This window comes from Euprymna scolopes, chromosome 2 (assembly GCF_053919585.1).
Source record: "Euprymna scolopes isolate OS-2025 chromosome 2, ASM5391958v1, whole genome shotgun sequence".
Taxonomy (NCBI): domain Eukaryota; kingdom Metazoa; phylum Mollusca; class Cephalopoda; order Sepiida; family Sepiolidae; genus Euprymna; species Euprymna scolopes.
Genome location: NC_136483.1, coordinates 158,854,299 through 158,926,387, shown reverse-complemented (window position 1 = coordinate 158,926,387; position 72,089 = coordinate 158,854,299).

Here is a 72,089-nt window from a genome sequence, read left to right as displayed (position 1 = left end):
TATTTCATGCTTTAATCACAGAAAATCAGCCAAAAATACCTGAGATTAACATTAAAACCCTTGTATTCATGAGGAATCATTGAAAATAACAGAAACCAAAATTAAGCTAAAACCCGCAAACTCTTACACGTCCGCGTACATGAAAAAATTCAAATTTTTACATGTCTGAATTTTGTCTCTATTTCATGCTTAAATCACAGAAATCAGCCAAAAATACCTGAGATTAACATTAAAACCCTTGTATTCATGAGGAATCATTGAACATTACAGAAACCAAAATTAAGCTAAAACCCGCAAACTCTTACACGTCCGCGTACATGAAAAAATTCAAATTTTTACATGTCTGAATTTTGTCTCTATTTCATGCTTTAATCACAGAAAATCAGTCAAAAATACCTGAGATTAACATTAAAACCCTTGTATTCATGAGGAATCATTGAAAATAACAGAAACCAAAATTAAGCTAAAACCCGCAAACTCTTACACGTCCGCGTACATGAAAAAATTCAAATTTTTACATGTCTGAATTTTGTCTCTATTTCATGCTTAAATCACAGAAAATCAGCAGAAAATACCTGAGATTAACATTAAAACCCTTGTATTCATGAGGAATCATTGAAAATAACAGAAACCAAAATTAAGCTAAAACCCGCAAACTCTTACACGTCCGCGTACATGAAAAACTTCAAATTTTTACATGTCTGAATTTTGTCTCTATTTCATGCTTAAATCACAGAAAATCAGCCAAAAATACCTGAGATTAACATTAAACCCCTTGTATTCATGAGGAATCATTGAAAATAACAGAAACCAAAATTAAGCTAAAACCCGCAAACTCTTACACGTCCGCGTACATGAAAAAATTCAAATTTTTACATGTCTGAATTTTGTCTCTATTTCATGCTTAAATCACAGAAAATCAGCAGAAAATACCTGAGATTAACATTAAAACCCTTGTATTCATGAGGAATCATTGAAAATAACAGAAACCAAAATTAAGCTAAAACCCGCAAACTCTTACACGTCCGCGTACATGAAAAAATTCAAATTTTTACACGTCTGAATTTTGTCTCTATTTCATGCTTAAATCACAGAAAATCAGCCAAAAATACCTGAGATTAACATTAAAACCCTTGTATTCATGAGGAATCATTGAAAATAACAGAAACCAAAATTAAGCTAAAACCCGCAAACTCTTACACGTCCGCGTACATGAAAAAATTCAAATTTTTACATGTCTGAATTTTGTCTCTATTTCATGCTTAAATCACAGAAAATCAGCCAAAAATACCTGAGATTAACATAAAAACCCTTGTATTCATGAGGAATCATTGAGAATAACAGAAACCAAAATTAAGCTAAAACCCGCAAACTCTTACACGTCCGCGTACATGAAAAAATTCAAATTTTTACATGTCTGAATTTTGTCTCTATTTCATGCTTAAATCACAGAAAATCAGCCAAAAATACCTGAGATTAACATTAAAACCCTTGTATTCATGAGGAATCATTGAAAATAACAGAAACCAAAATTAAGCTAAAACACGCAAACTCTTACACGTCCGCGTACATGAAAAAATTCAAATTTTTACATGTCTGAATTTTGTCTCTATTTCATGCTTAAATCACAGAAAATCAGCCAAAAATACCTGAGATTAACATTAAAACCCTTGTATTCATGAGGAATCATTGAGAATAACAGAAACCAAAATTAAGCTAAAACCCGCAAACTCTTACACGTCCGCGTACATGAAAAAATTCAAATTTTTACATGTCTGAATTTTGTCTCTATTTCATGCTTAAATCACAGAAGTCAGCCAAAAATACCTGAGATTAACATTAAAACCCTTGTATTCATGAGGAATCATTGAACATTACAGAAACCAAAATTAAGCTAAAACCCGCAAACTCTTACACGTCCGCGTACATGAAAAAATTCAAATTTTTACATGTCTGAATTTTGTCTCTATTTCATGCTTAAATCACAGAAAATCAGCCAAAAATACCTGAGATTAACATAAAAACCCTTGTATTCATGAGGAATCATTGAGAATAACAGAAACCAAAATTAAGCTAAAACCCGCAAACTCTTACACGTCCGCGTACATGAAAAAATTCAAATTTTTACATGTCTGAATTTTGTCTCTATTTCATGCTTAAATCACAGAAAATCAGCCAAAAATACCTGAGATTAACATAAAAACCCTTGTATTCATGAGGAATCATTGAAAATAACAGAAACCAAAATTAAGCTAAAACCCGCAAACTCTTACACGTCCGCGTACATGAAAAAATTCAAATTTTTACATGTCCTTATTTTGTCTCTATTTCATGCTTAAATCACAGAAAATCAGCCAAAAATACCTGAAATTAACATTAAAACCCATGTATTCATGAGGAATCATTGAAAATAAGAGAAACCAAAATTAAGCTAAAACCCGCAAACTCTTACACGTCCGCGTACATGAAAAAATTCAAATTTTTACATGTCTGAATTTTGTCTCTATTTCATGCTTAAATCACAGAAATCAGCCAAAAATACCTGAGATTAACATTAAAACCCTTGTATTCATGAGGAATCATTGAAAATTACAGAAACCAAAATTAAGCTAAAACCCGCAAACTCTTACACGTCCGCGTACATGAAAAAATTCAAATTTTTACATGTCTGAATTTTGTCTCTATTTCATGCTTTAATCACAGAAAATCAGCCAAAAATACCTGAGATTAACATTAAAACCCTTGTATTCATGAGGAATCATTGAAAAAAACAAAAACCAAAATTAAGCTAAAACCCGCAAACTCTTACACGTCCGCGTACATGAAAAAATTCAAATTTTTACATGTCTGAATTTTGTCTCTATTTCATGCTTAAATCACAGAAATCAGCCAAAAATACCTGAGATTAACATTAAAACCCTTGTATTCATGAGGAATCATTGAACATTACAGAAACCAAAATTAAGCTAAAACCCGCAAACTCTTACACGTCCGCGTACATGAAAAAATTCAAATTTTTACATGTCTGAATTTTGTCTCTATTTCATGCTTAAATCACAGAAAATCAGCAGAAAATACCTGAGATTAACATTAAAACCCTTGTATTCATGAGGAATCATTGAAAATAACAGAAACCAAAATTAAGCTAAAACCCGCAAACTCTTACACGTCCGCGTACATGAAAAACTTCAAATTTTTACATGTCTGAATTTTGTCTCTATTTCATGCTTAAATCACAGAAAATCAGCCAAAAATACCTGAGATTAACATTAAACCCCTTGTATTCATGAGGAATCATTGAAAATAACAGAAACCAAAATTAAGCTAAAACCCGCAAACTCTTACACGTCCGCGTACATGAAAAAATTCAAATTTTTACATGTCTGAATTTTGTCTCTATTTCATGCTTAAATCACAGAAAATCAGCAGAAAATACCTGAGATTAACATTAAAACCCTTGTATTCATGAGGAATCATTGAAAATAACAGAAACCAAAATTAAGCTAAAACCCGCAAACTCTTACACGTCCGCGTACATGAAAAACTTCAAATTTTTACACGTCTGAATTTTGTCTCTATTTCATGCTTAAATCACAGAAAATCAGCCAAAAATACCTGAGATTAACATTAAAACCCTTGTATTCATGAGGAATCATTGAAAATAACAGAAACCAAAATTAAGCTAAAACCCGCAAACTCTTACACGTCCGCGTACATGAAAAAATTCAAATTTTTACATGTCTGAATTTTGTCTCTATTTCATGCTTAAATCACAGAAAATCAGCCAACAATACCTGAGATTAACATAAAAACCCTTGTATTCATGAGGAATCATTGAGAATAACAGAAACCAAAATTAAGCTAAAACCCGCAAACTCTTACACGTCCGCGTACATGAAAAAATTCAAATTTTTACATGTCTGAATTTTGTCTCTATTTCATGCTTAAATCACAGAAAATCAGCCAAAAATACCTGAGATTAACATTAAAACCCTTGTATTCATGAGGAATCATTGAAAATAACAGAAACCAAAATTAAGCTAAAACACGCAAACTCTTACACGTCCGCGTACATGAAAAAATTCAAATTTTTACATGTCTGAATTTTGTCTCTATTTCATGCTTAAATCACAGAAAATCAGCCAAAAATACCTGAGATTAACATTAAAACCCTTGTATTCATGAGGAATCATTGAGAATAACAGAAACCAAAATTAAGCTAAAACCCGCAAACTCTTACACGTCCGCGTACATGAAAAAATTCAAATTTTTACATGTCTGAATTTTGTCTCTATTTCATGCTTAAATCACAGAAGTCAGCCAAAAATACCTGAGATTAACATTAAAACCCTTGTATTCATGAGGAATCATTGAACATTACAGAAACCAAAATTAAGCTAAAACCCGCAAACTCTTACACGTCCGCGTACATGAAAAACTTCAAATTTTTACATGTCTGAATTTTGTCTCTATTTCATGCTTAAATCACAGAAAATCAGCCAAAAATACCTGAGATTAACATTAAAACCCTTGTATTCATGAGGAATCATTGAAAATAACAGAAACCAAAATTAAGCTAAAACCCGCAAACTCTTACACGTCCGCGTACATGAAAAAATTCAAATTTTTACATGTCTGAATTTTGTCTCTATTTCATGCTTAAATCACAGAAAATCAGCCAAAAATACCTGAGATTAACATAAAAACCCTTGTATTCATGAGGAATCATTGAGAATAACAGAAACCAAAATTAAGCTAAAACCCGCAAACTCTTACACGTCCGCGTACATGAAAAAATTCAAATTTTTACATGTCTGAATTTTGTCTCTATTTCATGCTTAAATCACAGAAAATCAGCCAAAAATACCTGAGATTAACATAAAAACCCTTGTATTCATGAGGAATCATTGAAAATAACAGAAACCAAAATTAAGCTAAAACCCGCAAACTCTTACACGTCCGCGTACATGAAAAAATTCAAATTTTTACATGTCTTAATTTTGTCTCTATTTCATGCTTAAATTACAGAAAATCAGCCAAAAATACCTGAAATTAACATTAAAACCCATGTATTCATGAGGAATCATTGAAAATAAGAGAAACCAAAATTAAGCTAAAACCCGCAAACTCTTACACGTCCGCGTACATGAAAAAATTCAAATTTTTACATGTCTGAATTTTGTCTCTATTTCATGCTTAAATCACAGAAATCAGCCAAAAATACCTGAGATTAACATTAAAACCCTTGTATTCATGAGGAATCATTGAAAATTACAGAAACCAAAATTAAGCTAAAACCCGCAAACTCTTACACGTCCGCGTACATGAAAAAATTCAAATTTTTACATGTCTGAATTTTGTCTCTATTTCATGCTTTAATCACAGAAAATCAGCCAAAAATACCTGAGATTAACATTAAAACCCTTGTATTCATGAGGAATCATTGAAAATAACAGAAACCAAAATTAAGCTAAAACCCGCAAACTCTTACACGTCCGCGTACATGAAAAAATTCAAATTTTTACATGTCTGAATTTTGTCTCTATTTCATGCTTAAATCACAGAAATCAGCCAAAAATACCTGAGATTAACATTAAAACCCTTGTATTCATGAGGAATCATTGAACATTACAGAAACCAAAATTAAGCTAAAACCCGCAAACTCTTACACGTCCGCGTACATGAAAAAATTCAAATTTTTACATGTCTGAATTTTGTCTCTATTTCATGCTTTAATCACAGAAAATCAGTCAAAAATACCTGAGATTAACATTAAAACCCTTGTATTCATGAGGAATCATTGAAAATAACAGAAACCAAAATTAAGCTAAAACCCGCAAACTCTTACACGTCCGCGTACATGAAAAAATTCAAATTTTTACATGTCTGAATTTTGTCTCTATTTCATGCTTAAATCACAGAAAATCAGCAGAAAATACCTGAGATTAACATTAAAACCCTTGTATTCATGAGGAATCATTGAAAATAACAGAAACCAAAATTAAGCTAAAACCCGCAAACTCTTACACGTCCGCGTACATGAAAAACTTCAAATTTTTACATGTCTGAATTTTGTCTCTATTTCATGCTTAAATCACAGAAAATCAGCCAAAAATACCTGAGATTAACATTAAACCCCTTGTATTCATGAGGAATCATTGAAAATAACAGAAACCAAAATTAAGCTAAAACCCGCAAACTCTTACACGTCCGCGTACATGAAAAAATTCAAATTTTTACATGTCTGAATTTTGTCTCTATTTCATGCTTAAATCACAGAAAATCAGCAGAAAATACCTGAGATTAACATTAAAACCCTTGTATTCATGAGGAATCATTGAAAATAACAGAAACCAAAATTAAGCTAAAACCCGCAAACTCTTACACGTCCGCGTACATGAAAAACTTCAAATTTTTACACGTCTGAATTTTGTCTCTATTTCATGCTTAAATCACAGAAAATCAGCCAAAAATACCTGAGATTAACATTAAAACCCTTGTATTCATGAGGAATCATTGAAAATAACAGAAACCAAAATTAAGCTAAAACCCGCAAACTCTTACGCGTCCGCGTACATGAAAAAATTCAAATTTTTACATGTCTGAATTTTGTCTCTATTTCATGCTTAAATCACAGAAAATCAGCCAAAAATACCTGAGATTAACATAAAAACCCTTGTATTCATGAGGAATCATTGAGAATAACAGAAACCAAAATTAAGCTAAAACCCGCAAACTCTTACACGTCCGCGTACATGAAAAAATTCAAATTTTTACATGTCTGAATTTTGTCTCTATTTCATGCTTAAATCACAGAAAATCAGCCAAAAATACCTGAGATTAACATTAAAACCCTTGTATTCATGAGGAATCATTGAAAATAACAGAAACCAAAATTAAGCTAAAACACGCAAACTCTTACACGTCCGCGTACATGAAAAAATTCAAATTTTTACATGTCTGAATTTTGTCTCTATTTCATGCTTTAATCACAGAAAATCAGCCAAAAATACCTGAGATTAACATTAAAACCCTTGTATTCATGAGGAATCATTGAAAATAACAGAAACCAAAATTAAGCTAAAACCCGCAAACTCTTACACGTCCGCGTACATGAAAAAATTCAAATTTTTACATGTCTGAATTTTGTCTCTATTTCATGCTTAAATCACAGAAATCAGCCAAAAATACCTGAGATTAACATTAAAACCCTTGTATTCATGAGGAATCATTGAACATTACAGAAACCAAAATTAAGCTAAAACCCGCAAACTCTTACACGTCCGCGTACATGAAAAAATTCAAATTTTTACATGTCTGAATTTTGTCTCTATTTCATGCTTTAATCACAGAAAATCAGTCAAAAATACCTGAGATTAACATTAAAACCCTTGTATTCATGAGGAATCATTGAAAATAACAGAAACCAAAATTAAGCTAAAACCCGCAAACTCTTACACGTCCGCGTACATGAAAAAATTCAAATTTTTACATGTCTGAATTTTGTCTCTATTTCATGCTTAAATCACAGAAAATCAGCAGAAAATACCTGAGATTAACATTAAAAACCCTTGTATTCATGAGGAATCATTGAAAATAACAGAAACCAAAATTAAGCTAAAACCCGCAAACTCTTACACGTCCGCGTACATGAAAAACTTCAAATTTTTACATGTCTGAATTTTGTCTCTATTTCATGCTTAAATCACAGAAAATCAGCCAAAAATACCTGAGATTAACATTAAACCCCTTGTATTCATGAGGAATCATTGAAAATAACAGAAACCAAAATTAAGCTAAAACCCGCAAACTCTTACACGTCCGCGTACATGAAAAAATTCAAATTTTTACATGTCTGAATTTTGTCTCTATTTCATGCTTAAATCACAGAAAATCAGCAGAAAATACCTGAGATTAACATTAAAACCCTTGTATTCATGAGGAATCATTGAAAATAACAGAAACCAAAATTAAGCTAAAACCCGCAAACTCTTACACGTCCGCGTACATGAAAAACTTCAAATTTTTACACGTCTGAATTTTGTCTCTATTTCATGCTTAAATCACAGAAAATCAGCCAAAAATACCTGAGATTAACATTAAAACCCTTGTATTCATGAGGAATCATTGAAAATAACAGAAACCAAAATTAAGCTAAAACCCGCAAACTCTTACGCGTCCGCGTACATGAAAAAATTCAAATTTTTACATGTCTGAATTTTGTCTCTATTTCATGCTTAAATCACAGAAAATCAGCCAAAAATACCTGAGATTAACATAAAAACCCTTGTATTCATGAGGAATCATTGAGAATAACAGAAACCAAAATTAAGCTAAAACCCGCAAACTCTTACACGTCCGCGTACATGAAAAAATTCAAATTTTTACATGTCTGAATTTTGTCTCTATTTCATGCTTAAATCACAGAAAATCAGCCAAAAATACCTGAGATTAACATTAAAACCCTTGTATTCATGAGGAATCATTGAAAATAACAGAAACCAAAATTAAGCTAAAACACGCAAACTCTTACACGTCCGCGTACATGAAAAAATTCAAATTTTTACATGTCTGAATTTTGTCTCTATTTCATGCTTAAATCACAGAAAATCAGCCAAAAATACCTGAGATTAACATTAAAACCCTTGTATTCATGAGGAATCATTGAGAATAACAGAAACCAAAATTAAGCTAAAACCCGCAAACTCTTACACGTCCGCGTACATGAAAAAATTCAAATTTTTACATGTCTGAATTTTGTCTCTATTTCATGCTTAAATCACAGAAGTCAGCCAAAAATACCTGAGATTAACATTAAAACCCTTGTATTCATGAGGAATCATTGAACATTACAGAAACCAAAATTAAGCTAAAACCCGCAAACTCTTACACGTCCGCGTACATGAAAAAATTCAAATTTTTACATGTCTGAATTTTGTCTCTATTTCATGCTTAAATCACAGAAAATCAGCCAAAAATACCTGAGATTAACATAAAAACCCTTGTATTCATGAGGAATCATTGAGAATAACAGAAACCAAAATTAAGCTAAAACCCGCAAACTCTTACACGTCCGCGTACATGAAAAAATTCAAATTTTTACATGTCTGAATTTTGTCTCTATTTCATGCTTAAATCACAGAAAATCAGCCAAAAATACCTGAGATTAACATAAAAACCCTTGTATTCATGAGGAATCATTGAAAATAACAGAAACCAAAATTAAGCTAAAACCCGCAAACTCTTACACGTCCGCGTACATGAAAAAATTCAAATTTTTACATGTCTTAATTTTGTCTCTATTTCATGCTTAAATCACAGAAAATCAGCCAAAAATACCTGAAATTAACATTAAAACCCATGTATTCATGAGGAATCATTGAAAATAAGAGAAACCAAAATTAAGCTAAAACCCGCAAACTCTTACACGTCCGCGTACATGAAAAAATTCAAATTTTTACATGTCTGAATTTTGTCTCTATTTCATGCTTAAATCACAGAAATCAGCCAAAAATGCCTGAGATTAACATTAAAACCCTTGTATTCATGAGGAATCATTGAAAATTACAGAAACCAAAATTAAGCTAAAACCCGCAAACTCTTACACGTCCGCGTACATGAAAAAATTCAAATTTTTACATGTCTGAATTTTGTCTCTATTTCATGCTTTAATCACAGAAAATCAGCCAAAAATACCTGAGATTAACATTAAAACCCTTGTATTCATGAGGAATCATTGAAAAAAACAAAAACCAAAATTAAGCTAAAACCCGCAAACTCTTACACGTCCGCGTACATGAAAAAATTCAAATTTTTACATGTCTGAATTTTGTCTCTATTTCATGCTTAAATCACAGAAATCAGCCAAAAATACCTGAGATTAACATTAAAACCCTTGTATTCATGAGGAATCATTGAACATTACAGAAACCAAAATTAAGCTAAAACCCGCAAACTCTTACACGTCCGCGTACATGAAAAAATTCAAATTTTTACATGTCTGAATTTTGTCTCTATTTCATGCTTTAATCACAGAAAATCAGTCAAAAATACCTGAGATTAACATTAAAACCCTTGTATTCATGAGGAATCATTGAAAATAACAGAAACCAAAATTAAGCTAAAACCCGCAAACTCTTACACGTCCGCGTACATGAAAAAATTCAAATTTTTACATGTCTGAATTTTGTCTCTATTTCATGCTTAAATCACAGAAAATCAGCAGAAAATACCTGAGATTAACATTAAAACCCTTGTATTCATGAGGAATCATTGAAAATAACAGAAACCAAAATTAAGCTTAAACCCGCAAACTCTTACACGTCCGCGTACATGAAAAACTTCAAATTTTTACATGTCTGAATTTTGTCTCTATTTCATGCTTAAATCACAGAAAATCAGCCAAAAATACCTGAGATTAACATTAAACCCCTTGTATTCATGAGGAATCATTGAAAATAACAGAAACCAAAATTAAGCTAAAACCCGCAAACTCTTACACGTCCGCGTACATGAAAAAATTCAAATTTTTACATGTCTGAATTTTGTCTCTATTTCATGCTTAAATCACAGAAAATCAGCAGAAAATACCTGAGATTAACATTAAAACCCTTGTATTCATGAGGAATCATTGAAAATAACAGAAACCAAAATTAAGCTAAAACCCGCAAACTCTTACACGTCCGCGTACATGAAAAACTTCAAATTTTTACACGTCTGAATTTTGTCTCTATTTCATGCTTAAATCACAGAAAATCAGCCAAAAATACCTGAGATTAACATTAAAACCCTTGTATTCATGAGGAATCATTGAAAATAACAGAAACCAAAATTAAGCTAAAACCCGCAAACTCTTACACGTCCGCGTACATGAAAAAATTCAAATTTTTACATGTCTGAATTTTGTCTCTATTTCATGCTTAAATCACAGAAAATCAGCCAACAATACCTGAGATTAACATAAAAACCCTTGTATTCATGAGGAATCATTGAGAATAACAGAAACCAAAATTAAGCTAAAACCCGCAAACTCTTACACGTCCGCGTACATGAAAAAATTCAAATTTTTACATGTCTGAATTTTGTCTCTATTTCATGCTTAAATCACAGAAAATCAGCCAAAAATACCTGAGATTAACATTAAAACCCTTGTATTCATGAGGAATCATTGAAAATAACAGAAACCAAAATTAAGCTAAAACACGCAAACTCTTACACGTCCGCGTACATGAAAAAATTCAAATTTTTACATGTCTGAATTTTGTCTCTATTTCATGCTTAAATCACAGAAAATCAGCCAAAAATACCTGAGATTAACATTAAAACCCTTGTATTCATGAGGAATCATTGAGAATAACAGAAACCAAAATTAAGCTAAAACCCGCAAACTCTTACACGTCCGCGTACATGAAAAAATTCAAATTTTTACATGTCTGAATTTTGTCTCTATTTCATGCTTAAATCACAGAAGTCAGCCAAAAATACCTGAGATTAACATTAAAACCCTTGTATTCATGAGGAATCATTGAACATTACAGAAACCAAAATTAAGCTAAAACCCGCAAACTCTTACACGTCCGCGTACATGAAAAAATTCAAATTTTTACATGTCTGAATTTTGTCTCTATTTCATGCTTTAATCACAGAAAATCAGTCAAAAATACCTGAGATTAACATTAAAACCCTTGTATTCATGAGGAATCATTGAAAATAACAGAAACCAAAATTAAGCTAAAACCCGCAAACTCTTACACGTCCGCGTACATGAAAAAATTCAAATTTTTACATGTCTGAATTTTGTCTCTATTTCATGCTTAAATCACAGAAAATCAGCAGAAAATACCTGAGATTAACATTAAAACCCTTGTATTCATGAGGAATCATTGAAAATAACAGAAACCAAAATTAAGCTAAAACCCGCAAACTCTTACACGTCCGCGTACATGAAAAACTTCAAATTTTTACATGTCTGAATTTTGTCTCTATTTCATGCTTAAATCACAGAAAATCAGCCAAAAATACCTGAGATTAACATTAAAACCCTTGTATTCATGAGGAATCATTGAAAATAACAGAAACCAAAATTAAGCTAAAACCCGCAAACTCTTACACGTCCGCGTACATGAAAAAATTCAAATTTTTACATGTCTGAATTTTGTCTCTATTTCATGCTTAAATCACAGAAAATCAGCCAAAAATACCTGAGATTAACATAAAAACCCTTGTATTCATGAGGAATCATTGAGAATAACAGAAACCAAAATTAAGCTAAAACCCGCAAACTCTTACACGTCCGCGTACATGAAAAAATTCAAATTTTTACATGTCTGAATTTTGTCTCTATTTCATGCTTAAATCACAGAAAATCAGCCAAAAATACCTGAGATTAACATTAAAACCCTTGTATTCATGAGGAATCATTGAAAATAACAGAAACCAAAATTAAGCTAAAACCCGCAAACTCTTACACGTCCGCGTACATGAAAAACTTCAAATTTTTACATGTCTTAATTTTGTCTCTATTTCATGCTTAAATCACAGAAAATCAGCCAAAAATACCTGAAATTAACATTAAAACCCATGTATTCATGAGGAATCATTGAAAATAAGAGAAACCAAAATTAAGCTAAAACCCGCAAACTCTTACACGTCCGCGTACATGAAAAAATTCAAATTTTTACATGTCTGAATTTTGTCTCTATTTCATGCTTAAATCACAGAAATCAGCCAAAAATACCTGAGATTAACATTAAAACCCTTGTATTCATGAGGAATCATTGAAAATTACAGAAACCAAAATTAAGCTAAAACCCGCAAACTCTTACACGTCCGCGTACATGAAAAAATTCAAATTTTTACATGTCTGAATTTTGTCTCTATTTCATGCTTTAATCACAGAAAATCAGCCAAAAATACCTGAGATTAACATTAAAACCCTTGTATTCATGAGGAATCATTGAAAATAACAGAAACCAAAATTAAGCTAAAACCCGCAAACTCTTACACGTCCGCGTACATGAAAAAATTCAAATTTTTACATGTCTGAATTTTGTCTCTATTTCATGCTTAAATCACAGAAATCAGCCAAAAATACCTGAGATTAACATTAAAACCCTTGTATTCATGAGGAATCATTGAACATTACAGAAACCAAAATTAAGCTAAAACCCGCAAACTCTTACACGTCCGCGTACATGAAAAAATTCAAATTTTTACATGTCTGAATTTTGTCTCTATTTCATGCTTTAATCACAGAAAATCAGTCAAAAATACCTGAGATTAACATTAAAACCCTTGTATTCATGAGGAATCATTGAAAATAACAGAAACCAAAATTAAGCTAAAACCCGCAAACTCTTACACGTCCGCGTACATGAAAAAATTCAAATTTTTACATGTCTGAATTTTGTCTCTATTTCATGCTTAAATCACAGAAAATCAGCAGAAAATACCTGAGATTAACATTAAAACCCTTGTATTCATGAGGAATCATTGAAAATAACAGAAACCAAAATTAAGCTAAAACCCGCAAACTCTTACACGTCCGCGTACATGAAAAACTTCAAATTTTTACATGTCTGAATTTTGTCTCTATTTCATGCTTAAATCACAGAAAATCAGCCAAAAATACCTGAGATTAACATTAAACCCCTTGTATTCATGAGGAATCATTGAAAATAACAGAAACCAAAATTAAGCTAAAACCCGCAAACTCTTACACGTCCGCGTACATGAAAAAATTCAAATTTTTACATGTCTGAATTTTGTCTCTATTTCATGCTTAAATCACAGAAAATCAGCAGAAAATACCTGAGATTAACATTAAAACCCTTGTATTCATGAGGAATCATTGAAAATAACAGAAACCAAAATTAAGCTAAAACCCGCAAACTCTTACACGTCCGCGTACATGAAAAACTTCAAATTTTTACACGTCTGAATTTTGTCTCTATTTCATGCTTAAATCACAGAAAATCAGCCAAAAATACCTGAGATTAACATTAAAACCCTTGTATTCATGAGGAATCATTGAAAATAACAGAAACCAAAATTAAGCTAAAACCCGCAAACTCTTACACGTCCGCGTACATGAAAAAATTCAAATTTTTACATGTCTTAATTTTGTCTCTATTTCATGCTTAAATCACAGAAAATCAACCAAAAATACCTGAAATTAACATTAAAACCCATGTATTCATGAGGAATCATTGAAAATAACAGAAACCAAAATTAAGCTAAAACCCGCAAACTCTTACACGTCCGCGTACATGAAAAAATTCAAATTTTTACATGTCTGAATTTTGTCTCTATTTCATGCTTAAATCACAGAAAATCAGCCAAAAATACCTGAGATTAACATTAAAACCCTTGTATTCATGAGGAATCATTGAAAATAACAGAAACCAAAATTAAGCTAAAACCCGCAAACTCTTACACGTCCGCGTACATGAAAAAATTCAAATTTTTACATGTCTGAATTTTGTCTCTATTTCATGCTTAAATCACAGAAAATCAGCCAAAAATACCTGAGATTAACATAAAAACCCTTGTATTCATGAGGAATCATTGAGAATAACAGAAACCAAAATTAAGCTAAAACCCGCAAACTCTTACACGTCCGCGTACATGAAAAAATTCAAATTTTTACATGTCTGAATTTTGTCTCTATTTCATGCTTAAATCACAGAAAATCAGCCAAAAATACCTGAGATTAACATTAAAACCCTTGTATTCATGAGGAATCATTGAAAATAACAGAAACCAAAATTAAGCTAAAACCCGCAAACTCTTACACGTCCGCGTACATGAAAAAATTCAAATTTTTACATGTCTGAATTTTGTCTCTATTTCATGCTTAAATCACAGAAAATCAGCCAAAAATACCTGAAATTAACATTAAAACCCATGTATTCATGAGGAATCATTGAAAATAACAGAAACCAAAATTAAGCTAAAACCCGCAAACTCTTACACGTCCGCGTACATGAAAAAATTCAAATTTTTACATGTCTGAATTTTGTCTCTATTTCATGCTTAAATCACAGAAATCAGCCAAAAATACCTGAGATTAACATTAAAACCATTGTATTCATGAGGAATCATTGAAAATTACAGAAACCAAAATTAAGCTAAAACCCGCAAACTCTTACACGTCCGCGTACATGAAAAAATTCAAATTTTTACATGTCTGAATTTTGTCTCTATTTCATGCTTTAATCACAGAAAATCAGCCAAAAATACCTGAGATTAACATTAAAACCCTTGTATTCATGAGGAATCATTGAAAATAACAGAAACCAAAATTAAGCTAAAACCCGCAAACTCTTACACGTCCGCGTACATGAAAAAATTCAAATTTTTACATGTCTGAATTTTGTCTCTATTTCATGCTTAAATCACAGAAAATCAGCCAAAAATACCTGAGATTAACATTAAAACCCTTGTATTCATGAGGAATCATTGAGAATAACAGAAACCAAAATTAAGCTAAAACCCGCAAACTCTTACACGTCCGCGTACATGAAAAAATTCAAATTTTTACATGTCTGAATTTTGTCTCTATTTCATGCTTAAATCACAGAAAATCAGCCAAAAATACCTTAGATTAACATTAAAACCCTTGTATTCATGAGGAATCATTGAAAATAACAGAAACCAAAATTAAGCTAAAACCCGCAAACTCTTACACGTCCGCGTACATGAAAAAATTCAAATTTTTACATGTCTGAATTTTGTCTCTATTTCATGCTTAAATCACAGAAAATCAGCCAAAAATACCTGAGATTAACATTAAAACCCTTGTATTCATGAGGAATCATTGAAAATAACAGAAACCAAAATTAAGCTAAAACACGCAAACTCTTACACGTCCGCGTACATGAAAAAATTCAAATTTTTACATGTCTGAATTTTGTCTCTATTTCATGCTTAAATCACAGAAAATCAGCCAAAAATACCTGAGATTAACATTAAAACCCTTGTATTCATGAGGAATCATTGAGAATAACAGAAACCAAAATTAAGCTAAAACCCGCAAACTCTTACACGTCCGCGTACATGAAAAAATTCAAATTTTTACATGTCTGAATTTTGTCTCTATTTCATGCTTAAATCACAGAAAATCAACCAAAAATACCTGAGATTAACATTAAAACCCTTGTATTCATGAGGAATCATTGAAAATAACAGAAACCAAAATTAAGCTAAAACCCGCAAACTCTTACACGTCCGCGTACATGAAAAACTTCAAATTTTTACATGTCTGAATTTTGTCTCTATTTCATGCTTAAATCACAGAAAATCAGCCAAAAATACCTGAGATTAACATTAAAACCCTTGTATTCATGAGGAATCATTGAAAATAACAGAAACCAAAATTAAGCTAAAACACGCAAACTCTTACACGTCCGCGTACATGAAAAAATTCAAATTTTTACATGTCTGAATTTTGTCTCTATTTCATGCTTAAATCACAGAAAATCAGCCAAAAATACCTGAGATTAACATTAAAACCCTTGTATTCATGAGGAATCATTGAGAATAACAGAAACCAAAATTAAGCTAAAACCCGCAAACTCTTACACGTCCGCGTACATGAAAAAATTCAAATTTTTACATGTCTGAATTTTGTCTCTATTTCATGCTTAAATCACAGAAAATCAGCCAAAAATACCTGAAATTAACATTAAAACCCATGTATTCATGAGGAATCATTGAAAATAACAGAAACCAAAATTAAGCAAAAACCCGCAAACTCTTACACGTCCGCGTACATGAAAAAATTCAAATTTTTACATGTCTGAATTTTGTCTCTATTTCATGCTTAAATCACAGAAATCAGCCAAAAATACCTGAGATTAACATTAAAACCCTTGTATTCATGAGGAATCATTGAAAATTACAGAAACCAAAATTAAGCTAAAACCCGCAAACTCTTACACGTCCGCGTACATGAAAAAATTCAAATTTTTACATGTCTGAATTTTGTCTCTATTTCATACTTAAATCACAGAAAATCAGCCAAAAATACCTGAGATTAACATAAAAACCCTTGTATTCATGAGGAATCATTGAGAATAACAGAAACCAAAATTAAGCTAAAACCCGCAAACTCTTACACGTCCGCGTACATGAAAAAATTCAAATTTTTACATGTCTGAATTTTGTCTCTATTTCATGCTTAAATCACAGAAAATCAGCCAAAAATACCTGAGATTAACATTAAAACCCTTGTATTCATGAGGAATCATTGAAAATAACAGAAACCAAAATTAAGCTAAAACCCGCAAACTCTTACACGTCCGCGTACATGAAAAAATTCAAATTTTTACATGTCTGAATTTTGTCTCTATTTCATGCTTAAATCACAGAAAATCAGCCAAAAATACCTGAGATTAACATTAAAACCCTTGTATTCATGAGGAATCATTGAAAATAACAGAAACCAAAATTAAGCTAAAACCCGCAAACTCTTACACGTCCGCGTACATGAAAAAATTCAAATTTTTACATGTCTGAATTTTGTCTCTATTTCATGCTTAAATCACAGAAAATCAGCCAAAAATACCTGAGATTAACATTAAAACCCTTGTATTCATGAGGAATCATTGAAAATAACAGAAACCAAAATTAAGCTAAAACCCGCAAACTCTTACACGTCCGCGTACATGAAAAAATTCAAATTTTTACATGTCTGAATTTTGTCTCTATTTCATGGTTAAATCACAGAAAATCAGCCAAAAATACCTGAGATTAACATTAAAACCCTTGTATTCATGAGGAATCATTGAGAATAACAGAAACCAAAATTAAGCTAAAACCCGCAAACTCTTACACGTCCGCGTACATGAAAAAATTCAAATTTTTACATGTCTGAATTTTGTCTCTATTTCATGCTTAAATCACAGAAAATCAGCAGAAAATACCTGAGATTAACATTAAAACCCTTGTATTCATGAGGAATCATTGAAAATAACAGAAACCAAAATTAAGCTAAAACCCGCAAACTCTTACACGTCCGCGTACATGAAAAACTTCAAATTTTTACACGTCTGAATTTTGTCTCTATTTCATGCTTAAATCACAGAAAATCAGCCAAAAATACCTGAGATTAACATTAAAACCCTTGTATTCATGAGGAATCATTGAAAATAACAGAAACCAAAATTAAGCTAAAACCCGCAAACTCTTACACGTCCGCGTACATGAAAAAATTCAAATTTTTACATGTCTTAATTTTGTCTCTATTTCATGCTTAAATCACAGAAAATCAACCAAAAATACCTGAAATTAACATTAAAACCCATGTATTCATGAGGAATCATTGAAAATAACAGAAACCAAAATTAAGCTAAAACCCGCAAACTCTTACACGTCCGCGTACATGAAAAAATTCAAATTTTTACATGTCTGAATTTTGTCTCTATTTCATGCTTAAATCACAGAAAATCAGCCAAAAATACCTGAGATTAACATTAAAACCCTTGTATTCATGAGGAATCATTGAAAATAACAGAAACCAAAATTAAGCTAAAGCCCGCAAACTCTTACACGTCCGCGTACATGAAAAAATTCAAATTTTTACATGTCTGAATTTTGTCTCTATTTCATGCTTAAATCACAGAAAATCAGCCAAAAATACCTGAGATTAACATAAAAACCCTTGTATTCATGAGGAATCATTGAGAATAACAGAAACCAAAATTAAGCTAAAACCCGCAAACTCTTACACGTCCGCGTACATGAAAAAATTCAAATTTTTACATGTCTGAATTTTGTCTCTATTTCATGCTTAAATCACAGAAAATCAGCCAAAAATACCTGAGATTAACATTAAAACCCTTGTATTCATGAGGAATCATTGAAAATAACAGAAACCAAAATTAAGCTAAAACCCGCAAACTCTTACACGTCCGCGTACATGAAAAAATTCAAATTTTTACATGTCTGAATTTTGTCTCTATTTCATGCTTAAATCACAGAAAATCAGCCAAAAATACCTGAAATTAACATTAAAACCCATGTATTCATGAGGAATCATTGAAAATAACAGAAACCAAAATTAAGCTAAAACCCGCAAACTCTTACACGTCCGCGTACATGAAAAAATTCAAATTTTTACATGTCTGAATTTTGTCTCTATTTCATGCTTAAATCACAGAAATCAGCCAAAAATACCTGAGATTAACATTAGAACCCTTGTATTCATGAGGAATCATTGAAAATTACAGAAACCAAAATTAAGCTAAAACCCGCAAACTCTTACACGTCCGCGTACATGAAAAAATTCAAATTTTTACATGTCTGAATTTTGTCTCTATTTCATGCTTTAATCACAGAAAATCAGCCAAAAATACCTGAGATTAACATTAAAACCCTTGTATTCATGAGGAATCATTGAAAATAACAGAAACCAAAATTAAGCTAAAACCCGCAAACTCTTACACGTCCGCGTACATGAAAAAATTCAAATTTTTACATGTCTGAATTTTGTCTCTATTTCATGCTTAAATCACAGAAAATTAGCCAAAAATACCTGAGATTAACATTAAAACCCTTGTATTCATGAGGAATCATTGAGAATAACAGAAACCAAAATTAAGCTAAAACCCGCAAACTCTTACACGTCCGCGTACATGAAAAAATTCAAATTTTTACATGTCTGAATTTTGTCTCTATTTCATGCTTAAATCACAGAAAATCAGCCAAAAATACCTTAGATTAACATTAAAACCCTTGTATTCATGAGGAATCATTGAAAATAACAGAAACCAAAATTAAGCTAAAACCCGCAAACTCTTACACGTCCGCGTACATGAAAAAATTCAAATTTTTACATGTCTGAATTTTGTCTCTATTTCATGCTTAAATCACAGAAAATCAGCCAAAAATACCTGAGATTAACATTAAAACCCTTGTATTCATGAGGAATCATTGAAAATAACAGAAACCAAAATTAAGCTAAAACACGCAAACTCTTACACGTCCGCGTACATGAAAAAATTCAAATTTTTACATGTCTGAATTTTGTCTCTATTTCATGCTTAAATCACAGAAAATCAGCCAAAAATACCTGAGATTAACATTAAAACCCTTGTATTCATGAGGAATCATTGAGAATAACAGAAACCAAAATTAAGCTAAAACCCGCAAACTCTTACACGTCCGCGTACATGAAAAAATTCAAATTTTTACATGTCTGAATTTTGTCTCTATTTCATGCTTAAATCACAGAAAATCAACCAAAAATACCTGAGATTAACATTAAAACCCTTGTATTCATGAGGAATCATTGAAAATAACAGAAACCAAAATTAAGCTAAAACCCGCAAACTCTTACACGTCCGCGTACATGAAAAACTTCAAATTTTTACATGTCTGAATTTTGTCTCTATTTCATGCTTAAATCACAGAAAATCAGCCAAAAATACCTGAGATTAACATTAAAACCCTTGTATTCATGAGGAATCATTGAAAATAACAGAAACCAAAATTAAGCTAAAACACGCAAACTCTTACACGTCCGCGTACATGAAAAAATTCAAATTTTTACATGTCTGAATTTTGTCTCTATTTCATGCTTAAATCACAGAAAATCAGCCAAAAATACCTGAGATTAACATTAAAACCCTTGTATTCATGAGGAATCATTGAGAATAACAGAAACCAAAATTAAGCTAAAACCCGCAAACTCTTACACGTCCGCGTACATGAAAAAATTCAAATTTTTACATGTCTGAATTTTGTCTCTATTTCATGCTTTAATCACAGAAAATCAGCCAAAAATACCTGAAATTAACATTAAAACCCATGTATTCATGAGGAATCATTGAAAATAACAGAAACCAAAATTAAGCAAAAACCCGCAAACTCTTACACGTCCGCGTACATGAAAAAATTCAAATTTTTACATGTCTGAATTTTGTCTCTATTTCATGCTTAAATCACAGAAATCAGCCAAAAATACCTGAGATTAACATTAAAACCCTTGTATTCATGAGGAATCATTGAAAATTACAGAAACCAAAATTAAGCTAAAACCCGCAAACTCTTACACGTCCGCGTACATGAAAAAATTCAAATTTTTACATGTCTGAATTTTGTCTCTATTTCATGCTTTAATCACAGAAAATCAGCCAAAAATACCTGAGATTGACATTAAAACCCTTGTATTCATGAGGAATCATTGAAAATAACAGAAACCAAAATTAAGCTAAAACCCGCAAACTCTTACACGTCCGCGTACATGAAAAAATTCAAATTTTTACATGTCTGAATTTTGTCTCTATTTCATACTTAAATCACAGAAAATCAGCCAAAAATACCTGAGATTAACATTAAAACCCTTGTATTCATGAGGAATCATTGAGAATAACAGAAACCAAAATTAAGCTAAAACCCGCAAACTCTTACACGTCCGCGTACATGAAAAAATTCAAATTTTTACATGTCTGAATTTTGTCTCTATTTCATGCTTAAATCACAGAAAATCAGCCAAAAATACCTGAGATTAACATTAAAACCCTTGTATTCATGAGGAATCATTGAAAATAACAGAAACCAAAATTAAGCTAAAACCCGCAAACTCTTACACGTCCGCGTACATGAAAAAATTCAAATTTTTACATGTCTGAATTTTGTCTCTATTTCATGCTTAAATCACAGAAAATCAGCCAAAAATACCTGAGATTAACATTAAAACCCTTGTATTCATGAGGAATCATTGAAAATAACAGAAACCAAAATTAAGCTAAAACCCGCAAACTCTTACACGTCCGCGTACATGAAAAAATTCAAATTTTTACATGTCTGAATTTTGTCTCTATTTCATGCTTAAATCACAGAAAATCAGCCAAAAATACCTGAGATTAACATTAAAACCCTTGTATTCATGAGGAATCATTGAAAATAACAGAAACCAAAATTAAGCTAAAACCCGCAAACTCTTACACGTCCGCGTACATGAAAAAATTCAAATTTTTACATGTCTGAATTTTGTCTCTATTTCATGGTTAAATCACAGAAAATCAGCCAAAAATACCTGAGATTAACATTAAAACCCTTGTATTCATGAGGAATCATTGAGAATAACAGAAACCAAAATTAAGCTAAAACCCGCAAACTCTTACACGTCCGCGTACATGAAAAAATTCAAATTTTTACATGTCTGAATTTTGTCTCTATTTCATGCTTAAATCACAGAAAATCAGCCAAAAATACCTGAAATTAACATTAAAACCCATGTATTCATGAGGAATCATTGAAAATAACAGAAACCAAAATTAAGCTAAAACCCGCAAACTCTTACACGTCCGCGTACATGAAAAAATTCAAATTTTTACATGTCTGAATTTTGTCTCTATTTCATGCTTAAATCACAGAAATCAGCCAAAAATACCTGAGATTAACATTAAAACCCTTGTATTCATGAGGAATCATTGAAAATTACAGAAACCAAAATTAAGCTAAAACCCGCAAACTCTTACACGTCCGCGTACATGAAAAAATTCAAATTTTTACATGTCTGAATTTTGTCTCTATTTCATACTTTAATCACAGAAAATCAGCCAAAAATACCTGAGATTAACATTAAAACCCTTGTATTCATGAGGAATCATTGAAAATAACAGAAACCAAAATTAAGCTAAAACCCGCAAACTCTTACACGTCCGCGTACATGAAAAAATTCAAATTTTTACATGTCTGAATTTTGTCTCTATTTCATACTTAAATCACAGAAAATCAGCCAAAAATACCTGAGATTAACATTAAAACCCTTGTATTCATGAGGAATCATTGAGAATAACAGAAACCAAAATTAAGCTAAAACCCGCAAACTCTTACACGTCCGCGTACATGAAAAAATTCAAATTTTTACATGTCTGAATTTTGTCTCTATTTCATGCTTAAATCACAGAAAATCAGCCAAAAATACCTGAGATTAACATTAAAACCCTTGTATTCATGAGGAATCATTGAAAATAACAGAAACCAAAATTAAGCTAAAACCCGCAAACTCTTACACGTCCGCGTACATGAAAAAATTCAAATTTTTACATGTCTGAATTTTGTCTCTATTTCATGCTTAAATCACAGAAAATCAGCCAAAAATACCTGAGATTAACATTAAAACCCTTGTATTCATGAGGAATCATTGAAAATAACAGAAACCAAAATTAAGCTAAAACCCGCAAACTCTTACACGTCCGCGTACATGAAAAACTTCAAATTTTTACACGTCTGAATTTTGTCTCTATTTCATGCTTAAATCACAGTAAATCAGCCAAAAATACCTGAGATTAACATTAAAACCCTTGTATTCATGAGGAATCATTGAAAATAACAGAAACCAAAATTAAGCTAAAACCCGCAAACTCTTACACGTCCGCGTACATGAAAAAATTCAAATTTTTACATGTCTGAATTTTGTCTCTATTTCATGCTTAAATCACAGAAAATCAGCCAAAAATACCTGAGATTAACATTAAAACCCTTGTATTCATGAGGAATCATTGAAAATAACAGAAACCAAAATTAAGCTAAAACACGCAAACTCTTACACGTCCGCGTACATGAAAAAATTCAAATTTTTACATGTCTGAATTTTGTGTCTATTTCATGCTTAAATCACAGAAAATCAGCCAAAAATACCTGAGATTAACATTAAAACCCTTGTATTCATGAGGAATCATTGAAAATAACAGAAACCAAAATTAAGCTAAAACCCGCAAACTCTGACACGTCCGCGTACATGAAAAAATTCAAATTTTTACATGTCTTAATTTTGTATCTATTTCCTGCTTAAATCACAGAAAATCAGCCAAAAATACCTGAGATTAACATAAAAACCCTTGTATTCATGAGGAATTATTGAGAATAACAGAAACCAAAATTAAGCTAAAACCCGCAAACTCTTACACGTCCGCGTACATGAAAAAATTCAAATTTTTACACGTCTGAATTTTGTCTCTATTTCATGCTTAAATCACAGAAAATCAGCCAAAAATACCTGAGATTAACATTAAAACCCTTGTATTCATGAGGAATCATTGAAAATAACAGAAACCAAAATTAAGCTAAAACCCGCAAACTCTTACACGTCCGCGTACATGAAAAAATTCAAATTTTTACATGTCTGAATTTTGTCTCTATTTCATGCTTAAATCACACAAAATCAGCCAAAAATACCTGAAATTAACATTAAAACCCATGTATTCATGAGGAATCATTGAAAATTACAGAAACCAAAATTAAGCTAAAACCCGCAAACTCTTACACGTCCGCGTACATGAAAAAATTCAAATTTTTACATGTCTGAATTTTGTCTCTATTTCATGCTTTAATCACAGAAAATCAGCCAAAAATACCTGAGATTAACATTAAAACCCTTGTATTCATGAGGAATCATTGAAAATGACAGAAACCAAAATTAAGCTAAAACCCGCAAACTCTTACACGTCCGCGTACATGAAAAAATTCAAATTTTTACATGTCTTAATTTTGTCTCTATTTCATGCTTAAATCACAGAAAATCAGCCAAAAATACCTGAGATTAACATTAAAACCCTTGTATTCATGAGGAATCATTGAAAATAACAGAAACCAAAATTAAGCTAAAACCCGAAAGCTCTTACACGTCCGCGTACATGAAAAAATTCAAATTTTTACATGTCTGAATTTTGTCTCTATTTCATGCTTAAATCACAGAAAATCAGCCAAAAATACCTGAGATTAACATTAAAACCCTTGTATTCATGAGGAATCATTGAAAATAACAGAAACCAAAATTAAGCTAAAACACGCAAACTCTTACACGTCCGCGTACATGAAAAAATTCAAATTTTTACATGTCTGAATTTTGTCTCTATTTCATGCTTAAATCACAGAAAATCAGCCAAAAATACCTGAGATTAACATTAAAACCCTTGTATTCATGAGGAATCATTGAGAATAACAGAAACCAAAATTAAGCTAAAACCCGCAAACTCTTACACGTCCGCGTACATGAAAAAATTCAAATTTTTACATGTCTGAATTTTGTCTCTATTTCATGCTTAAATCACAGAAAATCAGCCAAAAATACCTGAAATTAACATTAAAACCCATGTATTCATGAGGAATCATTGAAAATAACAGAAACCAAAATTAAGCTAAAACCCGCAAACTCTTACACGTCCGCGTACATGAAAAAATTCAAATTTTTACATGTCTGAATTTTGTCTCTATTTCATGCTTAAATCACAGAAATCAGCCAAAAATAGCTGAGATTAACATTAAAACCCTTGTATTCATGAGGAATCATTGAAAATAACAGAAACCAAAATTAAGCTAAAACCCGCTTACTCTTACACGTCCGCGTACATGAAAAAATTCAAATTTTTACATGTCTGAATTTTGTCTCTATTTCATGCTTAAATCACAGAAAATCAGCCAAAAATACCTGAAATTAACATTAAAACCCATGTATTCATGAGGAATCATTGAAAATAACAGAAACCAAAATTAAGCTAAAACCCGCAAACTCTTACACGTCCGCGTACATGAAAAACTTCAAATTTTTACATGTCTGAATTTTGTCTCTATTTCATGCTTAAATCACAGAAATCAGCCAAAAATACCTGAGATTAACATTAAAACCCTTGTATTCATGAGGAATCATTGAAAATTACAGAAACCAAAATTAAGCTAAAACCCGCAAACTCTTACACGTCCGCGTACATGAAAAAATTCAAATTTTTACATGTCTGAATTTTGTCTCTATTTCATGCTTAAATCACAGAAATCAGCCAAAAATACCTGAGATTAACATTAAAACCCTTGTATTCATGAGGAATCATTGAAAATTACAGAAACCAAAATTAAGCTAAAACCCGCAAACTCTTACACGTCCGCGTACATGAAAAAATTCAAATTTTTACATGTCTGAATTTTGTCTCTATTTCATGCTTTAATCACAGACAATCAGCCAAAAATACCTGAGATTAACATTAAAACCCTTGTATTCATGAGGAATCATTGAAAATAACAGAAACCAAAATTAAGCTAAAACCCGCAAACTCTTACACGTCCGCGTACATGAAAAAATTCAAATTTTTACATGTCTGAATTTTGTCTCTATTTCATGCTTAAATCACAGAAAATCAGCCAAAAATACCTGAGATTAACATTAAAACCCTTGTATTCATGAGGAATCATTGAGAATAACAGAAACCAAAATTAAGCTAAAACCCGCAAACTCTTACACGTCCGCGTACATGAAAAAATTCAAATTTTTACATGTCTTAATTTTGTCTCTATTTCATGCTTAAATCACAGAAAATCAGCCAAAAATACCTGAGATTAACATTAAAACCCTTGTATTCATGAGGAATCATTGAAAATAACAGAAACCAAAATTAAGCTAAAACCCGCAAACTCTTACACGTCCGCGTACATGAAAAAATTCAAATTTTTACATGTCTGAATTTTGTCTCTATTTCATGCTTAAATCACAGAAAATCAGCCAAAAATACCTGAGATTAACATTAAAACCCTTGTATTCATGAGGAATCATTGAAAATAACAGAAACCAAAATTAAGCTAAAACACGCAAACTCTTACACGTCCGCGTACATGAAAAAATTCAAATTTTTACATGTCTGAATTTTGTCTCTATTTCATGCTTAAATCACAGAAAATCAGCCAAAAATACCTGAGATTAACATTAAAACCCTTGTATTCATGAGGAATCATTGAGAATAACAGAAACCAAAATTAAGCTAAAACCCGCAAACTCTTACACGTCCGCGTACATGAAAAAATTCAAATTTTTACATGTCTGAATTTTGTCTCTATTTCATGCTTAAATCACAGAAATCAGCCAAAAATACCTGAGATTAACATTAAAACCCTTGTATTCATGAGGAATCATTGAACATTACAGAAACCAAAATTAAGCTAAAACCCGCAAACTCTTACACGTCCGCGTACATGAAAAAATTCAAATTTTTACATGTCTGAATTTTGTCTCTATTTCATGCTTTAATCACAGAAAATCAGTCAAAAATACCTGAGATTAACATTAAAACCCTTGTATTCATGAGGAATCATTGAAAATAACAGAAACCAAAATTAAGCTAAAACCCGCAAACTCATACACGTCCGCGTACATGAAAAAATTCAAATTTTTACATGTCTGAATTTTGTCTCTATTTCATGCTTAAATCACAGAAAATCAGCAGAAAATACCTGAGATTAACATTAAAACCCTTGTATTCATGAGGAATCATTGAAAATAACAGAAACCAAAATTAAGCTAAAACCCGCAAACTCTTACACGTCCGCGTACATGAAAAAATTCAAATTTTTACATGTCTGAATTTTGTCTCTATTTCATGCTTAAATCACAGAAAATCAGCCAAAAATACCTGAGATTAACATTAAAACCCTTGTATTCATGAGGAATCATTGAAAATAACAGAAACCAAAATTAAGCTAAAACCCGCAAACTCTTACACGTCCGCGTACATGAAAAAATTCAAATTTTTACATGTCTGAATTTTGTCTCTATTTCATGCTTAAATCACAGAAAATCAGCAGAAAATACCTGAGATTAACATTAAAACCCTTGTATTCATGAGGAATCATTGAAAATAACAGAAACCAAAATTAAGCTAAAACCCGCAAACTCTTACACGTCCGCGTACATGAAAAACTTCAAATTTTTACACGTCTGAATTTTGTCTCTATTTCATGCTTAAATCACAGAAAATCAGCCAAAAATACCTGAGATTAACATTAAAACCCTTGTATTCATGAGGAATCATTGAAAATAACAGAAACCAAAATTAAGCTAAAACCCGCAAACTCTTACACGTCCGTGTACATGAAAAAATTCAAATTTTTACATGTCTTAATTTTGTCTCTATTTCATGCTTAAATCACAGAAAATCAACCAAAAATACCTGAAATTAACATTAAAACCCATGTATTCATGAGGAATCATTGAAAATAACAGAAACCAAAATTAAGCTGAAACCCGCAAACTCTTACACGTCCGCGTACATAAAAAAATTCAAATTTTTACATGTCTGAATTTTGTCTCTATTTCATGCTTAAATCACAGAAAATCAGCCAAAAATACCTGAGATTAACATTAAAACCCTTGTATTCATGAGGAATCATTGAAAATTACAGAAACCAAAATTAAGCTAAAACCCGCAAACTCTTACACGTCCGCGTACATGAAAAACTTCAAATTTTTACATGTCTTAATTTTGTCTCTATTTCATGCTTAAATCACAGAAAATCAGCCAAAAATACCTGAGATTAACATTAAAACCCTTGTATTCATGAGGAATCATTGAAAATAACAGAAACCAAAATTAAGCTAAAACCCGCAAACTCTTACACGTCCGCGTACATGAAAAAATTCAAATTTTTACATGTCTGAATTTTGTCTCTATTTCATGCTTAAATCACAGAAAATCAGCCAAAAATACCTGAGATTAACATTAAAACCCTTGTATTCATGAGGAATCATTGAAAATAACAGAAACCAAAATTAAGCTAAAACCCGCAAACTCTTACACGTCCGCGTACATGAAAAAATTCAAATTTTTACATGTCTGAATTTTGTCTCTATTTCATGCTTAAATCACAGAAAATCAGCAAAAAATACCTGAGATTAACATTAAAACCCTTGTATTCATGAGGAATCATTGAAAATAACAGAAACCAAAATTAAGCTAAAACCCGCAAACTCTTACACGTCCGCGTACATGAAAAAATTCAAATTTTTACATGTCTGAATTTTGTCTCTATTTAATGCTTAAATCACAGAAAATCAGCCAAAAATACCTGAGATTAACATTAAAACCCTTGTATTCATGAGGAATCATTGAAAATAACAGAAACCAAAATTAAGCTAAAACCCGCAAACTCTTACACGTCCGCGTACATGAAAAAATTCAAATTTTTACATGTCTGAATTTTGTCTCTATTTCATGCTTAAATCACAGAAAATCAGCCAAAAATACCTGAGATTAACATTAAAACCCTTGTATTCATGAGGAATCATTGAAAATAACAGAAACCAAAATTAAGCTAAAACCCGCAAACTCTTACACGTCCGCGTCCATGAAAAACTTCAAATTTTTACACGTCTGAATTTTGTCTCTATTTCATGCTTAAATCACAGAAAATCAGCCAAAAATACCTGAGATTAACATTAAAACCCTTGTATTCATGAGGAATCATTGAGAATAACAGAAACCAAAATTAAGCTAAAACCCGCAAACTCTTACACGTCCGCGTACATGAAAAAATTCAAATTTTTACATGTCTGAATTTTGTCTCTATTTCATACTTAAATCACAGAAAATCAGCCAAAAATACCTGAGATTAACATTAAAACCCTTGTATTCATGAGGAATCATTGAAAATAACAGAAACCAAAATTAAGCTAAAACCCGCAAACTCTTACACGTCCGCGTACATGAAAAAATTCAAATTTTTACATGTCTGAATTTTGTCTCTATTTCATGCTTAAATCACAGAAAATCAGCCAAAAATACCTGAAATTAACATTAAAACCCATGTATTCATGAGGAATCATTGAAAATAACAGAAACCAAAATTAAGCTAAAACCCGCAAACTCTTACACGTCCGCGTACATGAAAAAATTCAAATTTTTACATGTCTGAATTTTGTCTCTATTTCATGCTTAAATCACAGAAATCAGCCAAAAATACCTGAGATTAACATTAAAACCCTTGTATTCATGAGGAATCATTGAAAATAACAGAAACCAAAATTAAGCTAAAACCCGCAAACTCTTACACGTCCGCGTACATGAAAAAATTCAAATTTTTACATGTCTGAATTTTGTCTCTATTTCATGCTTTAATCACAGAAAATCAGCCAAAAATACCTGAGATTAACATTAAAACCCTTGTATTCATGAGGAATCATTGAAAATAACAGAAACCAAAATTAAGCTAAAACCCGCAAACTCTTACACGTCCGCGTACATGAAAAAATTCAAATTTTTACATGTCTGAATTTTGTCTCTATTTCATGCTTAAATCACAGAAAATCAGCCAAAAATACCTGAGATTAACATAAAAACCCTTGTATTCATGAGGAATCATTGAGAATAACAGAAACCAAAATTAAGCTAAAACCCGCAAACTCTTACACGTCCGCGTACATGAAAAAATTCAAATTTTTACATGTCTGAATTTTGTCTCTATTTCATGCTTAAATCACAGAAAATCAGCCAAAAATACCTGAGATTAACATTAAAACCCTTGTATTCATGAGGAATCATTGAAAATAACAGAAACCAAAATTAAGCTAAAACCCGCAAACTCTTACACGTCCGCGTACATGAAAAAATTCAAATTTTTACATGTCTGAATTTTGTCTCTATTTCATGCTTAAATCACAGAAAATCAGCCAAAAATACCTGAAATTAACATTAAAACCCATGTATTCATGAGGAATCATTGAAAATAACAGAAACCAAAATTAAGCTAAAACCCGCAAACTCTTACACGTCCGCGTACATGAAAAAATTCAAATTTTTACATGTCTGAATTTTGTCTCTATTTCATGCTTAAATCACAGAAATCAGCCAAAAATACCTGAGATTAACATTAAAACCCTTGTATTCATGAGGAATCATTGAAAATTACAGAAACCAAAATTAAGCTAAAACCCGCAAACTCTTACACGTCCGTGTACATGAAAAAATTCAAATTTTTACACGTCTGAATTTTGTCTCTATTTCATGCTTTAATCACAGAAAATCAGCCAAAAATACCTGAGATTAACATTAAAACCCTTGTATTCATGAGGAATCATTGAAAATAACAGAAACCAAAATTAAGCTAAAACCCGCAAACTCTTACACGTCCGCGTACATGAAAAAATTCAAATTTTTACATGTCTGAATTTTGTCTCTATTTCATGCTTAAATCACAGAAAATCAGCCAAAAATACCTGAGATTAACATTAAAACCCTTGTATTCATGAGGAATCATTGAAAATAACAGAAACCAAAATTAAGCTAAAACCCGCAAACTCTTACACGTCCGCGTACATGAAAAACTTCAAATTTTTACATGTCTGAATTTTATCTCTATTTAATGCTTAAATCACAGAAAATCAGCCAAAAATACCTGAGATTAACATTAAAACCCTTGTATTCATGAGGAATCATTGAAAATAACAGAAACCAAAATTAAGCTAAAACCCGCAAACTCTTACACGTCCGCGTACATGAAAAACTTCAAATTTTTACACGTCTGAATTTTGTCTCTATTTCATGCTTAAATCACAGAAAATCAGCCAAAAATACCTGAGATTAACATTAAAACCCTTGTATTCATGAGGAATCATTGAAAATAACAGAAACGAAAATTAAGCTAAAACCCGCACACTCTTACACGTCCGCGTACATGAAAAACTTCAAATTTTTACATGTCTGAATTTTGTCTCTATTTCATGCTTAAATCACAGAAAATCAGCCAAAAATACCTGAGATTAACATTAAAACCCTTGTATTCATGAGGAATCATTGAAAATAACAGAAACCAAAATTAAGCTAAAACCCGCAAACTCTTACACGTCCGTGTACATGAAAAAATTCAAATTTTTACATGTCTGAATTTTGTCTCTATTTCATGCTTAAATCACAGAAAATCAGCCAAAAATACCTGAGATTAACATTAAAACCCTTGTATTCATGAGGAATCATTGAAAATAACAGAAACCAAAATTAAGCTAAAACCCGCAAACTCTTACACGTCCGCGTACATGAAAAAATTCAAATTTTTACATGTCTGAATTTTGTCTCTATTTCATGCTTAAATCACAGAAAATCAGCCAAAAATACCTGAGATTAACATAAAAACCCTTGTATTCATGAGGAATCATTGAGAATAACAGAAACCAAAATTAAGCTAAAACCCGCAAACTCTTACACGTCCGCGTACATGAAAAAATTCAAATTTTTACATGTCTGAATTTTGTCTCTATTTCATGCTTAAATCACAGAAAATCAGCCAAAAATACCTGAGATTAACATTAAAACCCTTGTATTCATGAGGAATCATTGAAAATAACAGAAACCAAAATTAAGCTAAAACCCGCAAACTCTTACACGTCCGCGTACATGAAAAAATTCAAATTTTTACATGTCTGAATTTTGTCTCTATTTCATGCTTAAATCACAGAAAATCAGCAAAAAATACCTGAAATTAACATTAAAACCCATGTATTCATGAGGAATCATTGAAAATAACAGAAACCAAAATTAAGCTAAAACCCGCAAACTCTTACACGTCCGCGTACATGAAAAAATTCAAATTTTTACATGTCTGAATTTTGTCTCTATTTCATGCTTAAATCACAGAAATCAGCCAAAAATACCTGAGATTAACATTAAAACCCTTGTATTCATGAGGAATCATTGAAAATTACAGAAACCAAAATTAAGCTAAAACCCGCAAACTCTTACACGTCCGTGTACATGAAAAAATTCAAATTTTTACACGTCTGAATTTTGTCTCTATTTCATGCTTTAATCACAGAAAATCAGCCAAAAATACCTGAGATTAACATTAAAACCCTTGTATTCATGAGGAATCATTGAAAATAACAGAAACCAAAATTAAGCTAAAACCCGCAAACTCTTACACGTCCGCGTACATGAAAAAATTCAAATTTTTACATGTCTGAATTTTGTCTCTATTTCATGCTTAAATCACAGAAAATCAGCCAAAAATACCTGAGATTAACATTAAAACCCTTGTATTCATGAGGAATCATTGAAAATAACAGAAACCAAAATTAAGCTAAAACCCGCAAACTCTTACACGTCCGCGTACATGAAAAACTTCAAATTTTTACATGTCTGAATTTTATCTCTATTTAATGCTTAAATCACAGAAAATCAGCCAAAAATACCTGAGATTAACATTAAAACCCTTGTATTCATGAGGAATCATTGAAAATAACAGAAACCAAAATTAAGCTAAAACCCGCAAACTCTTACACGTCCGCGTACATGAAAAACTTCAAATTTTTACACGTCTGAATTTTGTCTCTATTTCATGCTTAAATCACAGAAAATCAGCCAAAAATACCTGAGATTAACATTAAAACCCTTGTATTCATGAGGAATCATTGAAAATAACAGAAACGAAAATTAAGCTAAAACCCGCACACTCTTACACGTCCGCGTACATGAAAAACTTCAAATTTTTACATATCTGAATTTTGTCTCTATTTCATGCTTAAATCACAGAAAATCAGCCAAAAATACCTGAGATTAACATTAAAACCCTTGTATTCATGAGGAATCATTGAAAATAACAGAAACCAAAATTAAGCTAAAACCCGCAAACTCTTACACGTCCGTGTACATGAAAAAATTCAAATTTTTACATGTCTGAATTTTGTCTCTATTTCATGCTTAAATCACAGAAAATCAGCCAAAAATACCTGAAATTAACATTAAAACCCATGTATTCATGAGGAATCATTGAAAATAACAGAAACCAAAATTAAGCTAAAACCCGCAAACTCTTACACGTCCGCGTACATGAAAAAATTCAAATTTTTACATGTCTGAATTTTGTCTCTATTTCATGCTTTAATCACAGAAAATCAGCCAAAAATACCTGAGATTAACATTAAAACCCTTGTATTCATGAGGAATCATTGAAAATAACAGAAACCAAAATTAAGCTAAAACCCGCAAACTCTTACACGTCCGCGTACATGAAAAAATTCAAATTTTTACATGTCTGAATTTTGTCTCTATTTCATGCTTAAATCACAGAAAATCAGCCAAAAATACCTGAGATTAACATAAAAACCCTTGTATTCATGAGGAATCATTGAGAATAACAGAAACCAAAATTAAGCTAAAACCCGCAAACTCTTACACGTCCGCGTACATGAAAAAATTCAAATTTTTACATGTCTGAATTTTGTCTCTATTTCATGCTTAAATCACAGAAAATCAGCCAAAAATACCTGAGATTAACATTAAAACCCTTGTATTCATGAGGAATCATTGAAAATAACAGAAACCAAAATTAAGCTAAAACCCGCAAACTCTTACACGTCCGCGTACATGAAAAAATTCAAATTTTTACATGTCTGAATTTTGTCTCTATTTCATGCTTAAATCACAGAAAATCAGCCAAAAATACCTGAGATTAACATTAAAACCCTTGTATTCATGAGGAATCATTGAAAATAACAGAAACCAAAATTAAGCTAAAACCCGCAAACTCTTACACGTCCGCGTACATGAAAAAATTCAAATTTTTACATGTCTGAATTTTGTCTCTATTTCATGCTTTAATCACAGAAAATCAGCCAAAAATACCTGAGATTAACATTAAAACCCTTGTATTCATGAGGAATCATTGAAAATAACAGAAACCAAAATTAAGCTAAAACCCGCAAACTCTTACACGTCCGCGTACATGAAAAAATTCAAATTTTTACATGTCTGAATTTTGTCTCTATTTCATGCTTAAATCACAGAAAATCAGCCAAAAATACCTGAGATTAACATAAAAACCCTTGTATTCATGAGGAATCATTGAGAATAACAGAAACCAAAATTAAGCTAAAACCCGCAAACTCTTACACGTCCGCGTACATGAAAAAATTCAAATTTTTACATGTCTGAATTTTGTCTCTATTTCATGCTTAAATCACAGAAAATCAGCCAAAAATACCTGAGATTAACATTAAAACCCTTGTATTCATGAGGAATCATTGAAAATAACAGAAACCAAAATTAAGCTAAAACCCGCAAACTCTTACACGTCCGCGTACATGAAAAAATTCAAATTTTTACATGTCTGAATTTTGTCTCTATTTCATGCTTAAATCACAGAAATCAGCCAAAAATACCTGAGATTAACATTAAAACCCTTGTATTCATGAGGAATCATTGAAAATTACAGAAACCAAAATTAAGCTAAAACCCGCAAACTCTTACACGTCCGTGTACATGAAAAAATTCAAATTTTTACATGTCTGAATTTTGTCTCTATTTCATGCTTTAATCACAGAAAATCAGCCAAAAATACCTGAGATTAACATTAAAACCCTTGTATTCATGAGGAATCATTGAAAATAACAGAAACCAAAATTAAGCTAAAACCCGCAAACTCTTACACGTCCGCGTACATGAAAAAATTCAAATTTTTACATGTCTGAATTTTGTCTCTATTTCATGCTTAAATCACAGAAAATCAGCCAAAAATACCTGAGATTAACATTAAAACCCTTGTATTCATGAGGAATCATTGAAAATAACAGAAACCAAAATTAAGCTAAAACCCGCAAACTCTTACACGTCCGCGTACATGAAAAACTTCAAATTTTTACATGTCTGAATTTTATCTCTATTTAATGCTTAAATCACAGAAAATCAGCCAAAAATACCTGAGATTAACATTAAAACCCTTGTATTCATGAGGAATCATTGAAAATAACAGAAACCAAAATTAAGCTAAAACCCGCAAACTCTTACACGTCCGCGTACATGAAAAACTTCAAATTTTTACACGTCTGAATTTTGTCTCTATTTCATGCTTAAATCACAGAAAATCAGCCAAAAATACCTGAGATTAACATTAAAACCCTTGTATTCATGAGGAATCATTGAAAATAACAGAAACGAAAATTAAGCTAAAACCCGCACACTCTTACACGTCCGCGTACATGAAAAACTTCAAATTTTTACATGTCTGAATTTTGTCTCTATTTCATGCTTAAATCACAGAAAATCAGCCAAAAATACCTGAGATTAACATTAAAACCCTTGTATTCATGAGGAATCATTGAAAATAACAGAAACCAAAATTAAGCTAAAACCCGCAAACTCTTACACGTCCGTGTACATGAAAAAATTCAAATTTTTACATGTCTGAATTTTGTCTCTATTTCATGCTTAAATCACAGAAAATCAGCCAAAAATACCTGAAATTAACATTAAAACCCATGTATTCATGAGGAATCATTGAAAATAACAGAAACCAAAATTAAGCTAAAACCCGCAAACTCTTACACGTCCGCGTACATGAAAAAATTCAAATTTTTACATGTCTGAATTTTGTCTCTATTTCATGCTTTAATCACAGAAAATCAGCCAAAAATACCTGAGATTAACATTAAAACCCTTGTATTCATGAGGAATCATTGAAAATAACAGAAACCAAAATTAAGCTAAAACCCGCAAACTCTTACACGTCCGCGTACATGAAAAAATTCAAATTTTTACATGTCTGAATTTTGTCTCTATTTCATGCTTAAATCACAGAAAATCAGCCAAAAATACCTGAGATTAACATAAAAACCCTTGTATTCATGAGGAATCATTGAGAATAACAGAAACCAAAATTAAGCTAAAACCCGCAAACTCTTACACGTCCGCGTACATGAAAAAATTCAAATTTTTACATGTCTGAATTTTGTCTCTATTTCATGCTTAAATCACAGAAAATCAGCCAAAAATACCTGAGATTAACATTAAAACCCTTGTATTCATGAGGAATCATTGAAAATAACAGAAACCAAAATTAAGCTAAAACCCGCAAACTCTTACACGTCCGCGTACATGAAAAAATTCAAATTTTTACATGTCTGAATTTTGTCTCTATTTCATGCTTAAATCACAGAAAATCAGCCAAAAATACCTGAAATTAACATTAAAACCCATGTATTCATGAGGAATCATTGAAAATAACAGAAACCAAAATTAAGCTAAAACCCGCAAACTCTTACACGTCCGCGTACATGAAAAAATTCAAATTTTTACATGTCTGAATTTTGTCTCTATTTCATGCTTAAATCACAGAAATCAGCCAAAAATACCTGAGATTAACATTAAAACCCTTGTATTCATGAGGAATCATTGAAAATTACAGAAACCAAAATTAAGCTAAAACCCGCAAACTCTTACACGTCCGTGTACATGAAAAAATTCAAATTTTTACATGTCTGAATTTTGTCTCTATTTCATGCTTTAATCACAGAAAATCAGCCAAAAATACCTGAGATTAACATTAAAACCCTTGTATTCATGAGGAATCATTGAAAATAACAGAAACCAAAATTAAGCTAAAACCCGCAAACTCTTACACGTCCGCGTACATGAAAAAATTCAAATTTTTACATGTCTGAATTTTGTCTCTATTTCATGCTTAAATCACAGAAAATCAGCCAAAAATACCTGAGATTAACATTAAAACCCTTGTATTCATGAGGAATCATTGAAAATAACAGAAACCAAAATTAAGCTAAAACCCGCAAACTCTTACACGTCCGCGTACATGAAAAACTTCAAATTTTTACATGTCTGAATTTTATCTCTATTTAATGCTTAAATCACAGAAAATCAGCCAAAAATACCTGAGATTAACATTAAAACCCTTGTATTCATGAGGAATCATTGAAAACAACAGAAACCAAAATTAAGCTAAAACCCGCAAACTCTTACACGTCCGCGTACATGAAAAAATTCAAATTTTTACACGTCTGAATTTTTTCTCTATTTCATGCTTAAATCACAGAAAATCAGCCAAAAATACCTGAGATTAACATTAAAACCCTTGTATTCATGAGGAATCATTGAAAATAACAGAAACCAAAATTAAGCTAAAACCCGCAAACTCTTACACGTCCGCGTACATGAAAAAATTCAAATTTTTACATGTCTGAATTTTGTCTCTATTTCATGCTTAAATTACAGTCAATCAGCCAAAAATACCTGAAATTAACATTAAAACCCATGTATTCATGAGGAATCATTGAAAATAACAGACACCAAAATTAAGCTAAAACCCGCAAACTCTTACACGTCCGCGTACATGAAAAAATTCAAATTTTTACATGTCTGAATTTTGTCTCTATTTCATGCTTAAATCACAGAAATCAGCCAAAAATACCTGAGATTAACATTAAAACCCTTGTATTCATGAGGAATCATTGAAAATTACAGAAACCAAAATTAAGCTAAAACCCGCAAACTCTTACACGTCCGCGTACATGAAAAAATTCAAATTTTTACATGTCTGAATTTTGTCTCTATTTCATGCTTTAATCACAGAAAATCAGTCAAAAATACCTGAGATTAACATTAAAACCCTTGTATTCATGAGGAATCATTGAAAATAACAGAAACCAAAATTAAGCTAAAACCCGCAAACTCTTACACGTCCGCGTACATGAAAAAATTCAAATTTTTACATGTCTGAATTTTGTCTCTATTTCATGCTTAAATCTCAGAAAATCAGCCAAAAATACCTGAGATTAACATTAAAACCCTTGTATTCATGAGGAATCATTGAAAATAACAGAAACCAAAATTAAGCTAAAACCCGCAAACTCTTACACGTCCGCGTACATAAAAAACTTCAAATTTTTACACGTCTGAATTTTGTCTCTATTTCATGCTTCAATCACAGAAAATCAGCCAAAAATACCTGAGATTAACATTAAAACCCTTGTATTCAGGCGGAATCATTGAAAATAACAGAAACCAAAATTAAGCTAAAACCCGCAAACTCTTACACGTCCGCGTACATGAAAAAATTCAAATTTTTACATGTCTGAATTTAGTCTCTATTTCATGCTTAAATCACAGAAAATAAGCCATAAATACCTTAGATTAACATTAAAACCCTTGTATTCATGAGGAATCATTGAAAATAACAGAAACATAAATTAAGCTAAAACCCGCAAACTCTTACACGTCCGTGTACATGAAAAAATTCAAATTTTTACATGTCTTAATTTTGTCTCTATTTCATGCTTAACTCAAAGAAAATCAGCCAAAAATACCTGAGATTAACATTAAAACCCTTGTATTCATGAGGAATCATTGAAAATAACAGAAACCAAAATTAAGCTAAAACCCGCAAACTCTTACACGTCCGCGTACATGAAAAAATTCAAATTTTTACATGTCTGAATTTTGTCTCTATTTCATGCTAAAATCACAGACAATCAGCAAGAAATACCTGAGATTAACATTAAAACCCTTGTATTCATGAGGAATCATTGAAAATAACAGAAACCAAAATTAAGCTAAAACCCGCAAACTCTTACACGTACATGAAAAACTTCAAATTTTTACACGTCTGAATTTTGTCTCTATTTCATGCTTAAATCACAGAAAATCAGCCAAAAATACCTGAGATTAACATTAAAACCCTTGTATTCATGAGGAATCATTGAAAATAACAGAAACCAAAATTAAGCTAAAACCCGCAAACTCTTACACGTCCGCGTACATGAAAAAATTCAAATTTTTACATGTCTTAATTTTGTCTCTATTTCATGCTTAAATCACAGAAAATCAGCCAAAAATACCTGAGATTAATATTAAAACCCTTGTATTCATGAGGAATTATTGAAAATAACAGAAACCAAAATTAAGCAAAAACCCGCAAACTCTTACACGTCCGCGTACATGAAAAACTTCAAATTTTTACATGTCCTTATTTTGTCTCTATTTCATGCTTAAATCACAGAAAATCAGCCAAAAATACCTGAGATTAACATTAAAACCCTTGTATTCATGAGGAATCATTGAAAATAACAGAAACGAAAATTAAGCTAAAACCCGCACACTCTTACACGTCCGCGTACATGAAAAACTTCAAATTTTTACACGTCTGAATTTTGTCTCTATTTCATGCTTAAATAACAGAAAATCAGCAAAAAATACCTGAGATTAACATTAAAACCCTTGTATTCATGAGGAATCATTGAAAATAACAGAAACCAAAATTAAGCTAAAACCCGCAAACTCTTACACGTCCGCGTACATGAAAAAATTCAAATTTTTACACGTCTGACTTTTGTCTGTATTTCATGCTTAAATCACAGAAAATCAGCCAAAAATACCTGAGATTAACATTAAAACCCTTGTATTCATGAGGAATCATTGAAAATAACAGAAACCAAAATTAAGCTAAAACCCGCAAACTCTTACACGTCCGCGTACATGAAAAAATTCAAATTTTTACATGTCTTAATTTTGTCTCTATTTCATGCTTAACTCAAAGAAAATCAGCCAAAAATACCTGAGATTAACATTAAAACCCTTGTATTCATGAGGAATCATTGAAAATAACTGAAACCAAAATTAAGCTAAAACCCGCAAACTCTTACACGTCCGCGTACACAAAAAACTTCAAATTTTTACATGTCTGAATTTTGTCTCTATTTGATGCTTAACTCACAGAAAATAGGCCAAAAATACCTGAGATTAACATTAAAACCCTTGTATTCATGAGGAATCATTGAAAATAACTGAAACCAAAATTAAGCTAAAACCCGCAAACTCTTACACGTCCGCGTACATGAAAAAATTCAAATTTTTACATGTCTGAATTTTGTCTCTATTTCATGCTTAAATCACAGACAATCAGCAAAAAATACCTGAGATTAACATTAAAACCCTTGTATTCATGAGGAATCATTGAAAATAACAGAAACCAAAATTAAGCTAAAACCCGCAAACTCTTACACGTCCGCGTACATGAAAAAATTCAAATTTTTACACGTCTGAATTTTGTCTCTATTTCATGCTTAAATCACAGAAAATCAGCCAAAAATACCTGAGATTAACATTAAAACCCTTGTATTCATGAGGAATCATTGAAAATAACAGAAACCAAAATTAAGCTAAAACCCGCAAACTCTGACACGTCCGCGTACATGAAAAAATTCAAATTTTTACATGTCTGAATTTTGTCTCTATTTCATGCTTAACTCAAAGAAAATCAGCCAAAAATACCTGAGATTAACATTAAAACCCTTGTATTCATGAGGAATCATTGAAAATAACAGAAACCAAAATTAAGCTAAAACCCGCAAACTCTTACACGTCCGCGTACATGAAAAACTTCAAATTTTTACATGTCTGAATTTTGTCTCTATTTCATGCTTAAATCACAGACAATCAGCAAAAAATACCTGAGATTAACATTAAAACCCTTGTATTCATGAGGAATCATTGAAAATAACAGAAACCAAAATTAAGCTAAAACCCGCAAACTCTTACACGTCCGCGTACATGAAAAACTTCAAATTTTTACAAGTCTGAATTTTGTCTCTATTTCATGCTTAAATCACAGAAAATCAGCCAAAAATACCTGAGATTAACATTAAAACCCTTGTATTCATGAGGAATCATTGAAAATAACAGAAACCAAAATTAAGCTAAAACCCGCAAACTCTTACACGTCCGCGTACATGAAAAAATTCAAATTTTTACATGTCTGAATTTTGTCTCTATTTCATGCTTAAATCACAGACAATCAGCAAAAAATACCTGAGATTAACATTAAAACCCTTGTATTCATGAGGAATCATTGAAAATAACAGAAACCAAAATTAAGCTAAAACCCGCAAACTCTTACACGTCCGCGTACATGAAAAACTTCAAATTTTTACACGTCTGAATTTTGTCTCTATTTCATGCTTAAATAACAGAAAATCAGCAAAAAATACCTGAGATTAACATTAAAACCCTTGTATTCATGAGGAATCATTGAAAATAACAGAAACCAAAATTAAGCTAAAACCCGCAAACTCTTACACGTCCGCGTACATGAAAAAATTCAAATTTTTACACGTCTGACTTTTGTCTGTATTTCATGCTTAAATCACAGAAAATCAGCCAAAAATACCTGAGATTAACATTAAAACCCTTGTATTCATGAGGAATCATTGAAAATAACAGAAACCAAAATTAAGCTAAAACCCGCAAACTCTTACACGTCCGCGTACATGAAAAAATTCAAATTTTTACATGTCTTAATTTTGTCTCTATTTCATGCTTAACTCAAAGAAAATCAGCCAAAAATACCTGAGATTAACATTAAAACCCTTGTATTCATGAGGAATCATTGAAAATAACAGAAACCAAAATTAAGCTAAAACCCGCAAACTCTTACACGTCCGCGTACACAAAAAACTTCAAATTTTTACATGTCTGAATTTTTGTCTCTATTTGATGCTTAACTCACAGAAAATAGGCCAAAAATACCTGAGATTAACATTAAAACCCTTGTATTCATGAGGAATCATTGAAAATAACTGAAACCAAAATTAAGCTAAAACCCGCAAACTCTTACACGTCCGCGTACATGAAAAACTTCAAATTTTTACATGTCTGAATTTTGTCTCTATTTCATGCTTAAATCACAGACAATCAGCAAAAAATACCTGAGATTAACATTAAAACCCTTGTATTCATGAGGAATCATTGAAAATAACAGAAACCAAAATTAAGCTAAAACCCGCAAACTCTTACACGTCCGCGTACATGAAAAAATTCAAATTTTTACACGTCTGAATTTTGTCTCTATTTCATGCTTAAATCACAGAAAATCAGCCAAAAATACCTGAGATTAACATTAAAACCCTTGTATTCATGAGGAATCATTGAAAATAACAGAAACCAAAATTAAGCTAAAACCCGCAAACTCTTACACGTCCGCGTACATGAAAAAATTCAAATTTTTACATGTCTGAATTTTGTCTCTATTTCATGCTTAAATCACAGACAATCAGCAAAAAATACCTGAGATTAACATTAAAACCCTTGTATTCATGAGGAATCATTGAAAATAACAGAAACCAAAATTAAGCTAAAACCCGCAAACTCTTACACGTCCGCGTACATGAAAAACTTCAAATTTTTACACGTCTGAATTTTGTCTCTATTTCATGCTTAAATCACAGAAAATCAGCCAAAAATACCTGAGATTAACATTAAAACCCTTGTATTCATGAGGAATCATTGAAAATAACAGAAACCAAAATTAAGCTAAAACCCGCAAACTCTTACACGTCCGCGTACATGAAAAAATTCAAATTTTTACATGTCTGAATTTTGTCTCTATTTCATGCTTAAATCACAGAAAATCAGCCAAAAATACCTGAGATTAATATTAAAACCGTTGTATTCATGAGGAATTATTGAAAATAACAGAAACCAAAATTAAGCTAAAACCCGCAAACTCTTACACGTCCGCGTACATGAAAAAATTCAAATTTTTACATGTCTTAATTTTGTCTCTATTTCATGCTTAAATCACAGAAAATCAGCCAAAAATACCTGAGATTAACATTAAAACCCTTGTATTCATGAGGAATCATTGAAAATAACAGAAACCAAAATTAAGCTAAAACCCGCAAACTCTGACACGTCCGCGTACATGAAAAAATTAAAATTTTTACATGTCTTAATTTTGTCTCTATTTCATGCTTAACTCAAAGAAAATCAGCCAAAAATACCTGAGATTAACATTAAAACCCTTGTATTCATGAGGAATCATTGAAAATAACAGAAACCAAAATTAAGCTAAAACCCGCAAACTCTTACACGTCCGCGTACATGAAAAAATTCAAATTTTTACACGTCCGACTTTTGTCTGTATTTCATGCTTAAATCACAGAAAATCAGCCAAAAATACCTGAGATTAACATTAAAACCCTTGTATTAGTGAGGAATCATTGAAAATAACAGAAACCAAAATTAAGCTAAAACCCGCAAACTCTGACACGTCCGCGTACATGAAAAAATTCAAATTTTTACATGTCTTAATTTTGTCTCTATTTCATGCTTAAATCACAGAAAATCAGCCAAAAATACCTGAGATTAACATTAAAACCCTTGTATTCATGAGGAATCATTGAAAATAACAGAAACCAAAATTAAGCTAAAACCCGCAAACTCTTACACGTCCGCGTACATGAAAAAATTCAAATTTTTACATGTCTGAATTTTGTCTCTATTTCATGCTTAACTCAAAGAAAATCAGCCAAAAATACCTGAGATTAACATTAAAACCCTTGTATTCATGAGGAATCATTGAAAATAACAGAAACCAAAATTAAGCTAAAACCCGCAAACTCTTACACGTCCGCGTACACAAAAAACTTCAAATTTTTACATGTCTGAATTTTGTCTATTTGATGCTTAACTCACAGAAAATAAGCCAAAAATACCTGAGATTAACATTAAAACCCTTGTATTCATGAGGAATCATTGAAAATAACTGAAACCAAAATTAAGCTAAAACCCGCAAACTCTTACACGTCCGCGTACATGAAAAACTTCAAATTTTTACATGTCTGAATTTTGTCTCTATTTCATGCTTAAATCACAGACAATCAGCAAAAAATACCTGAGATTAACATTAAAACCCTTGTATTCATGAGGAATCATTGAAAATAACAGAAACCAAAATTAAGCTAAAACCCGCAAACTCTTACACGTCCGCGTACATGAAAAAATTCAAATTTTTACACGTCTGAATTTTGTCTCTATTTCATGCTTAAATCACAGAAAATCAGCCAAAAATACCTGAGATTAACATTAAAACCCTTGTATTCATGAGGAATCATTGAAAATAACAGAAACCAAAATTAAGCTAAAACCCGCAAACTCTGACACGTCCGCGTACATGAAAAAATTCAAATTTTTACATGTCTTAATTTTGTCTCTATTTCATGCTAAACTCAAAGAAAATCAGCCAAAAATACCTGAGATTAACATTAAAACCCTTGTATTCATGAGGAATCATTGAAAATAACAGAAACCAAAATTAAGCTAAAACCCGCAAACTCTTACACGTCCGCGTACATGAAAAAATTCAAATTTTTACATGTCTTAATTTTGTCTCTATTTCATGCTTAAATCACAGAAAATCAGCCAAAAATACCTGAGATTAACATTAAAACCCTTGTATTCATGAGGAATCATTGAAAATAACAGAAACGAAAATTAAGCTAAAACCCGCAAACTCTTACACGTCCGCGTACATGAAAAACTTCAAATTTTTACACGTCTGAATTTTGTCTCTATTTCATGCTTAAATCACAGAAAATCAGCAAAAAATACCTGAGATTAACATTAAAACCCTTGTATTCATGAGGAATCATTGAAAATAACAGAAACCAAAATTAAGCTACAACCCGCAAACTCTTACACGTCCGCGTACATGAAAAACTTCAAATTTTTACATGTCTTAATTTTGTCTCTATTTCATGCTTAAATCACAGAAAATCAGCCAAAAATACCTGAGATTAACATTAAAACCCTTGTATTCATGAGGAATCATTGAAAATAACAGAAACCAAAATTAAGCTAAAACCCGCAAACTCTTACACGTCCGCGTACATGAAAAAATTCAAATTTTTACATGTCTTAATTTTGTCTCTATTTCATGCTTAACTCAAAGAAAATCAGCCAAAAATACCTGAGATTAACATTAAAACCCTTGTATTCATGAGGAATCATTGAAAATAACAGAAACGAAAATTAAGCTAAAACCCGCAAACTCTTACACGTCCGCGTACACAAAAAACTTCAAATTTTTACATGTCTGAATTTTGTCTCTATTTGATGCTTAACTCACAGAAAATAAGCCAAAAATACCTGAGATTAACATTAAAACCCTTGTATTCATGAGGAATCATTGAAAATAACTGAAACCAAAATTAAGCTAAAACCCGCAAACTCTTACACGTCCGCGTACATGAAAAACTTCAAATTTTTACATGTCTGAATTTTGTCTCTATTTCATGCTTAAATCACAGACAATCAGCAAAAAATACCTGAGATTAACATTAAAACCCTTGTATTCATGAGGAATCATTGAAAATAACAGAAACCAAAATTAAGCTAAAACCCGCAAACTCTTACACGTCCGCGTACATGAAAAAATTCAAATTTTTACACGTCTGAATTTTGTCTCTATTTCATGCTTAAATCACAGAAAATCAGCCAAAAATACCTGAGATTAACATTAAAACCCTTGTATTCATGAGGAATCATTGAAAATAACAGAAACCAAAATTAAGCTAAAACCCGCAAACTCTGACACGTCCGCGTACATGAAAAAATTCAAATTTTTACATGTCTGAATTTTGTCTCTATTTCATGCTTAAATCACAGAAAATCAGCAAAAAATACCTGAGATTAACATTAAAACCCTTGTATTCATGAGGAATCATTGAAAATAACAGAAACCAAAATTAAGCTAAAACCCGCAAACTCTTACACGTCCGCGTACATGAAAAAATTCAAATTTTTACATGTCTGAATTTTGTCTCTATTTCATGCTTAACTCAAAGAAAATCAGCCAAAAATACCTGAGATTAACATTAAAACCCTTGTATTCATGAGGAATCATTGAAAATAACAGAAACCAAAATTAAGCTAAAACCCGCAAACTCTTACACGTCCGCGTACACAAAAAAATTCAAATTTTTACATGTCTGAATTTTGTCTCTATTTGATGCTTAACTCACAGAAAATAAGCCAAAAATACCTGAGATTAACATTAAAACCCTTGTATTCATGAGGAATCATTGAAAATAACTGAAACCAAAATTAAGCTAAAACCCGCAAACTCTTACACGTCCGCGTACATGAAAAACTTCAAATTTTTACATGTCTGAATTTTGTCTCTATTTCATGCTTAAATCACAGACAATCAGCAAAAAATACCTGAGATTAACATTAAAACCCTTGTATTCATGAGGAATCATTGAAAATAACAGAAACCAAAATTAAGCTAAAACCCGCAAACTCTTACACGTCCGCGTACATGAAAAAATTCAAATTTTTACACGTCTGAATTTTGTCTCTATTTCATGCTTAAATCACAGAAAATCAGCCAAAAATACCTGAGATTAACATTAAAACCCTTGTATTCATGAGGAATCATTGAAAATAACAGAAACCAAAATTAAGCTAAAACCCGCAAACTCTGACACGTCCGCGTACATGAAAAAATTCAAATTTTTACATGTCTGAATTTTGTCTCTATTTCATGCTTAACTCAAAGAAAATCAGCAAAAAATACCTGAGATTAACATTAAAACCCTTGTATTCATGAGGAATCATTGAAAATAACAGAAACCAAAATTAAGCTAAAACCCGCAAACTCTTACACGTCCGCGTACATGAAAAAATTCAAATTTTTACATGTCTGAATTTTGTCTCTATTTCATGCTTAAATCACAGACAATCAGCAAAAAATACCTGAGATTAACATTAAAACCCTTGTATTCATGATGAATCATTGAAAATAACAGAAACCAAAATTAAGCTAAAACCCGCAAACTCTTACACGTCCGCGTACATGAAAAAATTCAAATTTTTACATGTCTGAATTTTGTCTCTATTTCATGCTTAAATCACAGAAAATCAGCCAAAAATACCTGAGATTAACATTAAAACCCTTGTATTCATGAGGAATCATTGAAAATAACAGAAACCAAAATTAAGCTAAAACCCGCAAACTCTGACACGTCCGCGTACATGAAAAAATTCAAATTTTTACATGTCTGAATTTTGTCTCTATTTCATGCTTAACTCAAAGAAAATCAGCCAAAAATACCTGAGATTAACATTAAAACCCTTGTATTCATGAGGAATCATTGAAAATAACAGAAACTAAAATTAAGCTAAAACCCGCAAACTCTTACACGTCCGCGTACATGAAAAAATTCAAATTTTTACATGTCTGAATTTTGTCTCTATTTCATGCTTAAATCACAGACAATCAGCAAAAAATACCTGAGATTAACATTAAAACCCTTGTATTCATGATGAATCATTGAAAATAACAGAAACCAAAATTAAGCTAAAACCCGCAAACTCTTACACGTCCGCGTACATGAAAAACTTCAAATTTTTACACGTCTGAATTTTGTCTCTATTTCATGCTTAAATCACAGAAAATCAGCCAAAAATACCTGAGATTAACATTAAAACCCTTGTATTCATGAGGAATCATTGAAAATTACAGAAACCAAAATTAAGCTAAAACCCGCAAACTCTTACACGTCCGCGTACATGAAAAACTTCAAATTTTTACATGTCTTAATTTTGTCTCTATTTCATGCTTAAATCACAGAAAATCAGCCAAAAATACCTGAGATTAACATTAAAACCCTTGTATTCATGAGGAATCATTGAAAATAACAGAAACGAAAATTAAGCTAAAACCCGCAAACTCTTACACGTCCGCGTACATGAAAAACTTCAAATTTTTACACGTCTGAATTTTGTCTCTATTTCATGCTTAAATCACAGAAAATCAGCAAAAAATACCTGAGATTAACATTAAAACCCTTGTATTCATGAGGAATCATTGAAAATAACAGAAACCAAAATTAAGCTACAACCCGCAAACTCTTACACGTCCGCGTACATGAAAAACTTCAAATTTTTACATGTCTTAATTTTGTCTCTATTTCATGCTTAAATCACAGAAAATCAGCCAAAAATACCTGAGATTAACATTAAAACCCTTGTATTCATGAGGAATCATTGAAAATAACAGAAACCAAAATTAAGCTAAAACCCGCAAACTCTTACACGTCCGCGTACATGAAAAAATTCAAATTTTTACATGTCTGAATTTTGTCTCTATTTCATGCTTAACTCAAAGAAAATCAGCCAAAAATACCTGAGATTAACATTAAAACCCTTGTATTCATGAGGAATCATTGAAAATAACAGAAACCAAAATTAAGCTAAAACCCGCAAACTCTTACACGTCCGCGTACACAAAAAAATTCAAATTTTTACATGTCTGAATTTTGTCTCTATTTGATGCTTAACTCACAGAAAATAAGCCAAAAATACCTGAGATTAACATTAAAACCCTTGTATTCATGAGGAATCATTGAAAATAACTGAAACCAAAATTAAGCTAAAACCCGCAAACTCTTACACGTCCGCGTACATGAAAAACTTCAAATTTTTACATGTCTGAATTTTGTCTCTATTTCATGCTTAAATCACAGACAATCAGCAAAAAATACCTGAGATTAACATTAAAACCCTTGTATTCATGAGGAATCATTGAAAATAACAGAAACCAAAATTAAGCTAAAACCCGCAAACTCTTACACGTCCGCGTACATGAAAAAATTCAAATTTTTACACGTCTGAATTTTGTCTCTATTTCATGCTTAAATCACAGAAAATCAGCCAAAAATACCTGAGATTAACATTAAAACCCTTGTATTCATGAGGAATCATTGAAAATAACAGAAACCAAAATTAAGCTAAAACCCGCAAACTCTGACACGTCCGCGTACATGAAAAAATTCAAATTTTTACATGTCTGAATTTTGTCTCTATTTCATGCTTAACTCAAAGAAAATCAGCAAAAAATACCTGAGATTAACATTAAAACCCTTGTATTCATGAGGAATCATTGAAAATAACAGAAACCAAAATTAAGCTAAAACCCGCAAACTCTTACACGTCCGCGTACATGAAAAAATTCAAATTTTTACATGTCTGAATTTTGTCTCTATTTCATGCTTAAATCACAGACAATCAGCAAAAAATACCTGAGATTAACATTAAAACCCTTGTATTCATGATGAATCATTGAAAATAACAGAAACCAAAATTAAGCTAAAACCCGCAAACTCTTACACGTCCGCGTACATGAAAAAATTCAAATTTTTACATGTCTGAATTTTGTCTCTATTTCATGCTTATATCACAGAAAATCAGCCACAAATACCTGAGATTAACATTAAAACCCTTGTATTCATGAGGAATCATTGAAAATAACAGAAACGAAAATTAAGCTAAAACCCGCAAACTCTTACACGTCCGCGTACATGAAAAACTTCAAATTTTTACATGTCTGAATTTTGTCTCTATTTCATGCTTAAATCACAGAAAATCAGCCAAAAATACCTGAGATTAACATTAAAACCCTTGTATTCATGAGGAATCATTGAAAATAACAGAAACCAAAATTAAGCTAAAACCCGCAAACTCTTACACGTCCGCGTACATGAAAAAATTCAAATTTTTACATGTCTGAATTTTGTCTCTATTTCATGCTTAACTCAAAGAAAATCAGCCAAAAATACCTGAGATTAACATTAAAACCCTTGTATTCATGAGGAATCATTGAAAATAACAGAAACCAAAATTAAGCTAAAACCCGCAATCTCTTACACGTCCGCGTACACAAAAAACTTCAAATTTTTACATGTCTGAATTTTGTCTCTTTTTGATGCTTAACTCACAGAAAATAAGCCAAAAATACCTGAGATTAACATTAAAACCCTTGTATTCATGAGGAATCATTGAAAATAACTGAAACCAAAATTAAGCTAAAACCCGCAAACTCTTACACGTCCGCGTACATGAAAAACTTCAAATTTTTACATGTCTGAATTTTGTCTCTATTTCATGCTTAAATCACAGACAATCAGCAAAAAATACCTGAGATTAACATTAAAACCCTTGTATTCATGAGGAATCATTGAAAATAACAGAAACCAAAATTAAGCTAAAACCCGCAAACTCTTACACGTCCGCGTACATGAAAAAATTCAAATTTTTACACGTCTGAATTTTGTCTCTATTTCATGCTTACATCACAGAAAATCAGCCAAAAATACCTGAGATTAACATTAAAACCCTTGTATTCATGAGGAATCATTTAAAATAACAGAAACGAAAATTAAGCTAAAACCCGCAAACTCTGACACGTCCGCGTACATGAAAAAATTCAAATTTTTACATGTCTTAATTTTGTCTCTATTTCATGCTTAACTCAAAGAAAATCAGCCAAAAATACCTGAGATTAACATTAAAACCCTTGTATTCATGAGGAATCATTGAAAATAACAGAAACCAAAATTAAGCTAAAACCCGCAAACTCTTACACGTCCGCGTACATGAAAAAATTCAAATTTTTACATGTCTGAATTTTGTCTCTATTTCATGCTTAAATCACAGACAATCAGCAAAAAATACCTGAGATTAACATTAAAACCCTTGTATTCATGATGAATCATTGAAAATAACAGAAACCAAAATTAAGCTAAAACCCGCAAACTCTTACACGTCCGCGTACATGAAAAACTTCAAATTTTTACACGTCTGAATTTTGTCTCTATTTCATGCTTAAATCACAGAAAATCAGCCAAAAATACCTGAGATTAACATTAAAACCCTTGTATTCATGAGGAATCATTGAAAATTACAGAAACCAAAATTAAGCTAAAACCCGCAAACTCTTACACGTCCGCGTACATGAAAAAATTAAAATTTTTACATGTCTGAATTTTGTCTCTATTTCATGCTTAAATCACAGAAAATCAGCCAAAAATACCTGAGATTAACATTAAAACCCTTGTATCCATGAGGAATTATTGAAAATAACAGAAACCAAAATTAAGCTAAAACCCGCAAACTCTTACACGTCCGCGTACATGAAAAACTTCAAATTTTTACACGTCTTAATTTTGTCTCTATTTCATGCTTAAATCACAGAAAATCAGCCAAAAATACCTGAGATTAACATTAAAACCCTTGTATTCATGAGGAATCATTGAAAATAACAGAAACAAAAATTAAGCTAAAACCCGCAAACTCTTACACGTCCGCGTACATGAAAAAATTCAAATTTTTACACGTCTGAATTTTGTCTCTATTTCATGCTTAAATCACAGAAAATCAGCAAAAAATACCTGAGATTAACATTAAAACCCTTGTATTCATGAGGAATCATTGAAAATAACAGAAACCAAAATTAAGCTAAAACCCGCAAACTCTTACACGTCCGCGTACATGAAAAAATTCAAATTTTTACACGTCTGACTTTTGTCTGTATTTCATGCTTAAATCACAGAAAATCAGCCAAAAATACCTGAGATTAACATTAAAACCCTTGTATTCATGAGGAATCATTGAAAATAACAGAAACCAAAATTAAGCTAAAACCCGCAAACTCTTACACGTCCGCGTACATGAAAAACTTCAAATTTTTACATGTCTTAATTTTGTCTCTATTTCATGCTTAACTCACAGAAAATCAGCCAAAAATACCTGAGATTAACATTAAAACCCTTGTATTCATGAGGAATCATTGAAAATAACAGAAACCAAAATTAAGCTAAAACCCGCAAACTCTTACACGTCCGCGTACACAAAAAACTTCAAATTTTTACATGTCTGAATTTTGTCTCTATTTGATGCTTAACTCACAGAAAAAATGCCAAAAATACCTGAGATTAACATTAAAACCCTTGTATTCATGAGGAATCATTGAAAATAACTGAAACCAAAATTAAGCTAAAACCCGCAAACTCTTACACGTCCGCGTACATGAAAAACTTCAAATTTTTACATGTCTGAATTTTGTCTCTATTTCATGCTTAAATCACAGACAATCAGCAAAAAATACCTGAGATTAACATTAAAACCCTTGTATTCATGAGGAATCATTGAAAATAACAGAAACCAAAATTAAGCTAAAACCCGCAAACTCTTACACGTCCGCGTACATGAAAAAATTCAAATTTTTACACGTCTGAATTTTGTCTCTATTTCATGCTTAAATCACAGAAAATCAGCCAAAAATACCTGAGATTAACATTAAAACCCTTGTATTCATGAGGAATCATTGAAAATAACAGAAACCAAAATTAAGCTAAAACCCGCAAACTCTGACACGTCCGCGTACATGAAAAAATTCAAATTTTTACATGTCTGAATTTTGTCTCTATTTCATGCTTAAATCACAGAAAATCAGCCAAAAATACCTGAGATTAACATTAAAACCCTTGTATTCATGAGGAATCATTGAAAATAACAGAAACCAAAATTAAGCTAAAACCCGCAAACTCTTACACGTCCGCGTACATGAAAAACTTCAAATTTTTACATGTCTTAATTTTGTCTCTATTTCATGCTTAAATCACAGAAAATAAGCCAAAAATACCTGAGATTAACATTAAAACCCTTGTATTCATGAGGAATCATTGAAAATAACAGAAACCAAAATTAAGCTAAAACCCGCAAACTCTTACACGTCCGCGTACATGAAAAACTTCAAATTTTTACACGTCTGAATTTTGTCTCTATTTCATGCTTAAATCACAGAAAATCAGCCAAAAATACCTGAGATTAACATTAAAACCCTTGTATTCATGAGGAATCATTGAAAATAACAGAAACCAAAATTAAGCTAAAACCCGCAAACTCTTACACGTCCGCGTACATGAAAAACTTCAAATTTTTACATGTCTGAATTTTGTCTCTATTTCATGCTTAAATCACAGAAAATCAGCCAAAAATACCTGAGATTAACATAAAAACCCTTGTATTCATGAGGAATCATTGAGAATAACAGAAACCAAAATTAAGCTAAAACCCGCAAACTCTTACACGTCCGCGTACATGAAAAACTTCAAATTTTTACATGTCTGAATTTTGTCTCTATTTCATGCTTAAATCACAGAAAATCAGCCACAAATACCTGAGATTAACATTAAAACCCTTGTATTCATGAGGAATCATTGAAAATAACAGAAACCAAAATTAAGCTAAAACCCGCAAACTCTTACACGTCCGCGTACATGAAAAAATTCAAATTTTTACATGTCTGAATTTTGTCTCTATTTCATGCTTAAATCACAGACAATCAGCAAAAAATACCTGAGATTAACATTAAAACCCTTGTATTCATGAGGAATCATTGAAAATAACAGAAACCAAAATTAAGCTAAAACCCGCAAACTCTTACACGTCCGCGTACATGAAAAAATTCAAATTTTTACATGTCTTAATTTTGTCTCTATTTCATGCTTAAATCACAGAAAATCAGCCAAAAATACCTGAGATTAACATTAAAACCCTTGTATTCATGAGGAATCATTGAAAATAACAGAAACGAAAATTAAGCTAAAACCCGCAAACTCTTACACGTCCGCGTACATGAAAAACTTCAAATTTTTACATGTCTTAATTTTGTCTCTATTTCATGCTTAAATCACAGAAAATCAGAAAAAAATACCTGAGATTAACATTAAAACCCTTGTATTCATGAGGAATCATTGAAAATAACAGAAACCAAAATTAAGCTAAAACCCGCAAACTCTTACACGTTCGCGTACTTGAAAAAATTCAAATTTTTACACGTCTGACTTTTGTCTGTATTTCATGCTTAAATCACAGAAAATCAGCCAAAAATACCTGAGATTAACATTAAAACCCTTGTATTCATGAGGAATCATTGAAAATAACAGAAACCAAAATTAAGCTAAAACCCGCAAACTCTTACACGTCCGCGTACACAAAAAACTTCAAATTTTTACATGTCTGAATTTTGTCTCTATTTGATGCTTAACTCACAGAAAATAAGCCAAAAATACCTGAGATTAACATTAAAACCCTTGTATTCATGAGGAATCATTGAAAATAACTGAAACCAAAATTAAGCTAAAACCCGCAAACTCTTACACGTCCGCGTACATGAAAAACTTCAAATTTTTACATGTCTGAATTTTGTCTCTATTTCATGCTTAAATCACAGACAATCAGCAAAAAATACCTGAGATTAACATTAAAACCCTTGTATTCATGAGGAATCATTGAAAATAACAGAAACCAAAATTAAGCTAAAACCCGCAAACTCTTACACGTCCGCGTACATGAAAAAATTCAAATTTTTACACGTCTGAATTTTGTCTCTATTTCATGCTTAAATCACAGAAAATCAGCCAAAAATACCTGAGATTAACATTAAAACCCTTGTATTCATGAGGAATCATTGAAAATAACAGAAACCAAAATTAAGCTAAAACCCGCAAACTCTTACACGTCCGCGTACATGAAAAAATTCAAATTTTTACATGTCTTAATTTTGTCTCTATTTCATGCTTAACTCACAGAAAATCAGCCAAAAATACCTGAGATTAACATTAAAACCCTTGTATTCATGAGGAATCATTGAAAATAACAGAAACCAAAATTAAGCTAAAACCCGCAAACTCTTACACGTCCGCGTACACAAAAAACTTCAAATTTTTACATGTCTGAATTTTGTCTCTATTTGATGCTTAACTCACAGAAAAAATGCCAAAAATACCTGAGATTAACATTAAAACCCTTGTATTCATGAGGAATCATTGAAAATAACTGAAACCAAAATTAAGCTAAAACCCGCAAACTCTTACACGTCCGCGTACATGAAAAACTTCAAATTTTTACATGTCTGAATTTTGTCTCTATTTCATGCTTAAATCACAGACAATCAGCCACAAATACCTGAGATTAACATTAAAACCCTTGTATTCATGAGGAATCATTGAAAATAACAGAAACCAAAATTAAGCTAAAACCCGCAAACTCTTACACGTCCGCGTACATGAAAAAATTCAAATTTTTACACGTCTGAATTTTGTCTCTATTTCATGCTTAAATCACAGAAAATCAGCCAAAAATACCTGAGATTAACATTAAAACCCTTGTATTCATGAGGAATCATTGAAAATAACAGAAACCAAAATTAAGCTAAAACCCGCAAACTCTGACACGTCCGCGTACATGAAAAAATTCAAATTTTTACATGTCTTAATTTTGTCTCTATTTCATGCTTAAATCACAGAAAATAAGCCAAAAATACCTGAGATTAACATTAAAACCCTTGTATTCATGAGGAATCATTGAAAATAACAGAAACCAAAATTAAGCTAAAACCCGCAAACTCTTACACGTCCGCGTACATGAAAAACTTCAAATTTTTACACGTCTGAATTTTGTCTCTATTTCATGCTTAAATCACAGAAAATCAGCCAAAAATACCTGAGATTAACATTAAAACCCTTGTATTCATGAGGAATCATTGAAAATAACAGAAACCAAAATTAAGCTAAAACCCGCAAACTCTTACACGTCCGCGTACATGAAAAACTTCAAATTTTTACATGTCTGAATTTTGTCTCTATTTCATGCTTAAATCACAGAAAATCAGCCAAAAATACCTGAGATTAACATAAAAACCCTTGTATTCATGAGGAATCATTGAGAATAACAGAAACCAAAATTAAGCTAAAACCCGCAAACTCTTACACGTCCGCGTACATGAAAAAATTCAAATGTTTACATGTCTGAATTTTGTCTCTATTTCATGCTTAAATCACAGAAAATCAGCCTAAAATACCTGAGATTAACATTAAAACCCTTGTATTCATGAGGAATCATTGAAAATAACAGAAACCAAAATTAAGCTAAAACCCGCAAACTCTTACACGTCCGCGTACATGAAAAAATTCAAATTTTTACATGTCTGAATTTTGTCTCTATTTCATGCTTAAATCACAGACAATCAGCAAAAAATACCTGAGATTAACATTAAAACCCTTGTATTCATGAGGAATCATTGAAAATAACAGAAACCAAAATTAAGCTAAAACCCGCAAACTCTTACACGTCCGCGTACATGAAAAAATTCAAATTTTTACATGTCTTAATTTTGTCTCTATTTCATGCTTAAATCACAGAAAATCAGCCAAAAATACCTGAGATTAACATTAAAACCCTTGTATTCATGAGGAATCATTGAAAATAACAGAAACGAAAATTAAGCTAAAACCCGCAAACTCTTACACGTCCGCGTACATGAAAAACTTCAAATTTTTACACGTCTGAATTTTGTCTCTATTTCATGCTTAAATCACAGAAAATCAGCCAAAAATACCTGAGATTAACATTAAAACCCTTGTATTCATGAGGAATCATTGAAAATAACAGAAACCAAAATTAAGCTAAAACCCGCAAACTCTTACACGTTCGCGTACTTGAAAAAATTCAAATTTTTACACGTCTGACTTTTGTCTGTATTTCATGCTTAAATCACAGAAAATCAGCCAAAAATACCTGAGATTAACATTAAAACCCTTGTATTCATGAGGAATCATTGAAAATAACAGAAACCAAAATTAAGCTAAAACCCGCAAACTCTTACACGTCCGCGTACACAAAAAACTTCAAATTTTTACATGTCTGAATTTTGTCTCTATTTGATGCTTAACTCACAGAAAATAAGCCAAAAATACCTGAGATTAACATTAAAACCCTTGTATTCATGAGGAATCATTGAAAATAACTGAAACCAAAATTAAGCTAAAACCCGCAAACTCTTACACGTCCGCGTACATGAAAAACTTCAAATTTTTACATGTCTGAATTTTGTCTCTATTTCATGCTTAAATCACAGACAATCAGCAAAAAATACCTGAGATTAACATTAAAACCCTTGTATTCATGAGGAATCATTGAAAATAACAGAAACCAAAATTAAGCTAAAACCCGCAAACTCTTACACGTCCGCGTACATGAAAAAATTCAAATTTTTACACGTCTGAATTTTGTCTCTATTTCATGCTTAAATCACAGAAAATCAGCCAAAAATACCTGAGATTAACATTAAAACCCTTGTATTCATGAGGAATCATTGAAAATAACAGAAACCAAAATTAAGCTAAAACCCGCAAACTCTGACACGTCCGCGTACATGAAAAAATTCAAATTTTTACATGTCTGAATTTTGTCTCTATTTCATGCTTAAATCACAGAAAATCAGCCAAAAATACCTGAGATTAACATTAAAACCCTTGTATTCATGAGGAATCATTGAAAATAACAGAAACCAAAATTAAGCTAAAACCCGCAAACTCTTACACGTCCGCGTACATGAAAAACTTCAAATTTTTACATGTCTTAATTTTGTCTCTATTTCATGCTTAAATCACAGAAAATCAGCCAAAAATACCTGAGATTAACATTAAAACCCTTGTATTCATGAGGAATCATTGAAAATAACAGAAACAAAAATTAAGCTAAAACCCGCAAACTCTTACACGTCCGCGTACATGAAAAACTTCAAATTTTTACACGTCTTAATTTTGTCTCTATTTCATGCTTAAATCACAGAAAATCAGCCAAAAATACCTGAGATTAACATTAAAACCCTTGTATTCATGAGGAATCATTGAAAATAACAGAAACCAAAATTAAGCTAAAACCCGCAAACTCTTACACGTCCGCGTACATGAAAAACTTCAAATTTTTACATGTCTGAATTTTGTCTCTATTTCATGCTTAAATCACAGAAAATCAGCCAAAAATACCTGAGATTAACATAAAAACCCTTGTATTCATGAGGAATCATTGAGAATAACAGAAACCAAAATTAAGCTAAAACCCGCAAACTCTTACACGTCCGCGTACATGAAAAAATTCAAATTTTTACATGTCTGAATTTTGTCTCTATTTCATGCTTAAATCACAGAAAATCAGCCACAAATACCTGAGATTAACATTAAAACCCTTGTATTCATGAGGAATCATTGAAAATAACAGAAACCAAAATTAAGCTAAAACCCGCAAACTCTTACACGTCCGCGTACATGAAAAAATTCAAATTTTTACATGTCTGAATTTTGTCTCTATTTCATGCTTAAATCACAGACAATCAGCAAAAAATACCTGAGATTAACATTAAAACCCTTGTATTCATGAGGAATCATTGAGAATAACAGAAACCAAAATTAAGCTAAAACCCGCAAACTCTTACACGTCCGCGTACATGAAAAAATTCAAATTTTTACATGTCTGAATTTTGTCTCTATTTCATGCTTAAATCACAGAAAATCAGCCACAAATACCTGAGATTAACATTAAAACCCTTGTATTCATGAGGAATCATTGAAAATAACAGAAACCAAAATTAAGCTAAAACCCGCAAACTCTTACACGTCCGCGTACATGAAAAAATTCAAATTTTTACATGTCTGAATTTTGTCTCTATTTCATGCTTAAATCACAGACAATCAGCAAAAAATACCTGAGATTAACATTAAAACCTCTTGTATTCATGAGGAATCATTGAAAATAACAGAAACCAAAATTAAGCTAAAACCCGCAAACTCTTACACGTCCGCGTACATGAAAAAATTCAAATTTTTACATGTCTTAATTTTGTCTCTATTTCATGCTTAAATCACAGAAAATCAGCCAAAAATACCTGAGATTAACATTAAAACCCTTGTATTCATGAGGAATCATTGAAAATAACAGAAACGAAAATTAAGCTAAAACCCGCAAACTCTTACACGTCCGCGTACATGAAAAACTTCAAATTTTTACACGTCTGAATTTTGTCTCTATTTCATGCTTAAATCACAGAAAATCAGCAAAAAATACCTGAGATTAACATTAAAACCCTTGTATTCATGAGGAATCATTGAAAATAACAGAAACCAAAATTAAGCTAAAACCCGCAAACTCTTACACGTTCGCGTACTTGAAAAAATTCAAATTTTTACACGTCTGACTTTTGTCTCTATTTCATGCTTAAATCACAGAAAATCAGCCAAAAATACCTGAGATTAACATTAAAACCCTTGTATTCATGAGGAATCATTGAAAATAACAGAAACCAAAATTAAGCTAAAACCCGCAAACTCTTACACGTCCGCGTACACAAAAAACTTCAAATTTTTACATGTCTGAATTTTGTCTCTATTTGATGCTTAACTCACAGAAAATAAGCCAAAAATACCTGAGATTAACATTAAAACCCTTGTATTCATGAGGAATCATTGAAAATAACTGAAACCAAAATTAAGCTAAAACCCGCAAACTCTTACACGTCCGCGTACATGAAAAACTTCAAATTTTTACATGTCTGAATTTTGTCTCTATTTCATGCTTAAATCACAGAAAATCAGCCAAAAATACCTGAGATTAACATAAAAACCCTTGTATTCATGAGGAATCATTGAGAATAACAGAAACCAAAATTAAGCTAAAACCCGCAAACTCTTACACGTCCGCGTACATGAAAAAATTCAAATTTTTACATGTCTGAATTTTGTCTCTATTTCATGCTTAAATCACAGAAAATCAGCCACAAATACCTGAGATTAACATTAAAACCCTTGTATTCATGAGGAATCATTGAAAATAACAGAAACCAAAATTAAGCTAAAACCCGCAAACTCTTACACGTCCGCGTACATGAAAAAATTCAAATTTTTACATGTCTGAATTTTGTCTCTATTTCATGCTTAAATCACAGACAATCAGCAAAAAATACCTGAGATTAACATTAAAACCCTTGTATTCATGAGGAATCATTGAAAATAACAGAAACCAAAATTAAGCTAAAACCCGCAAACTCTTACACGTCCGCGTACATGAAAAAATTCAAATTTTTACATGTCTTAATTTTGTCTCTATTTCATGCTTAAATCACAGAAAATCAGCCAAAAATACCTGAGATTAACATTAAAACCCTTGTATTCATGAGGAATCATTGAAAATAACAGAAACGAAAATTAAGCTAAAACCCGCAAACTCTTACACGTCCGCGTACATGAAAAACTTCAAATTTTTACACGTCTGAATTTTGTCTCTATTTCATGCTTAAATCACAGAAAATCAGCAAAACATACCTGAGATTAACATTAAAACCCTTGTATTCATGAGGAATCATTGAAAATAACAGAAACCAAAATTAAGCTAAAACCCGCAAACTCTTACACGTTCGCGTACTTGAAAAAATTCAAATTTTTACACGTCTGACTTTTGTCTGTATTTCATGCTTAAATCACAGAAAATCAGCCAAAAATACCTGAGATTAACATTAAAACCCTTGTATTCATGAGGAATCATTGAAAATAACAGAAACCAAAATTAAGCTAAAACCCGCAAACTCTTACACGTCCGCGTACACAAAAAACTTCAAATTTTTACATGTCTGAATTTTGTCTCTATTTGATGCTTAACTCACAGAAAATAAGCCAAAAATACCTGAGATTAACATTAAAACCCTTGTATTCATGAGGAATCATTGAAAATAACTGAAACCAAAATTAAGCTAAAACCCGCAAACTCTTACACGTCCGCGTACATGAAAAACTTCAAATTTTTACATGTCTGAATTTTGTCTCTATTTCATGCTTAAATAACAGACAATCAGCAAAAAATACCTGAGATTAACATTAAAACCCTTGTATTCATGAGGAATCATTGAAAATAACAGAAACCAAAATTAAGCTAAAACCCGCAAACTCTTACACGTCCGCGTACATGAAAAAATTCAAATTTTTACACGTCTGAATTTTGTCTCTATTTCATGCTTAAATCACAGAAAATCAGCCAAAAATACCTGAGATTAACATTAAAACCCTTGTATTCATGAGGAATCATTGAAAATAACAGAAACCAAAATTAAGCTAAAACCCGCAAACTCTGACACGTCCGCGTACATGAAAAAATTCAAATTTTTACATGTCTGAATTTTGTCTCTATTTCATGGTTAAATCACAGAAAATCAGCCAAAAATACCTGAGATTAACATTAAAACCCTTGTATTCATGAGGAATCATTGAAAATAACAGAAACCAAAATTAAGCTAAAACCCGCAAACTCTTACACGTCCGCGTACATGAAAAACTTCAAATTTTTACATGTCTTAATTTTGTCTCTATTTCATGCTTAAATCACAGAAAATCAGCCAAAAATACCTGAGATTAACATTAAAACCCTTGTATTCATGAGGAATCATTGAAAATAACAGAAACAAAAATTAAGCTAAAACCCGCAAACTCTTACACGTCCGCGTACATGAAAAACTTCAAATTTTTACACGTCTTAATTTTGTCTCTATTTCATGCTTAAATCACAGAAAATCAGCCAAAAATACCTGAGATTAACATTAAAACCCTTGTATTCATGAGGAATCATTGAAAATAACAGAAACCAAAATTAAGCTAAAACCCGCAAACTCTTACACGTCCGCGTACATGAAAAACTTCAAATTTTTACATGTCTGAATTTTGTCTCTATTTCATGCTTAAATCACAGAAAATCAGCCAAAAATACCTGAGATTAACATAAAAACCCTTGTATTCATGAGGAATCATTGAGAATAACAGAAACCAAAATTAAGCTAAAACCCGCAAACTCTTACACGTCCGCGTACATGAAAAAATTCAAATTTTTACATGTCTGAATTTTGTCTCTATTTCATGCTTAAATCACAGAAAATCAGCCACAAATACCTGAGATTAACATTAAAACCCTTGTATTCATGAGGAATCATTGAAAATAACAGAAACCAAAATTAAGCTAAAACCCGCAAACTCTTACACGTCCGCGTACATGAAAAAATTCAAATTTTTACATGTCTGAATTTTGTCTCTATTTCATGCTTAAATCACAGACAATCAGCAAAAAATACCTGAGATTAACATTAAAACCCTTGTATTCATGAGGAATCATTGAAAATAACAGAAACCAAAATTAAGCTAAAACCCGCAAACTCTTACACGTCCGCGTACATGAAAAACTTCAAATTTTTACACGTCTGAATTTTGTCTCTATTTCATGCTTAAATCACAGAAAATCAGCAAAAAATACCTGAGATTAACATTAAAACCCTTGTATTCATGAGGAATCATTGAAAATAACAGAAACCAAAATTAAGCTAAAACCCGCAAACTCTTACACGTTCGCTTACTTGAAAAAATTCAAATTTTTACACGTCTGAATTTTGTCTCTATTTCATGCTTAAATCACAGAAAATCAGCAAAAAATACCTGAGATTAACATTAAAACCCTTGTATTCATGAGGAATCATTGAAAATAACAGAAACCAAAATTAAGCTAAAACCCGCAAACTCTTACACGTCCGCGTACATGAAAAAATTCAAATTTTTACATGTCTTAATTTTGTCTCTATTTCATGCTTAACTCAAAGAAAATCAGCCAAAAATACCTGAGATTAACATTAAAACCCTTGTATTCATGAGGAATCATTGAAAATAACAGAAACCAAAATTAAGCTAAAACCCGCAAACTCTTACACGTCCGCGTACACAAAAAACTTCAAATTTTTACATGTCTGAATTTTGTCTCTATTTGATGCTTAACTCACAGAAAATAAGCCAAAAATACCTGAGATTAACATTAAAACCCTTGTATTCATGAGGAATCATTGAAAATAACTGAAACCAAAATTAAGCTAAAACCCGCAAACTCTTACACGTCCGCGTACATGAAAAACTTCAAATTTTTACATGTCTGAATTTTGTCTCTATTTCATGCTTAAATCACAGACAATCAGCAAAAAATACCTGAGATTAACATTAAAACCCTTGTATTCATGAGGAATCATTGAAAATAACAGAAACCAAAATTAAGCTAAAACCCGCAAACTCTGACACGTCCGCGTACATGAAAAAATTCAAATTTTTACATGTCTGAATTTTGTCTCTATTTCATGGTTAAATCACAGAAAATCAGCCAAAAATACCTGAGATTAACATTAAAACCCTTGTATTCATGAGGAATCATTGAAAATAACAGAAACCAAAATTAAGCTAAAACCCGCAAACTCTTACACGTCCGCGTACATGAAAAACTTCAAATTTTTACATGTCTTAATTTTGTCTCTATTTCATGCTTAAATCACAGAAAATCAGCCAAAAATACCTGAGATTAACATTAAAACCCTTGTATTCATGAGGAATCATTGAAAATAACAGAAACCAAAATTAAGCTAAAACCCGCAAACTCTTACACGTCCGCGTACATGAAAAACTTCAAATTTTTACACGTCTTAATTTTGTCTCTATTTCATGCTTAAATCACAGAAAATCAGCCAAAAATACCTGAGATTAACATTAAAACCCTTGTATTCATGAGGAATCATTGAAAATAACAGAAACCAAAATTAAGCTAAAACCCGCAAACTCTTACACGTCCGCGTACATGAAAAACTTCAAATTTTTACATGTCTTAATTTTGTCTCTATTTCATGCTTAAATCACAGAAAATCAGCCAAAAATACCTGAGATTAACATAAAAACCCTTGTATTCATGAGGAATCATTGAGAATAACAGAAACCAAAATTAAGCTAAAACCCGCAAACTCTTACACGTCCGCGTACATGAAAAACTTCAAATTTTTACATGTCTGAATTTTGTCTCTATTTCATGCTTAAATCACAGAAAATCAGCCAAAAATACCTGAGATTAACATTAAAACCCTTGTATTCATGAGGAATCATTGAAAATAACAGAAACCAAAATTAAGCTAAAACCCGCAAACTCTTACACGTCCGCGTACATGAAAAACTTCAAATTTTTACATGTCTGAATTTTGTCTCTATTTCATGCTTAAATCACAGAAAATCAGCCAAAAATACCTGAGATTAACATAAAAACCCTTGTATTCATGAGGAATCATTGAGAATAACAGAAACCAAAATTAAGCTAAAACCCGCAAACTCTTACACGTCCGCGTACATGAAAAAATTCAAATTTTTACATGTCTGAATTTTGTCTCTATTTCATGCTTAAATCACAGAAAATCAGCCACAAATACCTGAGATTAACATTAAAACCCTTGTATTCATGAGGAATCATTGAAAATAACAGAAACCAAAATTAAGCTAAAACCCGCAAACTCTTACACGTCCGCGTACATGAAAAAATTCAAATTTTTACATGTCTGAATTTTGTCTCTATTTCATGCTTAAATCACAGACAATCAGCAAAAAATACCTGAGATTAACATTAAAACCCTTGTATTCATGAGGAATCATTGAAAATAACAGAAACCAAAATTAAGCTAAAACCCGCAAACTCTTACACGTCCGCGTACATGAAAAACTTCAAATTTTTACACGTCTGAATTTTGTCTCTATTTCATGCTTAAATCACAGAAAATCAGCAAAAAATACCTGAGATTAACATTAAAACCCTTGTATTCATGAGGAATCATTGAAAATAACAGAAACCAAAATTAAGCTAAAACCCGCAAACTCTTACACGTTCGCTTACTTGAAAAAATTCAAATTTTTACACGTCTGAATTTTGTCTCTATTTCATGCTTAAATCACAGAAAATCAGCAAAAAATACCTGAGATTAACATTAAAACCCTTGTATTCATGAGGAATCATTGAAAATAACAGAAACCAAAATTAAGCTAAAACCCGCAAACTCTTACACGTCCGCGTACATGAAAAAATTCAAATTTTTACATGTCTTAATTTTGTCTCTATTTCATGCTTAACTCAAAGAAAATCAGCCAAAAATACCTGAGATTAACATTAAAACCCTTGTATTCATGAGGAATCATTGAAAATAACAGAAACCAAAATTAAGCTAAAACCCGCAAACTCTTACACGTCCGCGTACACAAAAAACTTCAAATTTTTACATGTCTGAATTTTGTCTCTATTTGATGCTTAACTCACAGAAAATAAGCCAAAAATACCTGAGATTAACATTAAAACCCTTGTATTCATGAGGAATCATTGAAAATAACTGAAACCAAAATTAAGCTAAAACCCGCAAACTCTTACACGTCCGCGTACATGAAAAACTTCAAATTTTTACATGTCTGAATTTTGTCTCTATTTCATGCTTAAATCACAGACAATCAGCAAAAAATACCTGAGATTAACATTAAAACCCTTGTATTCATGAGGAATCATTGAAAATAACAGAAACCAAAATTAAGCTAAAACCCGCAAACTCTGACACGTCCGCGTACATGAAAAAATTCAAATTTTTACATGTCTGAATTTTGTCTCTATTTCATGGTTAAATCACAGAAAATCAGCCAAAAATACCTGAGATTAACATTAAAACCCTTGTATTCATGAGGAATCATTGAAAATAACAGAAACCAAAATTAAGCTAAAACCCGCAAACTCTTACACGTCCGCGTACATGAAAAACTTCAAATTTTTACATGTCTTAATTTTGTCTCTATTTCATGCTTAAATCACAGAAAATCAGCCAAAAATACCTGAGATTAACATTAAAACCCTTGTATTCATGAGGAATCATTGAAAATAACAGAAACCAAAATTAAGCTAAAACCCGCAAACTCTTACACGTCCGCGTACATGAAAAACTTCAAATTTTTACACGTCTTAATTTTGTCTCTATTTCATGCTTAAATCACAGAAAATCAGCCAAAAATACCTGAGATTAACATTAAAACCCTTGTATTCATGAGGAATCATTGAAAATAACAGAAACCAAAATTAAGCTAAAACCCGCAAACTCTTACACGTCCGCGTACATGAAAAACTTCAAATTTTTACATGTCTTAATTTTGTCTCTATTTCATGCTTAAATCACAGAAAATCAGCCAAAAATACCTGAGATTAACATAAAAACCCTTGTATTCATGAGGAATCATTGAGAATAACAGAAACCAAAATTAAGCTAAAACCCGCAAACTCTTACACGTCCGCGTACATGAAAAAATTCAAATTTTTACATGTCTGAATTTTGTCTCTATTTCATGCTTAAATCACAGAAAATCAGCCACAAATACCTGAGATTAACATTAAAACCCTTGTATTCATGAGGAATCATTGAAAATAACAGAAACCAAAATTAAGCTAAAACCCGCAAACTCTTACACGTCCGCGTACATGAAAAAATTCAAATTTTTACATGTCTGAATTTTGTCTCTATTTCATGCTTAAATCACAGACAATCAGCAAAAAATACCTGAGATTAACATTAAAACCCTTGTATTCATGAGGAATCATTGAAAATAACAGAAACCAAAATTAAGCTAAAACCCGCAAACTCTTACACGTCCGCGTACATGAAAAAATTCAAATTTTTACACGTCTGAATTTTGTCTCTATTTCATGCTTAAATCACAGAAAATCAGCAAAAAATACCTGAGATTAACATTAAAACCCTTGTATTCATGAGGAATCATTGAAAATAACAGAAACCAAAATTAAGCTAAAACCCGCAAACTCTTACACGTTCGCTTACTTGAAAAAATTCAAATTTTTACACGTCTGAATTTTGTCTCTATTTCATGCTTAAATCACAGAAAATCAGCAAAAAATACCTGAGATTAACATTAAAACCCTTGTATTCATGAGGAATCATTGAAAATAACAGAAACCAAAATTAAGCTAAAACCCGCAAACTCTTACACGTCCGCGTACATGAAAAAATTCAAATTTTTACATGTCTTAATTTTGTCTCTATTTCATGCTTAACTCAAAGAAAATCAGCCAAAAATACCTGAGATTAACATTAAAACCCTTGTATTCATGAGGAATCATTGAAAATAACAGAAACCAAAATTAAGCTAAAACCCGCAAACTCTTACACGTCCGCGTACATGAAAAACTTCAAATTTTTACACGTCTGAATTTTGTCTCTATTTCATGCTTAAATCACAGAAAATCAGCAAAAAATACCTGAGATTAACATTAAAACCCTTGTATTCATGAGGAATCATTGAAAATAACAGAAACCAAAATTAAGCTAAAACCCGCAAACTCTTACACGTTCGCGTACTTGAAAACATTCAAATTTTTACACGTCTGACTTTTGTCTGTATTTCATGCTTAAATCACAGAAAATCAGCCAAAAATACCTGAGATTAACATTAAAACCCTTGTATTCATGAGGAATCATTGAAAATAACAGAAACCAAAATTAAGCTAAAACCCGCAAACTCTTACACGTCCGCGTACACAAAAAACTTCAAATTTTTACATGTCTGAATTTTGTCTCTATTTCATGCTTAACTCACAGAAAATAAGCCAAAAATACCTGAGATTAACATTAAAACCCTTGTATTCATGAGGAATCATTGAAAATAACTGAAACCAAAATTAAGCTAAAACCCGCAAACTCTTACACGTCCGCGTACATGAAAAACTTCAAATTTTTACATGTCTGAATTTTGTCTCTATTTCATGCTTAAATCACAGACAATCAGCAAAAAATACCTGAGATTAACATTAAAACCCTTGTATTCATGAGGAATCATTGAAAATAACAGAAACCAAAATTAAGCTAAAACCCGCAAACTCTTACACGTCCGCGTACATGAAAAAATTCAAATTTTTACACGTCTGAATTTTGTCTCTATTTCATGCTTAAATCACAGAAAATCAGCCAAAAATACCTGAGATTAACATTAAAACCCTTGTATTCATGAGGAATCATTGAAAATAACAGAAACCAAAATTAAGCTAAAACCCGCAAACTCTGACACGTCCGCGTACATGAAAAACTTCAAATTTTTACATGTCTGAATTTTGTCTCTATTTCATGCTTAAATCACAGAAAATCAGCAAAAAATACCTGAGATTAACATTAAAACCCTTGTATTCATGAGGAATCATTGAAAATAACAGAAACCAAAATTAAGCTAAAACCCGCAAACTCTTACACGTCCGCGTACATGAAAAACTTCAAATTTTTACATGTCTTAATTTTGTCTCTATTTCATGCTTAAATCACAGAAAATCAGCCAAAAATACCTGAGATTAACATTAAAACCCTTGTATTCATGAGGAATCATTGAAAATAACAGAAACAAAAATTAAGCTAAAACCCGCAAACTCTTACACGTCCGCGTACATGAAAAACTTCAAATTTTTACACGTCTTAATTTTGTCTCTATTTCATGCTTAAATCACAGAAAATCAGCCAAAAATACCTGAGATTAACATTAAAACCCTTGTATTCATGAGGAATCATTGAAAATAACAGAAACCAAAATTAAGCTAAAACCCGCAAACTCTTACACGTCCGCGTACATAAAAAACTTCAAATTTTTACATGTCTGAATTTTGTCTCTATTTCATGCTTAAATCACAGAAAATCAGCCAAAAATACCTGAGATTAACATAAAAACCCTTGTATTCATGAGGAATCATTGAGAATAACAGAAACCAAAATTAAGCTAAAACCCGCAAACTCTTACACGTCCGCGTACATGAAAAAATTCAAATTTTTACATGTCTGAATTTTGTCTCTATTTCATGCTTAAATCACAGAAAATCAGCCACAAATACCTGAGATTAACATTAAAACCCTTGTATTCATGAGGAATCATTGAAAATAACAGAAACCAAAATTAAGCTAAAACCCGCAAACTCTTACACGTCCGCGTACATGAAAAAATTCAAATTTTTACATGTCTGAATTTTGTCTCTATTTCATGCTTAAATCACAGACAATCAGCAAAAAATACCTGAGATTAACATTAAAACCCTTGTATTCATGAGGAATCATTGAAAATAACAGAAACCAAAATTAAGCTAAAACCCGCAAACTCTTACACGTCCGCGTACATGAAAAACTTCAAATTTTTACACGTCTGAATTTTGTCTCTATTTCATGCTTAAATCACAGAAAATCAGCAAAAAATACCTGAGATTAACATTAAAACCCTTGTATTCATGAGGAATCATTGAAAATAACAGAAACCAAAATTAAGCTAAAACCCGCAAACTCTTACACGTTCGCTTACTTGAAAAAATTCAAATTTTTACACGTCTGACTTTTGTCTGTATTTCATGCTTAAATCACAGAAAATCAGCCAAAAATACCTGAGATTAACATTAAAACCCTTGTATTCATGAGGAATCATTGAAAATAACAGAAACCAAAATTAAGCTAAAACCCGCAAACTCTTACACGTCCGCGTACATGAAAAACTTCAAATTTTTACATGTCTTAATTTTGTCTCTATTTCATGCTTAACTCAAAGAAAATCAGCCAAAAATACCTGAGATTAACATTAAAACCCTTGTATTCATGAGGAATCATTGAAAATAACAGAAACCAAAATTAAGCTAAAACCCGCAAACTCTTACACGTCCGCGTACACAAAAAAATTCAAATTTTTACATGTCTGAATTTTGTCTCTATTTCATGCTTAAATCACAGAAAATCAGCCACAAATACCTGAGATTAACATTAAAACCCTTGTATTCATGAGGAATCATTGAAAATAACAGAAACCAAAATTAAGCTAAAACCCGCAAACTCTTACACGTCCGCGTACATGAAAAAATTCAAATTTTTACATGTCTGAATTTTGTCTCTATTTCATGCTTAAATCACAGACAATCAGCAAAAAATACCTGAGATTAACATTAAAACCCTTGTATTCATGAGGAATCATTGAAAATAACAGAAACCAAAATTAAGCTAAAACCCGCAAACTCTTACACGTCCGCGTACATGAAAAACTTCAAATTTTTACACGTCTGAATTTTGTCTCTATTTCATGCTTAAATCACAGAAAATCAGCAAAAAATACCTGAGATTAACATTAAAACCCTTGTATTCATGAGGAATCATTGAAAATAACAGAAACCAAAATTAAGCTAAAACCCGCAAACTCTTACACGTTCGCTTACTTGAAAAAATTCAAATTTTTACACGTCTGAATTTTGTCTCTATTTCATGCTTAAATCACAGAAAATCAGCAAAAAATACCTGAGATTAACATTAAAACCCTTGTATTCATGAGGAATCATTGAAAATAACAGAAACCAAAATTAAGCTAAAACCCGCAAACTCTTACACGTCCGCGTACATGAAAAAATTCAAATTTTTACATGTCTTAATTTTGTCTCTATTTCATGCTTAACTCAAAGAAAATCAGCCAAAAATACCTGAGATTAACATTAAAACCCTTGTATTCATGAGGAATCATTGAAAATAACAGAAACCAAAATTAAGCTAAAACCCGCAAACTCTTACACGTCCGCGTACACAAAAAACTTCAAATTTTTACATGTCTGAATTTTGTCTCTATTTGATGCTTAACTCACAGAAAATAAGCCAAAAATACCTGAGATTAACATTAAAACCCTTGTATTCATGAGGAATCATTGAAAATAACTGAAACCAAAATTAAGCTAAAACCCGCAAACTCTTACACGTCCGCGTACATGAAAAACTTCAAATTTTTACATGTCTGAATTTTGTCTCTATTTCATGCTTAAATCACAGACAATCAGCAAAAAATACCTGAGATTAACATTAAAACCCTTGTATTCATGAGGAATCATTGAAAATAACAGAAACCAAAATTAAGCTAAAACCCGCAAACTCTGACACGTCCGCGTACATGAAAAAATTCAAATTTTTACATGTCTTAATTTTGTCTCTATTTCATGCTTAAATCACAGAAAATCAGCCAAAAATACCTGAGATTAACATTAAAACCCTTGTATTCATGAGGAATCATTGAAAATAACAGAAACCAAAATTAAGCTAAAACCCGCAAACTCTTACACGTCCGCGTACATGAAAAACTTCAAATTTTTACACGTCTTAATTTTGTCTCTATTTCATGCTTAAATCACAGAAAATCAGCCAAAAATACCTGAGATTAACATTAAAACCCTTGTATTCATGAGGAATCATTGAAAATAACAGAAACCAAAATTAAGCTAAAACCCGCAAACTCTTACACGTCCGCGTACATGAAAAAATTCAAATTTTTACATGTCTGAATTTTGTCTCTATTTCATGCTTAAATCACAGAAAATCAGCCAAAAATACCTGAGATTAACATAAAAACCCTTGTATTCATGAGGAATCATTGAGAATAACAGAAACCAAAATTAAGCAAAAACCCGCAAACTCTTACACGTCCGCGTACATGAAAAAATTCAAATTTTTACATGTCTGAATTTTGTCTCTATTTCATGCTTAAATCACAGAAAATCAGCCACAAATACCTGAGATTAACATTAAAACCCTTGTATTCATGAGGAATCATTGAAAATAACAGAAACCAAAATTAAGCTAAAACCCGCAAACTCTTACACGTCCGCGTACATGAAAAAATTCAAATTTTTACATGTCTGAATTTTGTCTCTATTTCATGCTTAAATCACAGACAATCAGCAAAAAATACCTGAGATTAACATTAAAACCCTTGTATTCATGAGGAATCATTGAAAATAACAGAAACCAAAATTAAGCTAAAACCCGCAAACTCTTACACGTCCGCGTACATGAAAAAATTCAAATTTTTACACGTCTGAATTTTGTCTCTATTTCATGCTTAAATCACAGAAAATCAGCAAAAAATACCTGAGATTAACATTAAAACCCTTGTATTCATGAGGAATCATTGAAAATAACAGAAACCAAAATTAAGCTAAAACCCGCAAACTCTTACACGTTCGCTTACTTGAAAAAATTCAAATTTTTACACGTCTGAATTTTGTCTCTATTTCATGCTTAAATCACAGAAAATCAGCAAAAAATACCTGAGATTAACATTAAAACCCTTGTATTCATGAGGAATCATTGAAAATAACAGAAACCAAAATTAAGCTAAAACCCGCAAACTCTTACACGTCCGCGTACATGAAAAAATTCAAATTTTTACATGT